The sequence below is a fragment of the Rutidosis leptorrhynchoides genome, chromosome 7 (genome assembly GCF_046630445.1).
Source record: "Rutidosis leptorrhynchoides isolate AG116_Rl617_1_P2 chromosome 7, CSIRO_AGI_Rlap_v1, whole genome shotgun sequence".
Lineage (NCBI taxonomy): Eukaryota > Viridiplantae > Streptophyta > Magnoliopsida > Asterales > Asteraceae > Rutidosis > Rutidosis leptorrhynchoides.
Window position 1 is genome coordinate 315,911,997 of NC_092339.1, and position 72,089 is coordinate 315,984,085.

Genomic DNA, 72,089 nt, shown 5'->3' on the forward strand with positions numbered 1-72,089 from the left:
ATTAGTTACATTTGCAGGGTGTAAACGTGAACTTATATTATGTGATCACATGGGCTTGACGAGCCTCATTCGGACGGTTCGCTACCGTTAGCGGATGAAATATATTTTCGGGTCTAGTGTATGTTCTAACACTACGCAAAGGGTGCAAAACAGTTAAGTTTGATAATTGGGTGCCCGGGATACAAACAACAACTTTGGAATGCAAATGATTTTGATAATCATCTTATACTAAATCTTGTGGTTCAAATACAACGTTTACTAAAACACCTATGATTTCACCAACGTTTTTCATTGACAGTTTTCTATATGTTTCTCAGGTTCATACTTGGCTATTTGATACATGCTTCCGCGTACACTCATACTTGCTTGGAGTCAAGCATGCATGCATACACTCTGATTTCTTGCTTGGGGTCAAGCATACATACATACATACGCTAGTGATAGCACCTTTGGATTCAAACATATTGTTTACATACTTACGCTATTTATAGCAACCGCGATTTTAAACTAATTATGTCGCAAGTTACCTCATTTATAATTTATACTTTTGCAAATTTAAAATTGTTGTCGGACGGTTTTGTAAACTAAACTTTGCAAGCATGATACGTTTCAAAAGAATGTGATATAATTTTGGTCAAACGAGTCTCATATAGGGACTACGACCACGTTTCGGGACCTCAGTTAGCGACGCCGTCAATGACGATTTTGGTCGGGTCGCCACAGAAGCAATCTTAGAAAAGTCTTGGATAAACCGACGATAATAACCGGCCAATCCGAGAAAACTTCAGATTTCCGTAGGTGTAGTCGGTCGTCCCCAACTCTTCACCATCTCTATCTTTCCCGGATCTACTTGAATACCGTCTTTGTTCACAATATGACCAAGGAATTGGACTTCCCTTAGCCAAAATTCACATTTGGAGAACTTAGCATACAACTTCTCCTTTCGTAGCGTCTTCAATACTTCACGCAAATGACGTTCATGCTCGTTCATACTTTTCGAGTAGACTAGTATGTCGTCAATGAACACTATTACCGACTTGTCCAACATAGGTTGGCACACTCGGTTCATAAGATCCATGAATGCCGCCGGTGCATTCGTAAGGCCAAAAGGCATCACCACAAACTCAAAATGCCCATACCGCGTTCTAAAAGCCGTTTTCTCAATATCTTCCTCACGGACCAGCATTTGGTGATAGCCGGACCGTAGGTCGATCTTAGAGAAATACGTTGCACCTTGAAGTTGATCAAATAAATCGTCAATCCTAGGTAATGGATAACGATTCTTAATCGTCACTTTATTCAACTCACGGTAATCAATGCACATACGCATACTACCATCTTTCTCCTACACAAATAACACCAGAGCGCCCCACGGTGAAGCACTCGGTCGAATAAAACCCTTCTCGAGCAATTCTTGAATTTGATTTAACAACTCTTGCATCTCCGTTGGCGTTAAACGATAAGGAGTTTTAGCAATGGGGGTAGCCCCCGGAACCAACTCGATGCGAAATTCAACTTGTCTTTCCGCCGGATGTAACACCCTGTTTTTGTTTCTGATTTTGCTGTAGGTCGGGACGCCGTCCAGATAGGAGGGACGCCGTCCAGCAACAAAAGGTGGGATGCCGTCCCGATAGGGGGGACGCCGTCCAGCAACAAAAGGTGGGACGCCGTCCAAAGTTTGGGACGCCGTCCAAACGGTCTGTCGGGCCAGCTGTTTTAATTATTTTAAAAAGGGTAAAATGGTAAAATCACTTGAATGCCGGTTTGGAGCCTTCAAGGCTGGTTCCTTGGTCATTTGTGGATCATATTTCATCTTCACAAACACTCCCAACATTATTTAGAGAGAGAGGAAAAGTTCTAGAGAGAGAGAGGTGGATTTGGAGAAGAAGGAGTCGGATTCTCGCAAAAGCTCGGGTTCTAAAGTTGTTCATCTCGCTCCTAGCTACTTTGTGGTGGTATTGGTAAGCTCAAACTCCGAATTTCATTTGTTAGATTTGATGTTCAAGTTAGGGTTTTGAGCTAGATTGTTGTGAAACCCTTTTAGATGATGAAGTAGGTTCATGGTGACTTGTTAATCTTGTCACTTGGCGGGTTTTGGGTTGGTTGATGTTTTAGCCTTGATTAGGGTTTGATCTTGAGTTTAATCACTAGGTTTAGTGATTATGGAAGTGTTGAAACTCTTTTGGGTGAGTTTGGCTAACTAATTTTGAAATGGGTCAAAATTAGAGTTTTGGTGTTAAAATGGGTATGACACGTGTTTAACACTTGTGTTCGGGTTTAATTGGTGTGTTAGGACCATTTTCACTCGTGTTAGTGATTATTGGTTAGTTATGGCGCGGTTTGTGCTTGGAAGTGCATTTGGGTCGAAATTGCACTAAGGGTAAATTGGGTTGGTTTGTAAGTCAACCCTAATTGTGTTGTTGTATTTGTGATAATGGAATAGGTACTTTCCATTGGCGCGTGGCGGTTTATTTGGAAGCATTCATCAAGGCGACAAGGTGAGTGTTAATATCCTATGTGCATATGTATGTGTAGGATGGGTGCGGGTTGGGTGAAGTGGTTCTCGGTTATAGAGCTCACTTCACATATAGGTGGATTTGATGGACTTGTGTATAGGTCCAATTGGCACGGTTGTGCGTTTTGGTTGTTTACCTTTGGCTAGGTACACGTTGTGTGTACGTTATCACACGTGGTTGTGATTTGGATGTTATAACCCCAAAGGCGAAGGGTTGATATTGTTGTGATGTGGATAACTCCAATGTGGTGGATTTTATAATCCCGTGACCGTGGGTTTGATGTTGAGAAGTGAATCTCGGGTAGTGCGGATTCATGATGACTCGGGTTGTTCGGTCATCTTGTGATGAGGTAGTGAATCTCGGGTTGTGCGAATTCACTAAGGCTCGGGTAGTTCGGCCAACCTCGGTTGTTGAATTGGTGAAGAAGTGAATATCGGGTTGTGCGAATTCACTAAGGCTCGGGTTGTTCGGCCAATCTTCATTGTGGTGTTTGGTATTCGGTAATGGGTTAAGGGGTTAACCTTATTCGTTTATATATTGTTATATATATATATTGTTTTATTGTCGTGATGTAGCTAACCCTCCGGGTGTAGCTTCTTGGCGTTGTTCACATCGTCGTTGGTGAACTTATATTTGTTGATGTATCTATAGCTTGTTGCTTAGTGACTACGGTATGCTTAGCTTAGCTTGCCTTATACTTGGATGCTTTGGTATGCGGTATTTGATATTTGTGTGGCGTGTCTATTTTATACATATATATGTATGTAGTATATTATCATTCACTAAGCGTTAGCTTACCCTCTCGTTGTTTACATTTTTATAGATTGCATGGATGCGGTGGCTCGGGTAAGCGTGGGGACTAGTGGACTTGCGTAGTTGCTTTAGAAGACTTGCTTTTGGATTTGATTAGGATTGGGTAGCGTGTCCCCAATCCCATGCTCGGTCTATGTTTTTGTATAAACTAATGGGTCGAAATAGTCACTTATGGTATTTTGGGTCGATGTGGGCCCGGTGTCGTAAAACTCGGTTTTTATTGTGAAAAACTCCTAGTTTAAACTATTGTAATATATTGTGAAAGTGTTTTGGTTTAAAAGTGTCGGGAAGCGGGTTTTCGCCCGCGTGAGTTCGAAAAACTGATCAGAATGTTTTAGTACATCTGGACGCCGTCCCAGATGTCTGGACGCCGTCCCAGTCTTAAGAGCTGGACGCCGTCCAAGCTTTTGGACGCCGTCCAAGCTTTTGGACGCCGTCCAGATCAACTGTTTCAGAATTTTTTTTTTTGTGGCACGTTTTCGGATGGTTAACGGGTTGGGTCGTTACAAGTGGTATCAGAGCATGGTCTAAGGGATTTAGGTGACTTGAGATAGGTGCCTAGACTTAGACTTTTGTGTGTGCTTATTTGTTGATGGACTTGTAGGATTACGGGTCGGAATGGGAATTTGGTTAGTGCCTTAATTGATAGGTGGACTAACGTGTATATTAATACGTGGATATTATTAATATACGATTGTGTTATGTTTATGTTTATGTTGCGTTGCGAATATCATCGAGCAAGATGGTCGTTGTACTAACGAGGGGATACGATGTGTGTGCGTAATAAGGACTTGCAAACCTTATTACGGGTGCAAATCGTGTTTAACAAGTGATGTACGACGAGTGTTGAGCAAGATGGGGCGGTGTTATGCGTGTTGTTTTATACGTTCGTGGACTAATCGTTTTGCATTCTTTAGAATGACGACGCGAAACGAGATCGAGACGAATGACGAGGAGTTTAACTCTAGAGTTGCGGCCGCCGTTGCGGAGCAAATGAGTGCGTTTCGAGAAGAAATGGATAGAAAGTATTCCGAATTTCGGGGTAGCAGTGAAATGGAGCGTTGTCTTAAGGGCTTCATGAGGACTAAACCCCCGATGTATGACGGGAAACCGGATCCTTTGGTAAGCACAACTTGGATTTCGAATGTCGAAGGGTGTTTTCGTACTATTGATTGCCCTCCCGAGAAAAAGACGAGACTCGCTACTAGTCTGTTGCGGGGCAGGGCAAGGGATTGGTTGGATGGTAAGATCGATCTTGTTGGTGGCGAAACGTTTATGGCCTTATCGTGGAACGAGTTTAAGGAGGAATTCTTCGAGGAGTTCCGGACTTCGGCCGATTTGTGGGAATTGCGTAATGAGTTGCAAAATTTCCGGCAAGGATCTATGGATTTGAATACTCTCAAGACGACCTTTATGGCGAAGGCTCGTTTTTGCCCGGAGTATTTGGGGAATGATCGTTTGTTAATGGGGGATTTCTATCGGACCATGAATGATGACTTGAAAAGTAAAATTAGTCGGGGTTAAGCGAAATCGTTTGCGGAATTATTCAACTTGGCTAGAGGTTTCGAGTCGTATACGCGATCAAAGATGTGTGAACCTTCAAGTAAGAGGAGGGTTGATTCGTACGGCGCCCCGGGTAAGAAAAATAAGGGTGCAAGTGCGAGTACGGGTAATGTGGGAAAAGGCACGGTGGATTCTCGTGCACCTAGATGTTTCAATTGTGGTATTAGGGGCCACAAGTTGTGGGAGTGCACAATGCCGAGAAGTGATGACGGGATGTGCTATTATTGTCATAAGGAGGGGCATCGCAAGCCAGATTGTCCCGAGTTGGCGGCGAATGCCGCAAGGAGACGTTGAGGTACGTTTCATTTTAATAAATATGTCATTTGAATATTTATTTATGTGGCGTTTAAGTTCAGATTTGTTATTGCATTGTGTTGTGCATGTTATTGTTAACGGTGACGTTCCTAATGGAAGTACCCTATGGTAATGATTGATTTTTGGACGAAGGGCGTAAGACTTGGTGTAACCAAGCATTCCTTAGTATTTGGGAAATGTTTCTACCAAGCCATGGAAATGGGTTTTGGTGTTCGATTGTTAAGCGCATGTTCGCTTGTATGTGGAAGTTGATGAACTATGAGGTTCGTCGGGTGGTTGGAACCCTTGAAATCGAGTGTTTTGAATCTCGATGTATGTTGGTAATGGAGTTTATATGACGCGATATTAGGTGCCTCTTTTATACCTACTAGCGTGGTGTTCAACTCCGATTGTGTTGTGGTTACATTGTACTTAGGGTACCGAGATGAAACCCTTAAGTACATGAGTGACTAGGTGAAGTTGACAAGCTATAGCAATTGGATGATTGCGAGAGTGTAGTTGTGTAATTTGTGGTACACCTCTCGTTTGAAGTGGTTAAGGATAGGTTAAAATCCTTCGTATGCTCAAGGTTGGAGCAAGGAATGGTGATGGGTCGTGTGAACCCAATTGTTGGTAAAGTCTACCTTTGGTAGCATTGTACGGTTGTACGGGTTGTGACATTGGAACGTAGTTCCAAGTGGGGGAGTTGCACTTCCGCCCGAGGAAGTTGTAGTGTGAGATTTCGGATGATGCTTTTGGTAGATCCGAAAATTTGGTCGGTTTGTGGTAGAGTACAATTTCGGATAAATTGTACTTATGGTTTGGATTTGAATTATCACCAAGGTGGTAATGTGGTAAATCTCGTTGAGAGATAATGGACGTGTTTGGTGAGCAAGGTGAAATCCTTCGGTTAAGGGAGGTGTGTGTCAGATTCTCTTCTAGAGAATTATTGTTTTGTGCCTATGTTTGATATAGGTGGTTCTTGCTCGAGTGTGTGAATGGTTAGTGGTATCCGTTAGGATTCACTATGGCGTAGCAGAGCGCGATGTTACGCTACTCGTTGTTCGAGGCCAAAAGGGCGTTGATTGATGAAGCATGACCTTCGGGGTCCGCTGACTTCATCATGGTAGTACGTGATTGGTGGAGCATGACTTTCGGGGTCCGCTGACTTCATCATGAGCGAGGTGTTATATCGGTGAAGCATGACTTTCGGAGTCCGCTGACTTCATCCGGTATTGAGATTGGTGAAGCATGACCTTTAGGGTCCGCTGACTTCATCATGGTTGTTGATTGGTGAAGCATGATCTTCGGGTCCGCTGACTTCATCATGGTTGTTGATTGGTGAAGCATGATCTTCGGGTCCGCTGACTTCATCATGGGAGTAGTGTTATGTCGGTATGGTGTAACATTATCGGGAAATGCGAGTACCGGTGGGAAATGCGAGTACCATTCCTGAGTTGTGTTGTGGGACGTGAATATCGGGTTGTTCGTATTCACAATATTTCGGGTAGTACGATTGTCCCTGTTGGTTGGACTCATATTTTGAGGTAGTGAATGTCGGGTAGTTCGGATTCACTAAGGCTCGGGTTGTACGGCCATCCTCGGTTATACTATGTGGCGGTGGTAGTGAATATCGGATTGTGCGTATTCACGATGACTCGGGTTGTGCGGTCATTTCGTTGTGAGATATATGGATTGGGTAGGTGAATTTCGGGTTGTGCGAATTCACTAAGGTTCGGGTTGTTTCGACCATCCTCCATATGTGTTCAGGCTCGGGTTGTTTCGGCCATGTTGAGTTGTAATCTATCGGTTGTTTTATATGCCGATGGTGGGGTCGTAAGGACCGTTTGGTTTGATCTATTGGTTGTTTTATGCACCAATGGTGGGATCGTAAGGACCATGTTGTGTGAACTATCGGTTGATTTATACACCGATGGTGGGGTCGTGAGAACCATGTTGTAGGATTAGTGATGCGATAGCCGTGCTTCGCTCACATGTTGTTACAGGTGTGACGAATTGTCGATTTTGGTACACCTTTGGATTAGTATTGCCATAGTCGTTTTGGGCGCTATCGGTTTTAACCGTTTGTTATGATGTTACGGTAGTTGCGTATGGGTCGTGTTGCGCACTACAAGGGATGTTTAGTGATTGGTGTTATCCGTAAGGATTCGTTTGGTTCGGTCTCCATCATTTCGTGTTGTTGACCTTAGGTTGACTTGGTTGCTTTTAGCATTGTACTCGGTAAGGATACGCTAGGGGATTGATATCTCGGTCCGAGATTGGTTGAGTTTTCCCCATGATAGGGAGTGAGCATGGTTTTAGTGCTCGGATAGTGGGTTTGATAAATCGCGGGAGACGATTCTAGTTGTTAAAGGTGATTCCTTGGGAAGAGTTGACTAGGAAAGTCGGATTGGGACTTATGTTGAGGACCGTGGAGTGTGGTCCGTTTGGTTAAGTGACGAGGATCACGAGGACGTGATCGATTCTAAGTGGGGGAGAGTTGTAACACCCTGTTTTTGTTTTTGATTTTGCTGTAGGTCGGGACGCCGTCCAGATAGGAGGGACGCCGTCCAGCAACAAAAGGTGGGACGCCGTCCCGATAGGGGGGACGCCGTCCAACAACAAAAGGTGAGACGCCGTCCAAAGTTTGGGACGCCGTCCAAACGGTCTGTCGGGCCAGCTGTTTTAATTATTTTAAAAAGGGTAAAATGGTAAAATCACTTGGATGCCGGTTTGGAGCCTTCAAGGCTGGTTCCTTGGTCATTTGTGGATCATATTTCATCTTCACAAACACTCCCAACATTATTTAGAGAGAGAGGAGAAGTTCTAGAGAGAGAGAGGTGGATTTGGAGAAGAAGGAGTCGGATTCTCGCAAAAGCTCGGGTTCTAAAGTTGTTCATCTCGCTCCTAGCTACTTTGTGGTGGTATTGGTAAGCTCAAACTCCGAATTTCATTTGTTAGATTTGATGTTCAAGTTAGGGTTTTGAGCTAGATTGTTGTGAAACCCTTTTAGATGATGAAGTAGGTTCATGGTGACTTGTTAATCTTGTCACTTGGCGGGTTTTGGGTTGGTTGACGTTTTAGCCTTGATTAGGGTTTGATCTTGAGTTTAATCACTAGGTTTAGTGATTATGGAAGTGTTGAAACTCTTTTAGGTGAGTTTGGCTAACTAATTTTGAAATGGGTCAAAATTAGGGTTTTGGTGTTAAAATGGGTATGACACGTGTTTAACACTTGTGTTCGGGTTTAATTGGTGTGTTAGGAACATTTTCACTCGTGTTAGTTATTATTGGTTAGTTATGGCGCGGTTTGTGCTTGGAAGTGCATTTGGGTCGAAATTGCACTAAGGGTAAATTGGGTTGGTTTGTAAGTCAACCCTAATTGTGTTGTTGTATTTGTGATAATGGAATAGGTACTTTCCATTGGCGCGTGGCGGTTTATTTGGAAGCATTCATCAAGGCGACAAGGTGAGTGTTAATATCCTATGTGCATATGTATGTGTAGGATGGGTGCGGGTCGGGTGAAGTGGTTCTCGGTTATAGAGCTCACTTCACATATAGGTGGATTTGATGGACTTGTGTATAGGTCCAATTGGCACGGTTGTGCGTTTTGGTTGTTTACCTTTGGCGAGGTACACGTTGTGTGTACGTTATCACACGTGGTTGTGATTTGGATGTTATAACCCCAAAGGCGAAGGGTTGATATTGTTGTGATGTGGATAACCCCGATGTGGTGGATTTTATAATCCCGTGACCGTGGGTTTGATGTTGAGAAGTGAATCTCGGGTAGTGCGGATTCATGATGACTCGGGTTGTTCGGTCATCTTGTGATGAGGTAGTGAATCTCGGGTTGTGCGAATTCACTAAGGCTCGGGTAGTTCGGCCAACCTCGGTTGTTGAATTGGTGAAGAAGTGAATATCGGGTTGTGCGAATTCACTAAGGCTCGGGTTGTTCGGCCAATCTTCATTGTGGTGTTTGGTATTCGGTAATGGGTTAAGGGGTTAACCTTATTCGTTTATATATTGTTATATATATATTGTTTTATTGTCGTGATGTAGCTAACCCTCCGGGTGTAGCTTCTTGGCGTTGTTCACATCGTCGTTGGTGAACTTATATTTGTTGATGTATCTATAGCTTGTTGCTTAGTGACTACAGTATGCTTAGCTTAGCTTGCCTTATACTTGGATGCTTTGGTATGCGGTATTTGATATTTGTGTGGCGTGTCTATTTTATACATATATATGTATGTAGTATATTATCATTCACTAAGCGTTAGCTTACCCTCTCGTTGTTTACATTTTTATAGATTGCATGGATGCGGTGGCTCGGGTAAGCGCGGGGACTAGTGGACTTGCGTAGTTGCTTTAGAAGACTTGCTTTTGGATTTGATTAGGATTGGGTAGCGTGTCCCCAATCCCATGCTCGGTCTATGTTTTTGTATAAACTAATGGGTCGAAATAGTTACTTATGGTATTTTGGGTCGATGTGGGCCCGGTGTCGTAAAACTCGGTTTTTATTGTGAAAATCTCCTAGTTTAAACTAGTGTAATATATTGTGAAAGTGTTTTGGTTTAAAAGTGTCGGGAAGCGGGTTTTCGCCCGCGTGAGTTCGAAAAACTGATCAGAATGTTTTAGTACATCTGGACGCCGTCCCAGATGTCTGGACGTCGTCCCAGTCTTAAGAGCTGGACGCCGTCCAAGCTTTTGGACGCCGTCCAGATCAACTGTTTCAGAATTTTTTTTTTTTGTGGCACGTTTTCGGATGGTTAACGGGTTGGGTCGTTACACCGGAACACCCGGTAATTCGTCCGGAAAACGTCTTCGAAATCACTAACAACCGGAATTCCACGAATGGGTGGCGGCTCATCACGAGTATCAACAACATGAGCAAGGAAAGCCATGCCGCCGGTAACAACATGACGATGTGCCCGTGCAAAAGTGCATATCGTTGTTACAAGTGGTATCAGAGCATGGTCTAAGGGATTTAGGTGACTTGAGATAGGCGCCTAGACTTAGACTTTTTGTGTGCGCGTTTATGCGGGACTTGTAGGACTTTGGGTCGGATCGGGATGGTTAGTGCATAGGTTTATGTGAACTAATCATGCGCTATTTGTTGTGTTGTGTTTAGCAATCATCAAGCGAGATGGACGTTGTACTAGCGAGTTAACGCGACGTTCTCGCGTAGTAATGACTAGCTACCATCACTACGAGTGCAAATCGTGTCAAACAAGTAATGTACGACGATTGTTGAGCGATATGGAGTAGTGTGGCGTATATGTATGTATATATGTAATCTGTCATTCCGTTTTGTGGTTTAACCTAATTCGTTTTATAGAATGAAGACGAGAAACGGTCCCGAACATGATAATGGAAGTACAAGCGGGGACGCCGAGTTCTCAACCAAGGTTGAGGCCATCTTTAAGAAGTTAAAATCGGATTTTCTTGCGGACGTTCGAAAGGTCTTCCAAGATTCGGTTGATGAGCAAATAACCGATCTAATTAATGAACGAATGAAGGCCACTATCGAAGAGGCCCTTGACGCTAGGAATATCTACCCTCGCGGTGAAGGAGGTGAAGGAAGGCGGGACTTCCACTACAAGAACTTCAAGGATGCTCAACCCCCGATGTTTAATGGGGTGCGGGATCCTTTAAAAAGTACATGTTGGATCTCCGATATTGAGGGAGCTTTCCGTACCGCGGAATGTCCTCCCGAAAGGAAGACGAGGTACGGTTCTAGCATGTTACGCGAAGAAGCTAAGCTGTGGTGGGACGATAAAATCAACTTGTATGGTGAAGAACAATGTATGGGCTTGACATGGGAGGAGTTCAAGAAAGAATTTTTCAGAGAATACCAAACTTCATCCGATCTCGATAGAATCCGGGACGAGTTGCACCATTTGCAACAAGGTTCCATGGATTTGGTTACCCTCAAGTCTACATTCTTGGCAAAGACTCGTTTTTGCCCGGAATATGTGGGTGATGATCATAAGCTCATGAAGGATTTCTACCGTACTTTGAATGATGAGTACAAGGGGAAGATTAGTTGGGGTATGGCTAAGTCTTTTGATGAATTGTTCGAGTTGGCTCGGGGTTTTGAGCCGGAGGTTCCAAGAAAGAGTGATTTCATGTTTTCCAAAAGAAAGTTTGAAGGTTCTAGTTACTCTAACGCCTCAAGCAAGAAGAGCAAGAGTAAGAGGGGGGCAGAAAGTGCCAATAGTGCGAAGAAGGGCACTACCGGCGGGTTTTCTTATACGTGCTACAACTGTGGGCCCATAACCCACAGGTCCCAGGATCGAAACCTGGCTCTGATACCACTTGTAACAACCCAAACCAACCCTCGACCAAACCACGCGAAAATACAAAAAAAAAAATTCCTGTGCAGCATACCCGCGCGGCGCGCCAGGTAGGGGCGCGGCGCGCCAAAGTGGTCTGTCCGGAAAGTTTTAAAATGCGAAAAAGATCGGCTAGTTCCCGACATTTTTAGACGACACGCTTTTAACCACACATTCAAATATATAAAACTATCACGATTCAAACATAAAAATGATGTTTTACAAGTGGGGCCCACATCGGCTGTTTTACGAGTTTAATACCATCTCCGAGTTTCGACCACCAAAAAGTTTAAGTTCCAAACTACACAATGAGCATGGCATTTGGGATTAAACTACCCAACTATCGGTCAAACTCCAAGAGCTACTAAAGCCAAAAGCGTCCCCTAGCATCAAGCGGGATCTCTAGTCCAAAACGATGCCCTTACCCTTGTCCAAAACCGAACCTATAAAATGGTAAACAACGAGAGGGTAAGCAAAGCTTAGTGAATGCAATAATTATACGAATACATATATAATTATACCTACTTGCATACACTTACACACCAAACCGCAAACACGCTAGCATACACACTTAGCTTACCGTCACAATAACGAGCTATAAATCACCAATACTACAAGCTAGCATAATAACCGCATATGAATATAACTCGAATAATATAATATGCTTACAACACAAATAACCATGGTCGACCAATAGTACAAGGGAACGGCGCTCGCGAAAACACCATCGGTGTTCATAACATCCGTTAGGGCACTTAACACCTCGCACCACTAACCCCTAGGGTGGCACCTTAACACCTCGGCACATCACTCCGAGTGGCATCTTAACACCTCAATGCAACACTCATTATTTTACGGAGTGGTGTCTTAACACCTCGACACTACACTCCTAGGTGGCATCTTAACACCTCGATGCTACACCCGAGTGGCATCTTAACACCTCGATGCTACACTCTTCACGTGAAACGTGGTGTCTTAACACCTCGACACTACACCTTTCACGCTACAACAAATAGATACATTATATACATACGCATATAATTATTCCACTCACCTCAAAGTCTTGTGAAAAGATACCCGAGCTTGCAAGACCTCAAAGTAACGTACCTATCATATTATACACATCATCAAACGCAAACTCAAGTCGGTCAACCAAACCCTTTCACCATTCTAAGCCATTTTGACCCAATGGTGCAATTTCAACCCATTTGCACCCTTAACCCTAAATTGGGTCAACACACACCAAAACCCTAATCATTCGTCAAGATGGGTTTAAAACACATTTAGGTCACAAGGCTAACTCGTTTTCATAATTGCTAGGCCACTTAGGTCATTAAAGACTCATTTGATCCATTTCAAGGTCAACACACCCATTTGGGTCATCCATACCCAATAACACCCATTTACATATTATTAAAGTGTTCTAGCACCAACTAACTAAATTTAAGACTCAAAAGTCCAATTAACACATTCAAACCCTAGGTTAGTCATCAATGAGCCTTCATAACCCATATTCACCCAAAATCCCCAAAATACTAACAAAATGGGTCTTTGGTTCATCACTAGCCCAAACCCTAACCCTTAAAGCAATTAAAGTAAGAAATTGGGTTTTATAACTTACCAACACAATCACCACGTAGCTATCGACTAGATGAACGACTTTATAACTTGCACCGAGACCCGATTCAACCTCTTTTACCCTTTAATGGAGCTTTCTCTCTCAAGGATTACACACTCTCTCTAGAGTTTAATTGGAGAAGATGAGGTTGTTGTGGGAGTAGTAAATGAGCTCCCAAAACTGATCTAGGGTATTAAATTCGGCCCCAAGTGAAATTACACAATCGCCCTCTAAATATCTATTTTAAAAAGAAGAAAGGAATCTGTCGCAGACAGATGGCGCGGCGCGCCACCTAGCCGCGCGGCGCGCGATCTCCCAGTTCAGCATCTTTTGTCTTTTTAATTATGTGCAACAAAAACCCCAAACTTGAGTAACTCATATACACATATGTACACTACGAATATTCGGGTCTTACAGAAGCAAGGTCGCAAGAGGCACCTTGCGTCCTTGCGACCCCGGGAAGCAAGGTTGCAAGAGGCACCTTGCGTCCTTGCGTCCACCGATGAGCAAGGTCGCAAGAGGAACCTTGCGTCCTTGCGCGGGCAATTTGGCAATTTTTTTTTTTGGCTCCAACGCAAGAAGGTGAACAAAAATGGGCATTTTGGTGATAATCACTAATCATATCTTGCAATATTGTGATCGTGAAGAAGCAAAAGAAGAGATTCCGTGTGTTTAGACAAATCCAAATCGCGGTAGCGAGCCAAACTACCCGGAAGATAAATAACTCCAAATTCTTCATTAGTCAAATCAAAAGACATAATTACCCATGACCGAATACGATAATCCTTATTATTAGAAGCACACCAATGAATAAACCCATCAACACATTCACTTCTTGGCGAAAGTTTAAACATTCCACAAAGTTTGATCGCTTATTTTGCTAAATGAACGACTTCTCCAAAACCCTGAATAGTGTCATTAATTAAGACCCTCCTGCTCACTTCATGAGTATCGTAATAATCTTTTGCTTTGTTGTGGGTTTTTGTAAGGAGTTGACTTTGTAGCGTTGTTAGAACATGAGAATTCAAATTTCAAATGCATAAGAAATGAACATGTTAGTAGGAAAAAAAAAAAAAGGCTGCAACATAGATAGGTTAAGCATAACTAAGTTTTATGTATAAGCCACAAAGAAGGTCAACGGTGAACACTCAGAATTCTCACTTTACAGCATCAAAACAGATTCAATGATACACATAATCCATTTACTTAGTACTTATAATGACCCAAAATCCCACAGTCATTAAAACATAATCAAAAAATGACCCAAACTATTAAAGGAACAGGAAAAGAAAAAACACTTGAGCTTACATCAATGGAAAATCCAATTACCCGTTCCAACTCGGTAATCATGCAGAAGCATTGTTTCCATGTAAGAGCTCATAGAGATTTCTCCAAGCGTTCCAGTAATCATAGTCAACTTGAAGCGTTTTGAGGAGGGTTCATAAATAGCAACTGATGACACATCTTGCGTATAAGTATCTATCATTTCCAAGACCACTTTACCATTGTAACTAATTGCCATTGGCGTCACAAGATCATAGTTTGTGTTTATGGTGAATAGCTTTTTAAACGATTTTTTAACACCGCCTTCCATCATCCATACGTCATAACCATATTTCACAATGTTGTAATCGTAGGGAAACAAAACAAGAGACTCCCTATGTTTAGACAAATCCAAAACGCGGTAGCGTGCCAAACGATCCGGAAGATGTATTACTCCAAATTCTTCATTAGTCAAATCAAAAGAAATAATTACCCATGACGGATTTGTATCATCATCCTTATTAGATGCACACCAATAAATAAACCCGTCAACGCATTCATTCCGCGATGAAAGTTTGAACTATGGACAAAGCAGATCGCTTATTTTGCTAAGTGAACGTCTGCTCCATAACCCTAAACTTAACGAAAAAACACTAACTTTCCAAGTTTCATTTTCCAACGATTTTTGAGGAAACGTAAGGCTGACAAGCTTAGGATCGCTAGTTTTGGGACAAACCCCAAAACCAACAACACGTTCATACTTGCGATAATCAGAATCAGTAAAATTAATAGTAACAGATTTTCTAATCCAAGGATTCCAAATAATAGCACTAGAACCACTATCCAAACACAACAAGCCTTGACAGCTACCAACAAGTGTTAGTCTGGTCAAACGAATGCGACATATTTTCAGGCTTATCACCTTTTGGATGAACGAATCTTGTAAACTTGGGAACAAATCTTAACTTTTGAAATGAATGCGACATATTTTCGGTCAAACGTTATTTTAAAGACTTATGACTACGTAATGGGACCTAAGTAGTCGGCGCCGTCAATAACAATTTTGTCGGATCGCTACAGCTTACTGACAGGTACTCTATAGCAATAGTTCCACCTGTATTTTTCTTATTGGCTAATTAATCTACCACTAAATTACAATAAAATAACGTTCAAATCCAATCGACTACAGAGCCCATCAAACACATCACTACCCTTCAACTTCCTCTTTCTTCTTCAATTCAACCGCCTCAACCTTCAATTAAAAACCCTAAACCGCTGAATCCGGCGATTTTCGGCTTGAACAGCCGTAATCGAGGCCGCCGTTACGAGTACTTTTTTCGTCTCGATTTTATACACAAATCGGTACTTTTTGGTACCAGTAATCGATGAACGGTGCAAGGAATTAGGGTTTCCAATTTCGTGCTCTCCATATACTTGAATATGTGTGGTCGTTTGTCATAATTTTTATATTATCAATTGATGGTGTAAATTATGAAAGGAAATTCGTCATTAACCTCCCCAATTAAAACTAGGGTTCACAAATTCAGATCGATAATCTTAGATGGGGAGATGAAGACATGGTTAATCAATTGAGGGTTTCAAATTTTATCTGTGAATGTTAAAATCAACACCCTTTGTGAATAAATCAAGTCAGGTAGTCATTTGTATATGTTAAATTGATTTCGTCGGTTATCAATATTATGCAATACGGGTTTGATCATCAATTGTTGGCTATAAATGGACATGGTATACCATTGATTATCAATATTCCATCATGCCATACAAGGTATTTCTGCCATTTGGATGTTTTGATTAAATTTTTCTTTCAATTTAGCCTGTTTAGTTTGCATTATCGTGAGATATGTCGTGTTTTATATCAATTTTTCTTTTAAGATACAGTGTTGTTAAATTGGCATTTCGAATTTGTTACTCTGATCTTTTCTTCTTCGACGCCTGATGATACACACAAAACAGTAGGAGTGAAGTTGAACAAAAAATGGTTAAATCGATATGTAAAGGGTGTGAGCATAAGTGAAGATGACTCAGCTTCAGATTATTTTGCTAACTTCGTATATGTATTATGTTGTATGCATATTTTGAACTAAAATAATTTAGTTCTCATCATTATGTGTACCACATTTTGTTTTACTATTTTGCTGTAAGTTGTAACCAATGTGTGTCCAGTCAGCTAAAATATTTTGTATATGTGTTATGTTGTATGCATATGTTGAACTAAATATCTGTCTTATATCCTATCTTGGGTTGGATGGTAAAATTAATTAACTTTATTCCTAAATCTGCACACTCTATATCTTTGTTATATGGTTGTTATTGCTTTTAAAAGTGAGAAGTATTCATTTTTCCATGTCTTGCTTATATATTGACAGATTTTGAGACCACAATTCAAGGAGATTAAGCAGGAGATGCAAGAATAAGGTACAAATCCACTCTATATTGATCATTATGTTGTGCATTTTGAATACTTTTTGGTATGTATTCCATTCTGGTATGCATTGTGTATAGTCAGTTTTCTTATTTTGTGATCAAAACCACAATATTACTTACATATTCAAGATGATTACAGGTTTGATGTAACGCACGGGCTCTTAAGTTTGATTATAATATTCATACCTATGTTTGGATGGGTAGCAAACTGAATCATACAATACTTATGAGCTAAACATTTTATTACAAGCTCACTGTTAGCTTGATATGATATATGGCTTTTGCATATGGTTGTAATGTTGACTTTTTGATGATAAACAGGAATATTGATGACGTGGACAGGACAATGGAGGCAATAAATGAGAAAATGGAGAAGCGTTGGCAACACCTATTGGTTCTGCAGCTGAGTTTGATGAGGCATGTATTCTAATATCCTATTTATTATTTGTTTTTTTTTCCCTCTATTAATGAAATTTATCCATTTATTTATTTATTGTGCAAATGTGAAAATGCAGGATGAGTTGGATGTTGAACTTGAAGAATTAGAAGGAGCTAAACTGGAGGACTTGCTTTTACAGCCTGCCACAACTGCCCCTGCAGCTCAGGAACAATACCGACACGTCCACCGCTACGCCAGAACACGGCTGAGGATGATGAACTTGCTGCGTTACATGCATAAATGGCACTAGAGGTGATGTAAATGGGTAACCGGTTAACGGGTCAATTTTTTCTGTTTGGGTCAAGTTGGGTTGACTAAAAACTCTTATGCTGTTTAAAATCTATCTCACAAACACAAAAGATTAGGATGTTATATATAACTCTTATACAAACGTGTCTTCGTTAGTCATTATACCTAACAATTATTGATTTGCAAGTTTACCTCAGAAGCTCTGGCTATTCATGAAGGGAATAGTTGGGTGGTTTTTGCAGGTTTCACTTCTAAAGATGTCATTATTTATGATATAAAACTTTAATTCAATAAACATCAACAATTATATTTTATACTAATACATTAAACTAATATGTTGTATTGTAGCGTCTTCCAAACAAATTAATGTTTCTACCAGGACTACGGAATGGGAAATCAGTTAGATGCGTTGATTTATCGAACAGAAGATTCAAGTGGAGGTTGAAACAAGAAAAGTCCAAGTAAAAGCGCGTGTCATATGGATTTAAAAGTTTTCAACGAAAAAATAAACTAAAAGCTGGGTCAAGGTGTTCATTCAAGTACTGCTGCAAATACCGTACTTATTATTACTACCATGTTTCCAACAAATAAAAACTTATGCTTTAGCTTCAACTAAATTTGCGGACCAATGAATTGTACTTAACTCCGGTTTGTCACTTTTTACCCGAAACCGGAGTTTGGAACTCCGGTTTGCGTTCTCTCTCCTCAGTCAGTAACTTTCAGTGGACGCCACATGGCAGGAATATGAGGAGAGAGAAGACAAACCGGAGTTCCAAACTCCGGTTTCGGGTAAAAACTCCGGTAACCCTAAACACCATCGCCCTGTTCATCGCTTTATCCGAAGTATGACGAAAAAGAAAACCCTAAATGCGTTTTCGCAGCAAACGTAAACGACAAAAACATCACAAATATAAGACGCCATTCGATTCAAAAAAAGTTTAACATTTGCAACAATAAAAAAAAGTTTAACATTTGCAACAAAGAACGTCACTAATACCCAAACATCGGCGTCAGATTAACAGGAGCCATAATTCAGTCTTGAAATACTCCTGGTGTTCGCGTTAGTTGGTACAGTCACGACCTTTGGAACCGACGGTTGAGGGGAAGAGATGTTGGTGGTGGCATGTAGAGCGAGTGGGTTTGTGAGAGGGGTGATGTTGGCGGTACGGTGGCGATGGAGAGGGTTAATTTGGGTGAGCGTTAATTTCACATCAAATTGAATACTTGCTGTTATTAATCTTCCTGATGATAACATTGACGGTACAAAAAACAAAATCCATCCATATATGTTACATACATATTTTTTTTATTAATATTATGCTTGAATTAGGAGCAATATGTGTATTTTGAATATGTTTAGATAATTTGATTCATTCAGTTTCGTTGCTCCGTTTTACTCTGTTTCTTTCTTAATAATGTTTGATGTGAAAGTTAATATATGATCATAGAAGTTTCTTGAGTTATGAAATTATGTGGAAATTGTGTTTGATTCATGATTTGATATATGGGATGTAGAAGGTTTAAAAAGATTGAGAATTCAAGAAGATGAAAAAGAGGATGTAACCGGGTCAACGGGCTCTCCAAATCGTCCTGGAGAACTCGATTGTGTCTATTATTTGAGGGCTGGAATGTGTGATTATGAATCTAATTGTAGGTATAATCATCCAACCTACGATGGGCAGGTACAAAAATATAAACTTTTTGATCACACCATTCTGTTAGTTATGTTTCTTGATATGTTATACTTACATAGAACAATATGCAAAAGATTGATATGTTTCTTGATATCATTTGTTTAACCATATGATAATAACAAGCATGTAAATGACCTTCCTAAAAGATCTGGAGAGCCAGATTGCGTTTAAGTTAGCTATCTTTTAATTATAAGACTCATCAAATGGCACTCACTTCATACTAATGTTAGGTTGTCGTAATCGGTTTTTTATATGTTTTTCCCAGGTTTTTGTTTGAATTTAATATATGCAATTTGGACTAAGGTTACCTCACTTCTTGCCTATAATGTTTGGGTTTGTTTACTAAATCTTAATATGTTCAAGTTGTTATTACTTTAGATTTGGAAAAGAGGATAAACGTACAACTATACATATACATGCACATATACCTAGCTGCTATATGCAGAAACAATGATACATCTTAAAGCCAATTTTGGCAAATATAAATGTTTACAAAACTTATATAAATATTTGCACAAATTATAATTCTATAACCACTTAGCCTTCAAAAGCATCCAATAAAAACTAAGACTAAAAGAATGTCGTGTAGCCTGACATAACTGTTGTACAAAGCTTAATCCCAAAGCATTGGATGCAAAAGTTATTTTTTCTGATGTTACTCCTTATTTTCATCTTCGTATTTCCGATTTACGCTATTGTGTGATGTCTGTGTTTTTGAAACCATTGATTTCGTGTGCGTTTGTTGCAGGTTTATATACTTGATTTTGTAATTGGTGATTGCTTCTTCCACTTCAATTAGGGCTTCTGCGAATCTACGGCTAATCAGTGAGTTGATACATTGTTTGATCATTAATTCTTGCATTTACTGGTGCCATTTTTATTTTAACTTATTTTAGGTAACTCACGATATTATGTTTATGATGTACTCCGTAATTTATAAATTCTTTATGTATTCATATCGATTATGTGATTATTTGAATTTGGATTTGTATTATTTCTTTTTCTTCAACTATTGTTCTTGCCATAGTTAAAACAAAGACGACGAACTAATCATAGCTTGGAAAGAAAATGTAGTCATGGACCACTAAAGGTAAGATATCCTTGCTATCTATAAAGATTGACAAGTCTTATTCATGTCATACAGAATTGCAGATGTCTCCAACGCCTTTGAGCACCTTTTTGAAAAACAAAGATGAATTATTGAAGTTATTTTGGTTGGTAGGTTCTACTTGGTTATCATTGGTGAAAAAATTGGTTCTAAATAGGTTTTGAGTTATTATATCACCTATATTTCGGTTTTCAATGTTGCTTATTGCAAGGTATTGGTTTTGCTTTACATTTATACCTTATATATACATAATTTTTTTACCAGATAGTCCTCTGTGTTGCATTCTTAGCCAATATCTTTAATCTATTGTTGGTCACTAACTGAGGTCATGCGTATGAAACAGAATGATGGCAACTAAGGTTTAATATCTGAAACTATGGTAGGGAACCGTTTTTTTATTACTCCTGGAAGTTGTGCAAGTCCATGCTTTAAATCCTTTGTGGTTCATCTCAAACTGCAGGTTTCTAATATTCATTTTTTTTTTTTAAATTTCCAGTTACAAGATTCGTAACAGTTTCTATTTTGTTTTTTTAGTAAAAGGGTTGTTCGTCGTCTTTTTCGCACCAACATGTATTCACAGAACAGGTTTGTTGTTTTTTTGTTTCTTATTTTTCCCAATGTTTGTATCGTTTATGGTTTGTTATGCGATGATCTAACTTCTAGAGCAGTGCCGAGTCTAAAGGTATAGGAGTGGAGTCCTATGACCCCACTACTTTCGAAATTTTTTATACAATGTAGTATTCAAATTGTATAGTACACCACTAAATTTAACTATAGGACGCGGTATATTTTTAAAGTTGTTGACTTTTTAGAGTTAAACGACCACTAAAGTACCCTTCAAATAAAGTTAGACTTGAAATAAAAAATTGGGACCCCATTGGATTTTTATTTAGGATTCGCCACTGTTCTAGAGTGTTCATCATTATATGTTTTACTTTATTGTGTCCTTTGTGCAAGTTATTCTATATGCATATAAATATGTTTCATATAATGGATTCCGTCACGCAGGTTGATTATATGGTATTGTTAATATATAATTTATGTTATCCAGATGATCAATTTGAGTGGTTTGGTTTTTTACATTAAAAGGTAGGATTTTCTATTTGTTTAGTCCTTCACGTTTTTTCCTTTTTCTCTCTTTGACCACCTTGTCGATGATTATTGATGATGTTTTATGACTATGAATTTGTTTCCCTTAATGGTATCTTATTAACTAACAATCAGAATGTTACAACAAATTTTTTTTCTTCTTTTGAGCAACCTCCCATAAGACGTAAATCGCAAGACAAAAGACCGCATTACAATATTAAAGTCTTTTGGGTCATGCATCTTCTATGCATGTTGCGGATGAATCATCTAATGTCCAGGGTGAGTACTTTAAGATGTTTGTGTTTACTGTTTTGGTGTTTGTTATTACTCTACATGTTTGAATTCAATATTGTTAAAGGTAGTTATTAGTTAATGTGGCTGAAAATGAAGATTACATATTCATACAACACTTAGGCTCTCGCTGCGTTCTCGAAGATGAAACAACAAAAAGAGTAAGCTCACTTTACATTACTGTATAGAGTATACTTGCTTAATTCATTACAATTATTTACTTTACCCAGAATAGTTTTATGTATATGCATTAGGTTTGTAAACTATTTGTGACAACTTTTGTGATGATTTTGATTTGCAGCTTTTTAAAAGCTTATGATCACAACACTTTTTGTATCAGTTTCATATGCAAATTTTTGAGTTGTAGATCTCTCAAGACAAAGACAAAGTCAAAGATTTCAAGCCGTTTAACCATAGACGCGTATAGCTTTCAACAAAACAATACACATATGTATTTTGATGTTATTTGTAGGTTTTTTAAATAGGAAAAAAATTCAGAAAAGCACCAGCTATGTCTATTTCTGTATCTAAATATCTAATGTTGCGTTTAAATATCGTACCCGCTTATGTTCAAATGGTGGGAAACCAACTATCCCCGCCGCACCACGTGGGCCAGGCCGGACCTAGTTAATATCGTAAGACGTTAGTAGCGGAAGTGTGGACACGTGAAAAGGGAAGAAACAAAGATTAGAAGCTGAGTCTTTGATCTTCAAAACAAACAGACGGTTGTGCCTCTTTATTTTATTTATTAATATTACGGAGTAATTTAGAAACTTGGCGATTTGGAAGTTCATAAGAGCAGCCCTTAGCTCTGTCTTCCAAGCACCCCAATATTAGCAATTAGCCATTGCTTAGTCCTTAATCACCTGTGCTTCATTTTGTCGTTGGATAGCAAAATTGATCACGGAACACTTGTATTAATTTGTTGTACATTTTACATTATTACTTGTATCCGAAAATAATTAAGTAATTTAGTGAGTGTGAGGAAGTGTGTGATGGGTACGTCATGGTTGTTAGTATTTAGTGGTTGGTTAGTGATGAGAAATTTGTGCTGATGTGGCGCTGATGTGGCATTCAGTGATCCCATGACGGACCGTCATGGTTAAGAGTGGTCTAAGGAAACGGAAGTGGTACTCTGTTTTTTTTTTTTTTTTTTTTTTTTGTTTTGTTTCCGAGAGAAAAAAAATATCGAAAAAAGTTTGATTATAGATAACTTTTTTTTTTTTTTTTTGTTTCCGAGAGAAAAAAAAATATCGAAAAAAGTTTGATTATAGATAACTCGCGGACGGAGAGGGCGAAAAGAAAGAGAGTAAGAAAAGCGACAACAGACCGTTACTCGGTGGCGGCGGCAGACCAGTTCTTGGTGGTGGCGGCGGCAGACCGATTTCGGTGGCAGCGGCAAGAAAAAGAAAGAAGGAACCTAAACATTTGATACCATGTAGAATAATGAAAACCCCGTGAGTTATTGTTTATTACATTAACAACTATATATAGAGTACAACAGAAACCCTAATCAACCATTTAAACCCTAATGGGCCAAGTCAACTACACAATCGGGCTGGACTAATCCTAATACATGTATACATTCTAATAAGACAAATTAATTAAAAGGGTGAGCTGAGCGAGACTCGAACTTACCACCACAACCCCAGCCCAAAACACGAGGAATGAGGATACCACTCGGCTAGAAGCGCGGTGGTGCTACATTATATGTATGTGATTCTATCAAGTGCAACTAAAAGTCAACATAAAACTCCAACCGGGTTTAGATTGACACGCGCAATAGTTAAAAAAAAAAAAAGGGGGTCCAAATATGATCATCTTAATCTTATAAGTTGCAGTAAACATGTTGGAGCACTCATTCTGATGCAGAAGATCACTTCTAAAAAGATAAAATATACACGTCACAAAAGAATTTTAACATTTCTATCTTCAAGTTGTGGAATATCCATCTTCATATTTTCATGTTTATAACCTGGAATCCTTGTAACAAATTAGAACAAACAAAAGAATTAGAATCGAAATTAACCAAGAAACCAAAATTTAGAAAGTTACTAAACATGTGAGGCTTTTTTTAAATAGAAACTAAATTACTTTTCTTGTATTCAACATAATTGATACTTCTGCATTTTTTTTTTTTTTTTTTTGAAAAGCAAGAAATGATATTATTAACATTAATAAGTTACAAGGGGTAAAAATGCTCAGCCCATAACGATTTCACCAGTACCCGAAAGAAAAAAAGCTATAATCTACATATTTACATAAGTTGATACAAACAGCAGCTCGAATAATGAAAACATCATGAACACGAACAGCAGCACGAATAGTAGCAGCAGCTCGAATGATGTAAAACGGGTTGGATCACAAACATGTCGGTTCATTAAGACATTTAACCCAAATAATAACCCTGCAATCTGCACAATTTCTTAGTATTACTTTTTACCACAATTTCTTCTCCACTATTATTGATTTAATAATTGACATTGATTAAGACAAACAGCAGCTCACTTAATGAGTATCGTATTAATACTTGACTTGGTAGTGTTGTTAGAAGTCGAGAATTTAAATTTCAAAGGCATAAGAAATGGACATGTTAGCAGGAAAAAGAAGGCTGCAACATAGATTAGGCTAAGCTTAACTTAGTTTTATATATAATTCTCCTAATAACTAGCAAATAAGCCTCAAACAAATCCAGGGGTGAACACTCAGAATTCTCACTTTACAGCATCAAAGCAGATTCAATGATACACATAATCCATTTGCTTAGTACTTATAATGACCCAAAATCCCACAGTAATTAAAACATAATCAAAAAATGACCCAAACTATTAAAGGAACATTGAGCTTACATCAAAGTAAAATCCAATTACCCATTCCAACTCGGTAATCATGCAGAAGCATTGTTTCCATGTAAGAGTTCACAGAGATTTCTCCAAACGTTCCAGTAATCGTAGTCCACTTGAAGCGTTTTGAGGAGGGTTCATAAATAGCAACTGATGATACATCTTGCGTATAAGTATCTATCATTTCCAAGACCACTTTACCGTTGTAACTAATTGCCATCGGCGTCACAAGATCATAGTTTGTGTTTATGGTGAATAGCTTTTTAAACGAACTTTTAACACCGCCTTCCATCATCCATACATCATAACCATATTTCACTATGTTGTAATCGTAGGGAAACAAAACAAGAGACTCCCTATGTTTAGACAAATCCAAAATGCGGTAGCGTGCCAAACTATCTGGAAGATATATCACTCCAAATTCTTCACGAGTCAAATCAAAGGAAATTATTACCCGTGACGGATTTGTATCATCATCCTTATTAGATGCACACCAATAAATTAACCCGTCAACGCATTCACTCCGCGATGAAAGTTTAAACGATCGACAAAGCAGATCGCTTATTTTGCTAAGTAAACGTGTTCTCCATAACCCGGAACTTAACGAAAAAACCTCAAGTTTCCAAGTTTCATTTTCCAACGATTTTTGAGGAAACGAAAGGCGGACAAGCTTAGGATCGCTAGTTTTGGGACAAACCCCAAAACCAACAACACGTTCAAAATTGCCATTATCAAAATTAGGGAAAATAACAGTAACAGATTTTCGAATCCAAGGATTCCAAATAATAGCACTAGAACCAGTATACAAACACAACAAACCTTGAGAGCTACCAACAAGTCTTAGTGTGGTCGATTGTTTAGCAGAATTTGGAAGAATGGCAGACATATCACACATCTGTTTAGGGAAGTTATCATCATCAACAATTGAAACATACCTCATCCCACCCTCACTGGGATCATCAGACATTATAAACAAGCACCGCTGAGTTTCACCGATGCTGTAATCGGAAACAAAACGAGAGCTATCGATCAATGATTTCCAATGTTTGGAGACACTTCTGAATCGCATCAGTGATTTCACCGGGAACCTTTTCATGATTTCAATTTGGATTTCAAACGGTATGTGGTCGGACATTTTGATTTGGATTTGGATTTGGATTTGGATTTTGGGGATGCAATTTCTAGGGTTTTAAGGTTTTGCAAAGGGAAATCACCACCCATTTTACTTGTTACACCATAATTGACTAAATTGACAGCTTATACAAATTATTTAAAACTTTTTGTTATAATTTATTGAGGGATATTTAAGGAAAAAAGCTTTAAATTGTGGTGGAACAAGTAAAATGAATGTTGGAGATATCATCTCCCTTTTACAAATTGGTAGCGTGAGGGGGTTTAGGGATACGATATTTTTATGAATAAGTTTTCGAGTAGGGTAAGTTTAAGTCCCAATAAAGTCAAAAAATCTGCTAAACGTAAAATGCCCCAAAGTGTATTATTAATTAAATAAAATCAATTTTTTTAAAGCAAGCAATGTATTAATTAAATTAAATAATAAATAATAACATTTGAAAGGATGGGCTTTATTATCATTTATCAATCAATTTTAAAAAATTAAATTAAAGATATTTTTTTTTGAAAAGCAGCAATCTTATTAAAAAAACTCAAGATGTTTACAACTCGATGTTTACAACTCAGTACAATCGATGGCCTCGCAATTAAAAACAAATTCACACAAGATAACTAACAAGATGTTAAGTAAGCATAAACTAAACTAGGAAAGTATGTGGATTGTGAATCTAATTATGCCAATCGATCTTCTTTTCTCTACATCTCTTAGCGACCCATTCAAACGATTTTAATTGTATCTCACATAGCGCAATCGGAGGATTCCAACTTTTATTATTGAAAATTTTTTGGTTTCGATTATGCCATATGAGATATCCGGACGTCCAAGTAATCGCTTGCCACACTTTGGTACCAAATTCCGACATCGCAATATTAATTGAACCTTGAAATAACTCATTGATGCTAATCGAGGATAGTAAGTTAACACCCCACCAATCGAAAACTTTTTCCCAAATCTCTAAAACATGTTTGCAAAAGACTAACGCATGCTCAACCGATTCGATATCATCATCGCAGAGTTGGCATCGAACACTATTCAAATCAACACCACGTTTATCTAATTCGCACAACGCCGGTAACCTCTTTTTTCTCGCCCTCCATATGAACACTTCCACCTTTATTGGAACAAGGTTATTACGGAGAGTTTCGACGCAGTTAGTACCTGGGGAAATAACCTTCAAATCAATAAGTTTAGAAAGCTTTTTTGTAGTAAAGAGACCGTTGCTCGATAACCCCCACTTCCAAGAGTCTGATTTCGAAATATCCATGGAAATGGACGAGACTAACGCTTCGAGCTGCTGTAACTCAGTGAGCGTTCGACCCGTCGGCTCGCGAATCCAGTCCCATGAACCTGCTGCTGTATTCCCGTCCCACTGAATTCTGTCGTTGACCCGTGCCCTTCGATTTCTATCCAGCCGAAACAGTCTGCTAAAGGTGTTCTCGAATGGATCAGGGCTTGCCCATGCTTCGCACCAAAAAAACGTGTTGCCTCCATCCCCAATCTTTTTTGCAAACGAGTTGGAGAAGGAGACACCCGAATTATCTATGTGACCACCTGTTTTGATAATATTTGACCAAGTAGAATTAAAAGTGAGAGAACATTTGAATTTAAACGAATCCAAACCACCCGACGAGCCATAAATGCTCGAAATAACTTTGACCCACAAAGCGTTGGGTTCGGTTTTAAACCTCCACCACCACTTGCCGATCAAAGCTAGATTTTTACTTTTTAGGGAACCCAAATTTAACCCCCCCCCCCCCCCCCCCCCCCCCCCCCCCCCGACCAATATGGCAAGAGCACATCATCCCATTTAACCCAAGCAATTTTAGAGTCACACCCCGACCCGCCCCAAAAAAAATGTACGTCTCACACTCTCAAGCTTTTTTAACACACATGGCGGGGAACGGAAGAGCGAGAAGAAATACAACGGAAGACTATTTAGCACCGACTTTACAAGTGTTAACCGACTCCCAAACGACATCGAACGAGCCTTCCAATCCGAGAGTCGCTTCTCAAATTTGTTAATCACCAGCAACCAACTTTCCCACTTTTTCATGTTTGCCCCAATTGGGAGGCCAATGTAAGTGAAAGGGAGAGAACCAACCTTGCATCCGAATGCATTAGCCATATATCTCACCTCATCAACATCAACACCTAACCCGAACATACTACTTTTTTGGTAATTAACTTTGAGACCCGAAGATAATTCGAAACACTTAAGAAGTTTCATTAGGTTGCGAATATTCCTCAAATTCCATTTACCAAAATAAATGGTGTCATCCGCGTATTGAAGATGGGAAATGCACACTTTATCGACCCCTACAACAACACCTTCGAACATGTTACTTTGAACCGCCGCCTTCGTTAATGCATTTAAACCTTCCGCCGCAAGAATAAAGAGAAAAGGGGAGAGGGGGTCACCTTGACGAACCCCTCGACCCAATTTGAATTCTTTAATAGGGGAACCATTCACGAGAATTGAGATAGACGCGGATTGTAGGCAAGACATTATCCATTTCCTCCATTTTGATCCGAACCCCATGAAACTCATTACTTCTTCCAAGAACTCCCAATTTAGACAATCGAACGCTTTCTCGAAATCTACCTTAAAAATGAGGCTTTTAGAATTTTTTTGCTTTAAATGAACATTTGTCTCATTCACAATAAGTGCACCATCAAGGATGTTTCGGCCCTTTAGAAATGCACTTTGTTCTAAACCAACTAATTTCGGGACCACCTTTCTAAGATGATTCGACAAAAGTTTGGCTACAATCTTGTAGTAACTCCCAATGAGGCTAATTGGCCCAAAACTCATTTAGAGAAGAAGGATCCGGTACTTTTGGAACAAGTGTGATAAAAGACGCATTACATCCATTGGATATTTCACCATTGTCCCAAAAAGATTGGATGGCGTTGATGAGATCAAACTTAATAGTCCCCCAAAACTTTTTATAAAAGCTCAAGTTGAACCCGTCAGGCCCCGGGGCTTTAGTACCGCTACAATCTTTAATCGCTTCCCATATTTTCTTTTCCTCAAATGGGAGTTCAAGTTGACCAGCTTCTGTAGTAGATAGAAACCCTCAGACAGAATCAGATACGCGAGAACCAGCAGAACCCATCACCGGTGTTGGGTCAGCAGAGGCATTCGAGCCCAATCCATTTTGAATCGGCCCAGAACTGTTTAGCCAGTTTACCATCCGTGGCCTATTTTGTGACTTCTCCTCAAAAACTTCCTGAAAATGTGCCAATATTTCACCCTTTACATCCATCGGAATTTCATTCCAAACCCCATTGATGTTGAGACCTCGGATATTGCTTTTGTTATATCTCCGTTTAATCGTGGCATGAAAATACTTTGAATTCTCGTCTCCTTCTAAATTCCAGCGTGCCCGAGATTTTTGTTTAAGCATGTTAATCTTGGTATTTTCCTTGCCTAACCAACTCCTTCTCGCTTCTAACCATGATTTTCTATCGCACTCATTTAAACCACCTAATTCCGCCTTTTTTCCCAATCCTCAACATGTGTCTTAAGAGTTTCGATTTCTATGTCCAAGTTCCCGTACACACCTTTACTCCAATCCCTAACATCAAACTTAACATTTTTTAATCTATCTCTAAAAATGCAATCTTTTCGAGTGCATCTCACCGGTTTATCCCACGCTTTTTTAACAACTTCACCCGCTTCTTCATTGTTGAACCATTCGTTAAATACCTTGAAAGGTTTGGTCCATAGTCTATAAATTTGTCTCTTAATACCAATGGACAATGATCCGAAGTATTTCGATCCAATGGTAGAACCGAGAGGTCCCGCCAAAGATTAATGAACTTGTCGGAAACAAGGAACCTATCGAGTTTGCTAAATTTGGAGCCATCGTCACTTATTCTCGTGAACTTTCTTCCCGTAATTGGTATTTCAATTAGGCTATTATTTGTGATGAACTCGTTAAAACGTGCAGCCCTTTTATGATGAAATACACAATTTAACCGATCCGAGCTTTCCCTAACCTCATTAAAATCCCCGCAGAGAACCCAAGCCGTATCAACATCCCTCATAATACTATTAAGTTGCACCCACATTTGTTTTTTTTCTCGCATCATCATGAGGACCGTACACATTTACAATTATCGTTTCTTGGCCCGAATTAACCCAATGACCTCGAATAGCAATGAAAAAATCTGAGCACAATGAATCAGTGGCACTAAAGCTTCTTTTATCCCAAATTAGGAGCATCCCTCCCGATTTCCCGATAACTTCCTTTTGAATATACCCAGCATCAATATTACCCGTCAAATTTACAATCCAACGATCTGACACTAATATACACCTAGTTTCTTGTTGCGCAACAATATCACAACTTTCTTTAACACACAGGGACTTAACCCACCCGAATTTCCCCTTAACACCCAAACCGCAAACATTTAAAGTAAGAATCTTCATATTATAAAAAGAAGGAACGAATGAATCGTGGAACTTACTGAGGATTAAGGTGTTTCCACCTTAACCCGATGTGTTGGCCGTACTCCTGGATTTCTTCACTGTTAATGGGGCTAATAATAGGTCGACTGCCTTCCATGGATTGCCCAGATTTCGAACCTTTCCCAATTTTCCTAGGCTTAGAGCCACAAGATTTACACTTGTGGGTATCATCTAAATTAATCCCTCTTCTAGCCATACTTTTCATCCTCATAATTCTTGATGAAGCTTTGCAATTCCCAATTGCTCTCCAATAACAGTTGTTACAGAAGGAGATCTCAGAGGAGTTAGAGTTGTTTTGCCCGGAGATTCCAGGTTTAGGTTTGGATTTGGATTTGGATTTGATTTTCGAATTTGTAGATCTCCTTTGTTTCTTCCTTTTTGATCTACGGGTATCAGGTTCCTCAATATAATCGAATACCAAATCTTTATTTTTATTGTTTTGGTCAGTTGAATGGTCCAACTCAGAATCATTACTTATCTCCTCCACATCACTTGGGCCAACTTTAGAATGATTGGGCCCAAATTTACATTTGGATCCCACTTCATGGGTGACAGGCCCATCATCACAATTGGGTTTAATAGCTTTAAGAGTCGGCCCACCATCTCCCACCAGGCCATTATCCCCACACAACTTTTCATTAACTACATCACTCGTATCACCCATTTTTTGAGGATGGGACCCACAAGACTCAGTATTGGGTGGCCTAGGAACCCTAGCAGATTTTTTGGAATTTGTTATTTGAGCACTTTCAACCGCTGTATCAGCCACCTTTTCATCACAACTATCGAAGTTGGCATCAAACCCTTGGCATCCAGACCCTACATCTTCCATGACCGGAAAATCTTCATCTCCGTACGCCTGAGAATTTAGTGGATGTTCGGAATCGTCATCTTTCTGGTTTCTGATGTTGTTTTCGGACATGAATTCTTCCACATTGAAATCAGATGAATCATAAACGCCTTCTTCATCAGTAGGGTATAGGGAATCATCCACATATTCATCTGACTCTAAAGACTCAGAGTTTGTCAAATGCACATCAGAGTGGCATGTGCCAGTATTATCGTTCTTATTATGGCAGTTAATTTCCTCAAAACCGAACCATTCCTTCTTTTCTTCTTTCACATGAATAAAGTATGTCTTCGACCGATGAATGAGTTTCAAAGACACGTTTACTTTTTTAGGGTTGTTAAGCTTAACATACGCCCTACCATAACGGAGATTTTGATGACCCTCTAAGGAGCAGTTATCCAGTTCATACACCACACCACACCACTCCGCAATTGACAGGAAAGTGTTACTAGCCCAGACCTGAACCGGTACACCTGAAATTTTGATCCACGCCATTCTTCCCTCAGGCCAAAATTCATCATCCCATAATTGGACTTTATGAATCCATCTCCTAAGAGGGTGGTTTAGTTGATTGACCACGTTACCTGCAAGTTCTTTAGAAGGAAAGACAATAAGCATACAAAGATTTCCCATTCCTTTTATTTGGAGATTTTGAAACCCTTCTTCCATGCATATTGTTTGGAAATTTTCCAGGATTTTGTCGGTTTTTGCCTCACAGATAACTGAACATTTGAGTGTTTCATCATTAGGGTTTTCATCCTTTAGAAACACACACTTTTCTTCTTCTACAGGTTTGGAGTTTTTCCTTTTTTTCTCATTTAACCTCGATCTTAAGTCCCCTTCATCCCTCCTTTCCACTCTTATTTTTGAATTCAGTTTTGATCTTAGATCTTCCCCATCACTAACTACCTCATTGAATCTTCTACCGTCTTAAAATCTATTCCCAACCGGTACCCCAAAATAAGGACCATTCCTATTCATCGAATCATTGTTTCTGTCAGGTTTAGAATCATTGTTTCTGTCAGGTTTAGGTCCTCGTGTTGTTGCTTTGAAGACCCTAATTGGTTTGCCTTTGATCTTAATACTTTCAAGCTTTGCTAACAATCTCGAGTCGTCCTCTACATCAGCAAAACGTACGAACGCGAAACGTTGTCCGCCCCTCAGCCTTTTAGATGCAATGTATACGTCTCTAACTGCTCCATAAGGTTTGAATAATTTCCATAGATCTACTACTCCCCAATCATTCGGGAATTGGAAGAACATGTACGAAGTCAATTGCTTGCCGAAAGAACTCTTGTGTCGATGCTTGAAGTCGCCGTTGTATTCATCCCGTGCTCCGCCGTTGCCCGCCTTTGCTCTCCACACTCTCTCTCTATTCTCTCTCTCTATTCTCTCTCTCTCTCTCTCTCTCTCTCTATTCTCTCTCTCTCTCATTTTTTCCTTACTATACGTGAAAAAATATATATTCTCTATTCATCTTTGACACAAAAATGGAAGTATGGTTTTGTTCAACCCTACTTAATTAAACTAGTGCAGAACATACCGAATATTAATTGGTCAATTGAAGTCGACTTGAACTGTTCCGAGCTTCACAGAATTTTGTTTTGAACAGTCTGACTGACCCGCTCATATTGTCACCCCCACGAGTTATCTTTTTCTGCTACCAGGGGAGAAGCACCAGGGTCCAAGTTTTGTGAATCACACGCCGAGCAACTAAAGGAACTCTTTTTTAACTTGCTCAATATAATGTCAAATTTATTTGAACCCAACCATTACTGACCAACCTATTTCCTTCCAAAGGATCAATATTCTTATTGATCTTTTCCTTTGCCAGTTTGCAAAACGCGACACACGAATTATCAGGACATAAACAACCCATAATTTGAATTCCGTTCAGATTATTAACAATCTGTGATGGAGGTTCTGGATCACTTACAACAGGCTGCAGTCAATTCAAAATATCCTGTATTAATTTGGGTTAACAAACTCATTTACACCAAACTTCTCAACTGTCATTAGTAGTTTACAAATATACAAACCACCGAGCCTTTGGCTGAGTGGTATGCAGGGGCGGAACAAAGAAGGGGCAGGGTGGGGCACCCGCCCCCAGTGGATTTTCAATTTTTAGTGCAAATTTTTTTGGTTTTTGATTTTGTCCCCGGTGGAATATTTTTTGCCCCAAACCCTTCATATTTTGTCCCAAATCCTTCGTATTTTGCCCAAAAAACCTCTAAATTTTGCTCAAAAAACTCTATATTTTGCCCTAAATCTTCCATGTTTTGCCAAAAAAAAAAATTCGTCCCCGGAGAAAAAATTTCCTAGGTCCGCCACTGGTGGTATGGGAGGCTGAACTTCGAGGACTTTGTCCCGGATACGAATCCTAGGAGAGGGCAAACTTTGAGGATTTTCCCGAGTTTAAATTTCCTCGGGGGTTTTCTCTTCCTGGTTTCTGGATGGGTTTCCTCTGTAGCGTGCGTGGGTGACAATGATCGCGAAGGTGGTTCAGTCCCCTTTGGGTGATGCCCAAATAGCCGTTAAAAAAAAAAAAGCATACAAATATACAAGCACAAATATTATGAGTATATTTGTGATGGGGGTATTTGAATTTGTATTTTCAACTCATTATATGACTTTGTGGTTGCTTATTTGAGATTTTTAATTTACTTATATCTCAATACTCACTAGATATGTATTGGTTTTGTTTAAGTAAAAAGTTTTCCAAACATTTACACATTTGATAATTAAGATTTAAATAACAAAAGCACATCCAAAATCCATTAATACAATTCGCTTAGGTACATCTGATAATATACATTCTATTCTATTTATTATTCTATATAGCATACGCAGTAAGCACATTCTAACCTCACATCCAGATACCACGTAGGCTGAATGTAAATAGGAATTTACATTGAAAGGTGAAGCTGAGTAGACATTAGATAACAATGATCTACCCATAGCAATTAGCAATATAGAATATTGTAGGAGACTTAGGCCCTGCCTGAAACAAAATGGTCTTTAGTGTTAGAAACTTTATTTCTATTTGGTTCAAATCCATTGATCTCCAATATTATATTTAGGTTAGATTTCATAGTCAGTTATAAGGATATCACCGGAGTACAATGAATGGTAGACGTTTTTTTAATGAGGTTTTCCCTACTCGGGGAAGTCAAATATTCTTTATTAAGATGTACGTGGTCTAACTAGGTTATTCCGTGACCATTTTTTTACCTCATTTCTTCTGGTCACCCCAAGATATACTGCTAGTGCGGTTTGAACCGGGGACCTTTTGTAAGAAAACCAGGATTCCAACCACTAGATTACCTTTTTTGTCTGGGAAACTTTTAATACAGGAAATCACTTGAAGCATTAGGCTATGCAGGGTCACCAACAAATATTAGTGAAAGGATGTAGTGTAGTATTTGGAATGGAGTAGTTCACATTAAAAATATCCAAAAGGGATACTAAGTGAAGTTTGTTATAAGAAAAATGAAATTTAATATATCTTAAAAGGTTACCGAGTGTGGAATACCATCTATGCTTTCGGAGCGCTTCACTAATAAGCCAGAACTTAATGTAATATAGGTTCGATCACAAAGGCCTGATATTGTACCAACAACCAATGGCAGATTTAGGAATGTAGTCACTAATATCACTGGTAAAACTCTGAAAAATTTCTACTATATGGGTATTTCAATGGTGTTACTCAAAGAAATTTACACTATCCAATGGTGTCACTAATTAAAAACCTAAAAAAATTTCCACTACATTGTGTATTTCACTGATGTCATGTGCCACCACTGAATACATATTACATCCGCCCCTGCCAACAACCTTACATTTAAAACTTCCAACTGCACTACATTTGACAAATACTGATCTCGCATGTTACACTCAGAGAACTACGCTGCACCAGCATCAGATAAAAAACGGACTTATCGGTTCATTAAGCCATTTAACCCCAATTACTGCAATCTGCACAATGCTTCCAAGAATATAATCTTGATTTCGATATTATTGATTTAACACTGTCATTGATTGAGACATTCCTGCTCACTCTAAGCTTATTATAATAACCTTTTTATGATATTAATACCGGTAAAAAATAAAAAAACAATTCTGTACTAAATAAACTTTAAAAGGAAATCATTCGGACATACATATGAAGATGATATAATTGAAGAAACTTTAATCGGATTCGAATCGCACATTACCTGCCTTTTAACTGTAGTGGTACAATTAGATCATGGTTGATTATTTAGGGTTGTGGATAACATACGAAGAAGAAGAAGAAAATGGATTTAGTGTAATCAACGGTTGATTGTTTAGGTTTGGAAGAAACTAAAGCGGCTGACCAAGGCGGACGCTATGGGATTTGATTTGGTATTTGTAAGGAGTTGACTTTCTTAATACATACGAAATGACATGTCAGCAAAATTTTAATACATGGAAAATACAAGGCTGCCACATAGGCTAGAAGCATAACTTGGTTTTGTATATAAGAAGTAGCCAATAAGCCTCAAACAAAGTCAAAAGTGAACATTTATAATCTTCAATTTGCAGCATCAAAGCAGATTCAATTATACACATAATGCATCATTGAAATTCACCTAATACGCATCTTAATTAAAATTTTAGCTTGAATCGGAAAACCTTATTAGTTTAGCCCGTTTAATAGATACTTACAATAGTAGTATGTGAGACGTCACACTAAATTTAACATGGTGAATTCGTTAAACCTTATTACTTTTACCCGCAGAAGCATTGTTTCCATGTAAGAGCTCATATAGGTGAATCCATAAGTTCCAGTAATCGTAGTCCACTTGAAGTGATTTGAGGATGGTTCATAAGTATCAATAGATGCTACATTTACATTTTCTTTTTTTTTTGCTCTCTAGCGTTTCCAAGATTTCTTCATCGTTGTAACTAATTGCCATCAGCTTCATAAATTTATTAGTTGAGTTTATGGTGAATAGCTTTTTACACGATTTTGTAGTACCACCTTCCATCATCCACACATCATAATCATATCTTGCAATGTTAATGTTGTAATTGTGGGAATCAAAACAAGAGACTTCCTGTGTTTAGACAAATCCAAAATGTTGTACGATTTCAAACTGTCAGGAAGATATATTACTCCAAACTATTCATTAGTCAAATCAAAGGAGATTATTACCCATGACGGATTAAGATCATCATCCTTATTAGAAGCACTGTTGGAGTGCGAAGCTCGAATTAAACAAGGTTTGCTGAATCTGTGAAATTGATGACCGCGAGTTTAGAGTTATGGTCGCAAGAATCACATCTGTGCTGAGAAAACAAAACTCGTGACCACCAGAATTTCATCGCGGTCGCGAGAATGGTTCTGACGGGAGAAAATTCTAGAATTGAGTTTTCTTGCTCGTTAAGTTATTCATTTGTTTAGATTTTCCTATATAAACACCCTATGTGTCACACCCCCTAAATGGGACCGGAGGTCATATGTGACTAACCAATATCATAACACAAGTGTAAAGCGAGAACGACTCTAAATGAGGTGTTTTAATTTAAACACCAATGTATTAAAGCAGCAGAAAGTATTAAGTCATTACAATAAATGTTTTAATGCAATAATATGAATGTATAAATGTGGACTCCAAAAGCAGCAAAGTCCAAATAGCAAATAATCTTTAGCAACCTTCACCTTAGACAAAACATGCTTAAAGTGTCAACCAAAAATGGTTGAGTGAACAACATAGGTTTAATAATCATAATAAGTTTTTAGACCACAAGATTTAATTATAAAGTTTAATCAGTTCGTTAGTAGTGCTGAGGTGTATGATATCGAAACTAAACAAGTTACCCCGTGATCACTTTATTCGTTCGTGTCGTTAAATCATTATTATGTAACCAAAGACCAACGGTCAAATAGTTAGAGATGTCACTCTCAATAGCGCTACCCACGACAATTAAGCTTGCCAAAATTCCAGCAACTAATGATATCATGGCAGGGATTAAGCATGAAACAAAGCATGTCATAGCACAGTTTGAACTAATCAAAATAAAGTTTTCGTGTACTTGTGTCTAAGCGTAAAACAGTTTGAAATCAAGCATGTGTCTCACCCCAAAAGTTCAAAATAAGTAATAGAGAAAGTTAAAAAGTGGGGCTATGAAGTTCACCTTAGTAGCAAGCAAGAAATTCCACGCAAGTAGTAAGAACAGAGTATGTAAACGGAGATCTCAACCTAGAGATATAATATTTAATTAGTTAATGTCTAACAGACATAAAGTTTGTTTATTAATATAGCAAACTATATTAACAGTGACGATTTTTGAGAAAAGTTACTATTTCTCAAAAGTTTCTATATTTGGAAACCTACTATTTATGGAAAGCTTCCACTTATAGTAAGCTTCTAGTTTAAGAATGTTCGGCTTATAATTCTTAACAAAGATGTTGTACAATCTCGCCCAAACTTCGTTGCTAACATGCAAGTCACTCGAATGATCTATTGTTACCGAGCGGCCCAGGATCTCTTGACCAGAATCTAAGTCTTGGCATTCGAGATCCACAAGCGTCCCATAATGGTAACAAGGATCACCTTAGGCCACAAGTAGCGGTGATGTTTGTAGACTTTATATGCTATCTTTAATTATAACCCTTACGTTTAAGTTATACCTACGTTATTATTATCTTATATATTATTATTAGTTATTACTATTTTATAAGTTATATTGTATATTTTTATTACTCATAAAATGATTATTACTATAGGTACTTATTAAACACGTATTAATATTATTATTACCATTAAATTCTTATTATTATAACCTAAATATATAATAAGTTATATTATAAACTTAGTACATATTATATAATTTCGTATTATCTAATAATAATATATGTAAATTAATACTTAATTCACCATATGATATATTCATAATACTTATAACTTAATTTAGCATAGAATCGGTAGGTTACTTACTAAAAATATTTTTATAAATTTTTGTATAAATTTCCTTATTCTATATATATATATATATATATATATATATATATATATATATATATATATATATATATAATAAATCAAGTTAATTAAGTAATAAATACATATTCGACCTATATCTTTAGTTTTATATTTTTTATAAGTTCCATATACTATAAATAAGTTGGAAAAACATAATTTCAAAAATTATATATATATTATTATTTATTTTATATTTTCTTGTACTTTAGCTATTATAATCGATATTAATTAAATAAATTAGTTAAATACTTAATAAATAAGTTTTAATAATTTTTCCAGTATCTATGCAACCTAATTATTATATAAAATTTTTATAAAAACTAGTTTAAATCGTTTATTATTTATTTTATATTTATTTTCTTATTTTCTCTCGGTTTATATAAATACTTTACAAAAATCAATTAAAATACTAAATATACTTATAAATATGATTTTATATTTTTTGCAGCTTTATTACATACTCATAAACTTAGAAAATTTTTTATAGTTATTATATTTACTTTTTTCTATTTATTACAAATTTTATATAGTTTCCATTATTAGTACTTATTAAATTCATTTTTTAATTATAAATAATATCCAAAACTTAATATAATAATTTTTATAAGTTATATTACTGTTATAAATACTTAATAAATTATTATTACTGATATAAATATTTTATACAATTTAAATTTGTTTTTACATATTAAAATCGTATATCAATTCAATTAATTGTAGAATAATTATATATAATGTTATAAAAATAAATTTTTCTCACCCAATAATTTTTATAAGTGTAATAATCTCTGTAAAAATTATCATGACCAATTTTAAGTATCTAAAACAATTTAAAACGATTTAACCATATATATCTATATCGATATTATTAATAATTGTACAAAAATCGTTTTCTTTGCTTTTTAACTACATACTTACATATAATACTTCATCGTATACACTTATATACATGTATATCATATCTATATACCTATATAATCTTTGCATGTATACATGCATACGTAAATACATATACATATAGTTTTTTTATAAACGAAACGAAATGAAAGTATGAACACGTAGGGATCTAGGGATACCTTAGGGTTGTTAAGATCAAGATTATGTGGTGCTGGATGGTGTGATACGAACAGAATAGCAGCAACAGCAAAAACGAACCAACAAGGTGGTGATATGGGTCGATTCTTGGTGGGTCTTGTTCACGAACAGCATCAGCTCAACAGGTACTATTTTTGTGGGTTTGTAGCAGCTGAACAAGGGTGGTTTCGTGGTGGTGTAGGGATGCGAAGATGGCTGCAAGTGGTGGTGGCGTTTGGTTGAAAAAAAAAACGAATGGGAAGTGAGGGTGGTGAGGATTTACGTGGGTAAGCAACAAGGAGAGGAAGGATTTGGTTTATGATTGTGAATGAAGATTATGAGGGGATAGGGTCCTTTATATAGTTGTAATTAAGAGACCTAATAACCTAAGGATTACTGAAATGTCCCGTTCATATTGATTATAAACGTTCCATATTAATTGATTTCGTTGCGAGGTTTTGACCTCTATATGAGACGTTTTTCAAAGACTGCATTCATTTTTAAAACAACCATAACCTTTATTTTATCAATAAAGGTTTCAAAAGCATTACGTAGATTATCAAATAATGATAATCTAAAATATACTGTTTACACACGACCATTACATAATGGTTTACAATAGAAATATATTACATCGACATATGTTTCTTGAATGCAGTTTTTACACAATATCATACAAACATGGACTCAAAATCTTGTCCTTATTTTAGTATGCAACAGCGGAAGCTCTTAGTATTCACCCGAGAATAAACATGCTTTAAACGTCAACAAAAATGTTGGTGAGTTATAGGTTTAACCTATATATATCAAATCGTAACAATAGACCACAAGATTTCATATTTCAATATACATCCCATACATAGAGATAAAAATCATTCATATGGTGAACACCTGGTAACCGACATTAACAAGATGCATATATAAGAATATCCCCATCATTCCGGGACACCCTTCGGATATGATATAAATTTCAAAGTACTAAAGCATCCGGTACTTTGGATGGGGTTTGTTAGGCCCAATAGATCTATCTTTAGAATTCGCGTCAATTAGGGTGTCTGTTCCCTAATTCTTAGATTACCAGACTTAATAAAAAGGGGCATATTCGATTTCGATAATTCAACCACAGAATGTAGTTTCACGTACTTGTGTCTATTTTGTAAATCATTTATAAAACCTGCATGTATTCTCATCCCAAAAATATTAGATTTTAAAAGTGGGACTATAACTCACTTTCACATATTTTTACTTCGTCGGGAAGTAAGACTTGGCCACTGGTCGATTCACGAACCTATAACAAATATGTACATATATATCAAAGTATGTTCAAAATATATTTACAACATTTTTAATACGTTTTACTGTTTTAAGTTTATTAAGTCAGCTGTCCTTGTTAGTAACCTACAACTACTTGTCCATAATTAGATGTACAGAAATAAATCGATATATATTATCTTGAATCAATCCACGACCCAGTGTATACACGTCTCAAGCTAGATCACAACTCAAAGTATATATATTTTTGGAATCAACCTCAACCCTGTATAGCTAACTCCAACATTACTGCATATAGAGTGTCTATGGTTGTTCCAAATAATATATATACATGGGTCGATATGATATGTCAAAACATTTGCATACGTGTCTATGGTATCCCAAGATTACATAATATATTAGAATACATGTATAATACAATATAAGTTAGCTAGGATATGATTTGTATAGATTTGTTAAACATTTCCCGTAGCTAAAAAGATCAAAAATATCCAATCTTGTTTTACCCATAACTTCTTCGTTTTTAATCCGTTTTGAGTGAATCCAATTGCTATGGTTTCATATTGAACTTAAGTTTAAGAATCTATACAGAAAAAGTATAAGTTTATAGTCGGAATTACAGGTTACAAGTCGTTTTTGTAAAGGTAGTCATTTCAGTCGAAAGAACGACGTCTAGATGACCATTTTGGAAAACATACTTCCACTTTGAGTTTAACCATGATTTTTGGATATAGTTTCATGTTCATAAGAAAAATCATTTTCCCAGAAGAACAACTTTTAAATCAAAATTTATCATAGTTTTTAATTAACTAACCCAAAACAGCCCGCGGTGTTACTACAACGGCGTATATCCGGTTTTACGGTGTTTTTTGTGTTTTCCGGTTTTAAATCATTAAGTTAGCATATCATATAGATATAGAACATGTATTTAGTTGATTTTAAAAGTCAAGTTAGAAGGATTAACTTTTGTTTGCGAACAAGTTTAGAATTAACTAAACTATGTTCTAGTGATTTCAAGTTTAAAACTTCGAATAAGATAGCTTTATATGTATGAATCGAATGATGTTATGAACATCATTACTACCTTAAGTTTTTTGGATAAAACTACTGGAAATGAAAAAAATGGATCTAGCTTCAAAGGATCCTTGGATGGCTTGAAAGTTCTTGAAGCATAATCATGACACGAAAATAAGTTCAAGTAAGATTTCCACTCGAAATAAGATTGTTATAGTTATAAAAATTGAATCAAAGTTTGAATATGAATATTACCTTGTATTAGAAAGATATCTTACTGTAAATAAGAAAGATTTCTTGAAGTTGGATGATCACTTTACAAGATTGGAAGTAAGCTAGCAAACTTGGAAGTATTCTTGATTTTATGAAACTAGAACTTATAGAATTTATGAAGAACACTTAGAACTTGAAGATAGAACTTGAGAGAGAGATCACTTAGATGAAGAAAATTGAAGAATGAAAGTGTTTGTAGGTGTTTTTGGTCGTTGGTATATGGATTAGATATAAAGGATGTGTAATTTTGTTTTCATGTAAATAAGTCATGAATGATTACTCATTTTTTTTGTAATTTTATGAGATATTTCATGCTAGTTGCCAAATGATGGTTCCTACATGTGTTAGGTGACTCACATGGGCCGCTAAGAGCTAATCATTGGAGTGTATATACCAATAGTACATACATCTAAAAGCTGTGTATTGTACGAGTACGAATACAGGTGCATACGAGTAGAATTGTTGATGAAACTGAACGAGGATGTAATTGTAAGCATTTTTGTTAAGTAGAAGTATTTTGATAAGTGTCTTGAAGTCTTTCAAAAGTGTATGAATACATATTAAAACACTACATGTATATACATTTTAACTGAGTCGTTAAGTCATCGTTAGTCGTTACATGTAAATGTTGATTTGAAACCTTTACGTTAACGATCTTGTTAAATGTTGTTAACCCAATGTTTATTATATCTAATGAGATGTTAAATTATTATATTATCATGATATTATGATATATTAATATATCTTAATATGATATATATACATTTAAATGTCGTTACAACGATAATCGTTACATATATGTCTCGTTTCGAAATCATTAAGTTAGTAGTCTTGTTTTTACATATGTAGTTCATTGTTAACACACTTAATGATATATTTAAATATCATTTTATCATGTTAAATAAAGTGTATCAATATCTTAATATGATACATATGTATTTAGTAGACGTTATCATAACGATAATCGTTATATATATCATTTCGAGTTTCTTAACTTAGTAATCTCATTTCTTATGTATATCACACATTGTTAATATACTTAGTGAGATACTTACTCATCATAATCTCATGTCAACCATATATATATGTCTATATATACCACAACATGTAGTTTTTACAAATTTGTAACGTTCGTGAATCGCCGGTCAACTTGGGTGATCAATTGTCTATATGAAACTTATTTCATGTAATCAAGTCTTAACAAGTTTGATTGCTTAACACGTTGGAAAAATTTAGTCATGTAAATATAAATCTCAATTAATATATATAAACATGGAAAAGTTCGGGTCACTACAATTACTTGGAGATAAAACTAAACTTGAGGATTAAGATGAAAGGAAGTAGAGTTAGAGTAGGAGAATGAGTTTGACTTAGTCATTAGGTTGATCCATATCATTTCTTTTTAATCCTATGTACCGATATTATATATAAATTATATATATTTATATTTTTTTATACAGCATAATATATATATATATATATATATATATATATATATATATATATTATTTTGCATTTTACTTATTATTTATAAAACATATACATACAAAAGCATTTACATAATTATATATATCACACAATGCATAATAATAATAATGTACACAATTAATCATAGAAGTGAGATTATGAGGGTCGTTATAGTACATCCCCATTAATGAAAACTTCGTCCCGAAGTTTTAGGTAGACTTCTCGGATGCATCTGTGGTTGAGAATAGATGTGGATATTTCCGCTTCATCTGGTCTTCACGTTCCCAGGTATACTCGGGGCCTCTTCGTGAATTCCAACGGATCTTAACAACAGGAATAGAGCTTTGTTTTAAGCCTTTAAGCTCATGATCCATAACCTCTGTTGGTTCTTCAACGGAATGCATTTTATCATCAATGTGGATATCATTCAATGGAATAACAAGTGTGTCATCAACAATACACTTTTTATGATTCGAGATGTGAAGTGTATGAACTTTAATTAACAGGAAGTGTTGACTAAAAATTACCATTCGGTTAACGTTTTGTTAAAGCAAAGTTTACACTTAATTAAGTGGGGATCTACTTGAGTGATAGCTGATATTGTATGAAATTTTAGCCAAAAGAGCCTGGGTGATTAGAACATCTAGTCTTATGTACTTCATCCAAGACTAGTTCTTGAAAATTTCTGATTAACGGTGATTTTTATAGGATCGACATGTATTCCTCCACTATCAACTACATGCCCAAGAAATTGTACGGTTCGCAGCAAAAATTCACACTTGGAAAACTTGGCATACAGTTGTTCCTTCTTTAAGAGCTCTAACATCAACCGCAGATGTTGCTCTTGCTCTTTCTCGATTTTGGAATAGATTAAGATGTCGTTAATGAAAACGATCACGAATTTATCAAGATAAGGTTTGCATGCATGGTTCATAAGATCCATGAATATAGCAGGAGCATTGGTTAAACCAAAAGGCATGACAAGAAACTCATAGTGTCTATAACGAGTTCGGAAAGTAGTCTTGAAAACATCAACTCCCTCGAATCTCAATTGATGATAGCCTGACCTAAGGTCAATCTTCGAGTAGATACTTGACACTTGCAGTTGGTCAAATAGGTCATCAATGCGCGGGAGTGGATTGTGATGACCCGTCCTAATCCATCCGAACGAAGTCCATATCGATTATAAATGATTCACAACAGTTGATTACATCGCGAGGTACTTGACCTCTATATGATACATTTTACAAACATTGCATTCGTTTTTGGAAAGACAATCTTTCATTTCATCGAAAGTTAACGATATGCATACCATTTCATAATATATCTAACTATAATTGACTAAATAATAATCTTGATGAACTCAACGACTCGAATGCAACGTCTTTTGAAATATGCCAGGAATGACTCCAAGTAATATCTCTAAAAAGAGCAAATGCACAGCGGAAGATTTCTTTCGTACCTGAGAATAAACATGCTTTAAAGTGTCAACCAAAAGGTTGGTGAGTTCATTAGTTTAACATAAATAATCAATTCCATCATTTTAATAGACCACAAGATTTTCATTTCTCATAAATATACGTCCCATGCATAGAGACAAAAATAATCATTCATATGGATTGAACACCTGGTAACCGACATTAACAAGATGCATATAAGAATATCCCCTATCATTCAGTGATCCTCCTTCGGACATGATATAAATTTCGAAGTACTAAAACATCCGGTACTATGGATGGGGTTCGTCGGGCCCATAGATCTATCTTTAGGATTCGCGTCAATTAGGGTGTCTGTTCCCTAATTCTTAGATTACCAGACTTAATAAAAAGGGGCATATTCGATTTCGATAATTCAACCATAGAATGTAGTTTCACGTACTTGTGTCTATTTTATAAATCATTTATAAATCCTGCATGTATTCTCAGTCCAAAAATATAAAGGGTAAAAAGGTAAATGAAACTCACCATAATGTATTTTGTAGTAAAAATACATATAACAATAATGAACAATGCAAGGTTAGCCTCGGATTCACGAACCTATATCATTTGTGTATATATATTAATACACATAATCGTAATCGAATAAATATATATAACTTTCTTAGTTATATCGATTATTATGTTAATAACTTATATGTTCTGTGTATTTATTATATATATTTTTAACTAATTAAGATATTAAGTTTGTTATGTTTTATATATTAAATATATTATATATATATATATATATATATATATATATATATATATATATATATATATATATATATATATATATATATATATATATATATATATATATATTATTTGTTTGTTTAAAACAGTACTTTAATAATACTAAGGTATTATTAGTAGTGATAAAGTAATAATAATGATAATAATAATACTAGTATTAATAATAATGATAATGAAAATAATAACTTTTATAATATTACATACTAATAATTATTATAACAATTTTGTTACTAATAGTAATCCTAAATATAATTCTTTTGGTAATAATAAGTCTAAAATGATACTAATACTAATATTAATAATAGGAATAATAGTTTGTATTGTGTTTATAATAATAATAATAATGATTTTAGTCGTAATAATACTTATATCAATTCAATATTAATATACTAATAATAACATTAATAATACATAAAGGTGATACTTAATAACAGAATGATGATAATTTTAATCTGAGTATTTGTGTTTACATAGTAATAATGATAATGCTTATATTAGTCGTTAAAAAAATATATTATTAATAAGAATTAATACCTAAATGATGAAATTCATAATAACAATTACAATAATAATGTTACTAATAATAACAATGGTGTTCATTTTACTTGTAATCATGGTAATAATAATTATAATCCTAATAATATTTAGTAATAATATCATTAATAAATTATAACAATAATAATAATAATATCAATAACAACATTAATGATAATAATGATGATGATGATAATAATAATAATAATAATAATAATAATAATAATAATAATAATAATAATAATAATAATAATAATAATAATAATAATAATGATAATAACTTTGGTAATAAAACTACCTTCTAAGCTTTTCCCCAAAAAGAATGGTTGAGACCAGGCTCGAACCCTAGACCTCCCGCTCACCGCTAACACCCTTAACCATCTAACACCCTTAACCATCTAAACATTCGTGTTCATCATCTTCCTAACATCCCAATCGACCAGCACCCACGAACAATATCTAATACGAGTTACTAATTAAGATTAGGACTTGAAATAAGTTGATAAATAACCCAAACTAGATAAACTACTTAAATCAAACAACAAACAAAAAAAATAAAAATAAAAAGAGCAGCCTTGATGCTGCCGCTGATATATATGAAAAAAAAAATTGATTTCCATTTTATGAAAGTTTTAAGCAAAGGTTTCTTCACAGATTTGGTAGCAAAGCTCATTTGAAAACTAACTGTATCCTTAATTGTATCTGAAACATCAAAACAAAAGCTAATTTCGCGAAGAACAAATCTGTTGACTTTTTATTTTGAACGTTTGACCTCGAAATTAATAATCAATTTGATAAATTGAGGTTTGCAATTCTACAGAGAGTTTATATAAACGGTTTATAACATAAACACATTAATAGATTTTGAAAACTCACACGAATTAAATTCATTGGACATACCCAACACGAACAGAAGTATAGGTCCGTTCCATGGCCTTTCGAATTAAATTAAACAGATAAAAGAAGGTGATTAAAATTAATATAGATACAGGAAAATCGAAAGAACCTCTTTTATAAAAAAAATACGTCGATCGATTGATATAAAGGAAGGGATGTCGATTGGTTCACGAGCGAGATAGGGAGACAGAAACAAATAACAGACTATAAGAGGTACAAACCTACTTTACACGTATTTATTTATCTCTTTATCATTTATAATTTACATTAACTAATAATTATAGATATATTATTACTAATATTGTTTTTATTAATAAATAACATTAATAATAATAATGTCAATAATATTAATAATGATAGTAAATATATTGTCTATTAATAATACTAGTAGTAGTAAAGATATAGTGAAGCACTTGTATCAAATTCCATAACTATATATTTTATATTTAATAGTATTAATAATATAGATATTAATTTTAACATTAAATGTTTACTTTTTTTTTAATGATAATGAGAGCAATAAACTACTTAACAATTATAGTTCAGTTCGCACTTAAATTTAATACCTTAACCTTATATTTTTATCACTTAAAAAAATATTTTATATAAGAACATATACTGAATATTTGGATCTTTATACATTTTACATGTATTTTATTATATAAATGTATTTGCATTTTAGTTATCTAATGTATATATTAATGTTGTTATATATATATATATATATATATATATATATATATATATATATATATATATATATATATATATATATATATATATATATATATATATATATTTACTATAGTATGTTGTTTCATCAAAGCAACATATATTATTAAATTTTAACATTTAATATTTATATCTTGTATATACATTTATTTTTATTAATTATTTATATAATATAAATTATATATTTTATACCTTTTAACAATGTACATATAGTACTGATTATGTATAAATATTTCAACTATTATATGTATAATTAAGTTTCCATTATCAAGTAGGTAAATATATTATATATATATATTGAAACGATTAATCTTAGATTATAATATTTAATACTTTGTTAACATTAACAATTTATGTATATTCAATCTACTATCTATGTTTACATAAACAGTTTTAAATAACAAAGTTAAGTTTTCTATCACATTCGCATAATAGATCATTATTATATTTAATAAATGTTTATTTACATGTATAGTTATATATATATATATATATATATATATATATATATATATATATATCTATTTACAATTAAAGGTTCGTGAATCGTCGGAAAAAGTCGAATGGTAATTGAGTACATGAACATAGTTTCAAAGTTTTCGAGACTCAACATTATAGACTTTGCTTATCGTGTCGGAAACATATAAAGATTATGTTTAAATTTAGTCGGAAATTCCCGGGTCGTCACAGTACCTACCCGTTAAAGAAATTTCGTCCCGAAATTTAAGTGAGGTGGTTATGGCTAACAATAAAAATATTTTCATGACAATTATGAGTTAAATAAAAGAGTTTTATCATTATTGACTAATATAAATAAAACAATTCGATTATTCGAAGAGCACGAATGAAGCTATCACAAAAGATCGAGATGAAGAAATGGAGATTTTTCATAACTTTTGACGCAGTCGCGAGTGAGTTCTGGAATTCAAGGGATTTAAAGAAAATCTTCGAAATCTGAGAGATTTGATTCTTCGGCGAATAAGGAGATTAAAATCTCTATAATTAAATACGGTGATCTGCCTCGATTACTCTGTCTGATATTTCTATTATAAATTAAACTTTTTCCGTTCCATTATTTTCACCATTCCTATACCTTATTTCTTAATTCTTACATCCAAAAGATTGTGAAATTGCTTAATCCCATTCTAATCCTTGATATTTTTCTAATTATCACTTCTGTCATCCTTCTTTTCAATCTTCCACCAAAAAAATCTGTTTACATTAACTATTTCCTTCGGGTGATACTATTCTTAAATATACCGTGTCTTTTTATTGCTATTCGTATTAATATGCACTGTTTGTAACCTCCGTGTTGTGATTGGGCTTTATATTTTCTCTTATTTTTAGATGCCTCTGCTTCTGTCTTTCTGTAATCGTTGCCATCCACAGTTAGTACTCTCTCCAATTTACTGTGATTTATACCCCCATTGATATTGTGAAGTTCCATGATTTTGTTTTCTCTTCCCTACTTTAAGTTAAGCGAACAAGGATCCAGTATTCGTAGATATGAATTTCAGAATGAACATTGTTAATGTCCTAAGAAAGAAATGGTAATAGCACAATTTGACTTGTCAAATTACCAGAATTCAAGGAAAATAGGACTATCAAAAAAATATGTTCTTGATATGTCTATAGATTAGACAGAACGTAAGAGTCGTGTAACATGGCACATGATGACGTTATGATATGTGAATCATCACATTCTATTTAGAAACTCAGCATGACTTACTGTAATATAATCACGTTGATCAAGTGTCATTATATTATACTAACTCATGCATCAGTTTCCATACTACTTCAAAATCATTCATAATTCAAACTCGAATTTTTAAAGAAATTTAGAAACTAAAGTAGTTTCCTTTATGATGTAATATAGATAGTACGAAGAGATACATAATTTAGGACGAGAATATTTATGAAAATATCTTCATAAATATCAAAGATATTTATGATGATATTTTGGAATTTCTAAGTTCAATGGTTGATGAAGAAAGATTTTTCCGCAAGATTTTAACATGAGTACGGAGCAAGATATTCGTTGAAGGTTTCATCGGATCCAGAATTACCTGGATTCTTTAAATATATGGTATGGTCCTTGTATTTATCCTTGGTCTCCTTCGTGGTTAGCTCAATCCGTTTTCCAGTTCCAACTTTTCTGAGCTTTTCCAACATACTATTCTTTATCATCAAACTTCCGATGATTAAGGTCGTTTACGGTTGTCTACGGTTTCTGCTACTTCATTCAGCTTTTTTAACATTCAGTGTATTGATTTGTGACTGAGTGCTTTTCAGAATTTCAGAATGAAAGATCATAATTCTAAGAGATAAGTGTCATACATATAACTGTTGATGTAGATATGTTGTGAGTTTTCAAAGTATTGATTGCCGATTCCCGATAATTGGTATGGCTTCTCGTTACAAGATGCAGATGAGTATATGATAGGGTTTCAATGAATAAATATAATGATTTATCAGAGAGTTTTAAGCCAAGAAGCAACGAGATTGCTGGTACGTCTGCTGGTAATATGGTGGAATGTAAAAAAAAAAAAATCCGGTATCAAAAGGGTAATCGTATATATCAGGATTATAGTAAGACTATTTCGAATGAAAATTCGAAGTTGACTTGTTGGAGCTGTGACAAAATTGGCTACTTTGAAAAGGGATCGCAAAGTTATTTTTGCTAATAAATGCCAAAGGATCTGACGCGGCTACGTGTTAAACTTTTACTCAGTTGCCGTGAGTTTCTCAGGTGCATAACTATATGCACAAATCTTTCCTTCCGTAGATGAAGTGCGGTTGATTCATCCTATCGATTGAGGTGTTTTCAAGAATCATGAAAGGTTTGAACGCAGATTGTAATCGTCAAGATACAAATGAGGTTTAGGATGAAATCAAGTGGCAAACTTGAAGAAATGTTTAGTTTCATATGTTATAATTAATATTTTAATTCATTTTAATTGTCCATTGTTATTAGTCCACAGTCGATAGTCCACAGTTGACAGTCCAATAATTCATATATAGTTTAATATATAATATTCGAATTAATTAATACGTATCGTGACCCGTGTACATGTCTCAGACTCGATCACAACTCAAAGTATATATATTATTATAGAATCAACCTCAACCCTGTATAGAGAACTCGATCATTACTGCATATAGAGTGTCTATGGTTATTCCAAATAATATATATAGATGCGTCGATATGATATGTCAAAACCTTGTATACGTGTCCCGATATTTAAAGTGCGTAAAATAAATAACAGAAATTAAATGACGATAAATAAAGTGCGTAAAGTAAATAACAGAAATTAAATGACGATAAATAAAATTGCGAGAATTAAAATTGCGATAAATAAAATGCGATAAATAAAATGCGATAAATAAAATGTAATACGGAATTAACAGTTAACTAGGAACAGTTAGCTAGAATTTCGTTAGCGTGGATTCTTAACAAAATTTCCCATAGTTAATTTGTTTGTTTCTAACAAATTTTATTTTGTCCAACGTTTTCTTCATTATGTCACTTGTTGGATTCTGATAGATCAAAATCCCAATATGAAATTTGAATGAAAATGGGTATTCTGTGGTGAACGAATACGTATGTCTGTGGATATAAGTAGGATAGTAAACGACTGTTGAATCAGCTTCGAAGAATGTACAGTATAACTTATTAATGTGAAATCTGAAAATCCTTGGGTATTACCTACCCGTTAAAATATTTTCAACATTAACAATTTATACAAAAGAACTTTTAATTACAATCTTCATGAAAATATATATACATATATATTTTCTTTAGATGTAACAATATATTTAATGAGTCAAAATGATATTAATCTCATTTGATTTATCGTTAGAACTAGGATACATAATCTCTAAAATATTAGAGATTACTAATCGGCATGAAGAACGAAGGTAATTGATGTAGAACGATACGTAGAACGATGATTGTACTTGAGGTACTGAATGGGATGTTGAGGCATGGATTGTTGATAGTATTGGTGATGTTGCTGAAGCTGGTAGGTTTTGCACCATGTTTTCCAGATTGATTATTCGAGCGCGAAGTTCGTCGACTTCTTCCATTATTCCGGGATGATTGTCGGTCGGAACGAATGGATGAATAAGGTTTAGAATTGTGGATAGAATATAATCATGATGAGATACTCTGGAAATGAGCGAGAAAATGGTATTACGGACAGGTTCGCCGGTAAGTGCTTTAGGTTCATCGTCAAGAGGTAAATTCGGTTGGTGAAAAGGATCGCCTTCTTCACGTCTCCATTGATTAAGTCGACTACGAACCCAACAGATGAATTGGGGATGGCTGATTGGTTGATTCATTCTGGTGACGCTTCTTTCGGAGCTTAGGTGAACATCCATGTCTGAATTGCTATCGGAATAACTATCGGAATAGCTATCGGAATTTGAGGGACTCGAACTGGTTGAGGGATTCATCTCGTACGATGAGATGAAGGATTTTCGATAAGAAATAGATTATAGGATGTAGATTAGTACCCTGCAATACATAATTTACATATGCATATATAATACTAAAATCCCATAAGTTATGGAGGAATCTACGGAAGCTGTCAGGCAAAGTTTACAATAACAGATACGCTAAGATATGAATTATCAGATATGCTAAGATATGAATTTTATCTATACACTAATCATGTAATCAATGCAATAAGATGTGTCTAGACTAAGGATGATAAGTAAGTAATTTTCGACAAAAATGATAAGCAAAACTTTTGACAGACACACTAAGGCAAACCTGGTTCGCTAAGACCACTGCTCTGATACCAACTGTGATGACCCGTCCTAATCCATCCGGACGAAGTCCATATCGATTATAAATGATTCACAACAGTTGATTACATCGCGAGGTACTTGACCTCTATATGATACATTTTACAAACATTGCATTCGTTTTTGGAAAAGACAATCTTTCATTTCATCGAAAGTTAACCACATGCATACCATTTCATAATATATCTAACTATAATTGACTAAATAATAATCTTGATGAACTCAACGACTCGAATGCAATGTCTTTTGAAATATGCCAGGAATGACTCCAAGTAATATCTCTAAAAAGAGCAAATGCACAGCGGAAGATTTCTTTCGTACCTGAGAATAAACATGCTTTAAAGTGTCAACCAAAAGGTTGGTGAGTTCATTAGTTTAACATAAATAATCAATTCCATCATTTTAATAGACCACAAGATTTTCATTTCTCATAAATATACGTCCCATGCATAGAGACAAAAATAATCATTCATATGGATTGAACACCTGGTAACCGACATTACCAAGATGCATATAAGAATATCCCCTATCATTCCGGGATCCTCCTTTGGACATGATATAAATTTCGAAGTACTAAAGCATCCGGTTCTATGGATGGGGTTCGTCGGGCCCATAGATCTATCTTTAGGATTCGCGTCAATTAGGGTGTCTGTTCCCTAATTCTTAGATTACCAGACTTAATAAAAAGGGGCATATTCAATTTCGATAATTCAACCATAGAATGTAGTTTCACGTACTTGTGTCTATTTTGTAAATCATTTATAAATCCTGCATGTATTCTCAGCCCAAAAATATAAAGGGTAAAAAGGTAAATGAAACTCACCATAATTTATTTTGTAGTAAAAATACATATAACAATAATGAACAATGCAGGGTTGGCCTCGGATTCACGAACCTATATCATTTGTGTATATATATTAATACACATAATCGTAATCGAATAAATATATATAACTTTCTTAGTTATATCGATTATTATATTAATAACTTATATGTTCTGTGTATTTATTATATATATTTTAACTAATTAAGATATTAAGTTTGTTATGTTTTATATATTAAATATATATATATATATATATATATATATATATATATATATATATATATATATATATATATATATATATATATATATATATATATATATATATATATATATATATATATATATATATATATTATTTGTTTGTTTAAAACAGTATTTTAATAATACTAAGGTATTATTAGTAGTGATAAAAGTAATAATAATGATAATAATAATAATGATAATGAAAATAATAACTTTTATAATATTACATACTAATAATTATTATAACAATTTTGTTACTAATAGTAATCCTAAATATAATTCTTTTGGTAATAATAAGTCTAAAATGATACTAATACTAATATTAATAATAGGAATAATAGTTTGTATTGTGTTTATAATAATAATAATAATAATGATTCTAGTCGTAATAATACTTATATCAATTCAATATTAATATACTAATAATAACATTAATAATACATAAATGTGATACTTAATAACAGAATGATGATAATTTTAATCTGAGTATTTGTGTTTACATAGTAATAATGATAATGCTTATATTAGTCGTTAAAAAAAATATATTATTAATAATAATTAATACCTAAATAATGAAATTCATAATAACAATTACAATAATAATGTTACTAATAATAACAATGATGTTCATTTTACTTGTAATCATGGTAATAATAATAATAATAATAATAATAATAATAATCCTAATAATATTTAGTAATAATATCATTAATAAATTATAACAATAATAATAATAATATCAATAACAACATTAATAATAATAATAATAATAATGATAATAATAATAATAATAATAATAATAATAATAATAATAATAATAATAATAATAATAATAATAATAATAATAATAATAATAATAATAATAATAATGATAATAACTTTGGTAATAAAACTACCTTCTAAGCTTTTCCCCAAAAAGAATGGCTGAGACCAGGTTCGAACCCTAGACCTCCCGCTCACCGCTAACACCCTTAACCATCTAACCATTCTAGTTTATCTATTTTAAACTGTACTCAGTTATTTATAACCCATTCTTATTTTACATTCGTGTTCATCATCTTCCCAACATCCCAATCGACCAGCACCCACGAACAATATCTAATACGAGTTACTAATTAAGATTAGGACTTGAAATAAGTTGATAAATAACCCAAACTAGATAAATTACTTAAATCAAACAACAAATAAAAATAAATTGATTTCCATTTTATGAAAGTTTTAAGCAAAGGTTTCTTCACAGATTTGGTAGCAAAGCTCATTTGAAAACTAACTGTATCCTTAATTGTATCTGAAACATCAAAACAAAAGCTAATTTTGCGAAGAACAAATCTGTTGACTTTTTATTTTGAACGTTTGAGCTCGAAATTAATAATCAATTTGATAAATTGAGGTTTGCAATTTTACAGAGAGTTTATATAAACGGTTTATAACATAAACACATTAATAGATTTTGAAAACTCACACGAATTCGATTCATTGGACATACCCAACACGAACAGAAGTACAGGTCAGTTCCATGGCCTTTCGAATTAAATTAAACAGATAAAAGAAGGTGATTAAAATTAATATAGATACAGGAAAATCGAAAGAACCTCTTTTATAAAAAAATACGTCGATCGATTGATATAAAGGAAGGGATGTCGACTGGTTCACGAGCGAGATAGGGAGACAGAAACAAATAACAGCCTGTAAGAGGTACAAACCTACTTTACACGTATTTATTTATCTCTTTATCATTTATAATTTACATTAACTAATAATTATAGATATATTATTACTAATATTGTTTTTATTAATAAATAACATTAATAATAATAATGTCAATAATATTAATAATGATAGTAAATATATTGTCTATTAATAATACTAGTAGTAGTAAAGATATAGTGAAGCACATGTATCAAATTCCATAACTATATATTTTATATTTAATAGTATTAATAATATAGATATTAATTTTAACATTAAATGTTTACTTTTTTTTTTAATGATAATGAGAGTAATAAACTACTTAACAATTATAGTTCAGTTCGCACTTAAATTTAATACCTTAACCTTATATTTTTATCACTTAAAAAAATATTTTATATAAGAACATATACTGAATATTTGGATCTTTATACATTTTACATGTATTTTATTATATAAATGTATTTGCATTTTAGTTATCTAATGTATATATTAATGTTGTTATATATATGTGTGTGTATATATATATATATATATATATATATATATATATATATATATATATATATATATATATATATATATATATGTTTACTATAGTATGTTATTTCATCAAAGCAACAGATATTATTAAATTTTAACATTTAATATTTATATCTTGTATATTCATTTATTTTTATTAATTATTTATATAATATAAATTATATATTTTATACCTTTTAACAATGTACATATAGTACTGATTATGTATAAATATTTCAACTATTATATATATAATTAAGTTTCCATTATCAAGTAGGTAAATATATTATATATATATATATTGAAACGATTAATCTTAGAGTATAATATTTAATACTTTGTTAACATTGACAATTTATGTATATTCAATCTACTATCTATGTTTACATAAACAGTTTTAAATAACAAAGTTAAGTTTTCTATCACATTCGCATAATAGATCATTATTATATTTAATAAATGTTTATTTACATGTATAGTTATATATATATATATATATATAGTTATATATATATATATATATATATATATATATATATATATATATATATATATATATATATATATATATATATATATATATATATATATATCTATTTACAATTAAAGGTTCGTGAATCGTCAGAAAAAGTCGAATGGTAATTGAGTACATGAACATAGTTTCAAAGTTTTCGAGACTCAACATTATAGACTTTGCTTATCGTGTCAGAAACATATAAAGATTATGTTTAAATTTAGTCGGAAATTCCCGGGTCGTCACATGGATAACGATTCTTGATGGTTAGCTTGTTGAGTTCTCGGTAATCAATACACATTCTCAACGTGCCTTCTTTCTTCTTAACAAATAGGATGGGTGCTCCCCACGGAAACAAGCTAGGATGAATGAAACCTTTCTCCAAAAGTTCTTAGAATTGGTTGGATAATTCCTTCATTTCGGATGGAGCTAAGCGATATGATACCTATGCAACAGGTATAGCACCGGGCGTGGATAATTTACAAGTGAAGGATAATTTAATATCTAGGGTTGATATTTCTAGTTGACAATATAGAGATAAGGAGTAGGTAACGGTACACAATGGTCCTAAGGTTGATCAGATCTTATTTCCATCATGATCCATTAGGATTTCTGCATGATTTATCATAATATTACTACGTTGATCAGGCGTCATTATATTACACTAAATCATACTTTTATCACTCCATAAGATTACTACTATGTCATCTAGTCAATATTCATCTTCTTCGAGGTGAATGATTCAATGGAAAATGAAAGAAAAAAAAATAACATCATTCATTCATTTAAAAGAAAATAACCAGAGTATTACAGAAACTTAGCGAAATCTTCCAAAATATAGAAGTACTAAATGGTTACATAAAGAACATTATGAAAATGAGAAATTTAAATGACTCTAGTGGTTTCCAAAAACTCGTCATTGTGCCTCTTCATTATTCCTCTTATCCGAACATTTATTTTTGAAATGCCCTACTCCTCCGCAGTTATAGCAAGTAGGAACGGTTGCATTTGCCTTTGTGGCTGGAGTTTTGGTTGCTGGAATAACAACCCTACAATTCTTGGCTACGTGACCCACCTTCTTACACTTGGTGCACTTGGCCTTACACCATCCTTCATGATGTCTCTCACAACTTTTGCAATAAGGATGGTTTCCCTTATAAAGCTTGTTGAATTTGCTTTTAGAATTTTCTTGCTCCATTCATTCTCTTTTCCTTTTTGCACCTTCTTTCTCCTTATGTTTGTCGATGAAATAGCTTGCCTTGCAAGCGGCTTCTTGTATGGTGCTTGGGTTCATCAAGGTAACATCTCTCCGGACTTCCTCAGGTAATCCATTGATGTTTCATTGGATCCCTAGATACTCGGGAGTAGTCATGAGAGCAAATTCTTGAAATCGGTTAGTGTAGCTCATGAGATCAGCATTCACCGTTTCTATATTACTAAAGCCAGGTCTTTCAGTACTCTGGTATGTAGGGGGCTGGTAGTTCATGAAATTTTAATGTGAACAAGCAGTCGAAAGATTTCGCGATTCGCCATTGTTGCTATTGCCTTGCACGGCCGCCAACAGTTGTTGAAATTGTGCGGGAGTCAAAGTAACGTTTAGAAGAGCGTTAGCACCATGAGTTGATTGAGCCATTGATCTTCAATACATACAATAGTATTAGTCAAAGATTTATGGTGCTAGTAAGTTATAAGTTTGTTTAATAATGCACAAATTTCACACACATGTATTAGGAAAATAGATAGGAGAAACAACGAGATGTATTAAAAACTTGAATTTCAAAAAACATCACAAAGATAACTAACATCTTTTATTACACACAAAACGAATCTAGAATAAACACGAAATGAAACAAAGATATTAGGTTTAGGCAAAGCCTTTACAATGAATGGAAAACACTAATACGGAAGTGGAAAAGAAATCCTAAGATCTAATTCTTAGGTGATGGGGGTTGGGTCTTGAAATGTTCCCATAGAAGATCCTTGAGAAACTGCACCTCCTTCTCTAGTTCCTCAATCCTTTGATCTTGAAGCTCAATTTCTCTATCATGTCTCTTAACAGTCTTTCTAAAGATGTTATACACATCATATGAGTATGTTGACAATTCCTCTTGTTGATCTTCAAGAGTACTAAATTGACCATCCAGAAGTTCCTTTAACTTACCAAATTCTGTCTTCACTTCATGTAAATCACTCTTTACCTTAGCATGTTCAACAGAGTTCGTGCAAAGCACGGGTACAGTGGTAAGATGGGGTTCTTTGGATGAACTTGAACTCTCGGTTTTTGATGATTCGGGTTCCTTTCTTTTTAAAGAAGGAGGTAAGGCATCAGAGGGCTTGGACTTGGATTCTTCCACGGGTTCTTCCTCGGAAGGCTCCTCCTCCACTTCTTCTTCAATTATCTCTTCCACAAACTCTTTCTCCTCGTCATCCCCATCATAGTTAGTATTAGTGTGGGATTCTTCCAAAAGAGGGGAGTGTGGTGGACTAGCAGGAATGCAATAGGGGTGAGTTGGTGATAATGGCGGGGAAACGGGACCATAAGTCGGTGTGCGGACAGATTTTTTGGAGTCAGATCCCTCGGAGTCAGAAATGACGATTGGGTTACGGCGAGACATCCTAAATAAAAAGAAAAAGAGATGATTAGGTAGGTTCTAAGGATGATGCAAAAGCACGAATAAAATGTAAGGGGAAAAAGCACTAGAAACTAAAACAGGAAAGGTTATTGACCTATAGATTGCTAAGGCACCTAACTAACATATAAGGCACACATAAAATGCAATCCTGGTTCTCTATAACAACCTGGATCTGATACCAATCTGTCACACCCCCTAAATGGGACTGGAGATCATATGTAACTAACCAATATCATAACACAAGTGTAAAGCGAGAACGACTCTAAATGAGGCGTTTTAATTTAAAAACCAATGTATTAAAGCAGCGGAAAGTATTAAGTCATTACAATAAATGTTTTAATGCAATAATATGAATGTATAAATGCGGACTCCAAAAGCAGCAAAGTCCAAATAGCAAATAATCTTTAGCAACCTTCACCTGAGATAAAACATGCTTAAAGTGTCAACCAAAAATGGTTGAGTGAACAACATAGGTTTAATAATCATAATAAGTTTTTAGACCACAAGATTTAATTATAAAGTTTAATCAATTCGTTAGTAGTGCTGAGGTGTATGATATCGAAACTAAACAAGTTACCCCGTGATCACTTTATTCGTTCGTGTCGTTAAATCATTATTATGTAACCAAAGACCAACGGTCAAATAGTTAGAGACGTCACTCTCAATAGCGCTACCCACAACCATTAAGCTTGCCAAAATTCCAGCAACTAACGATATCATGGCAGGGATTAAGCATGAAATAAAGCATGTCATAGCACAGTTTGAACTAATCAAAATAAAGTTTTCGTGTACTTGTGTCTAAGCGTGAAACAGTTTGAAAGCAAGCATGTGTCTCACCCCAAAAGTTCAAAATAAGTAATAGAGAAAGTTAAAAAGTGGGGCTATGAAGTTCACCTTAGTAGCAAGCAAGAAATTCCACGCAAGTAGTAAGAACGGAGTATGTAAATGGAGATCTCAACCTAGAGATATAATATTTAATTAGTTAATGTCTAACAGACATAAAGTTTGTTTATTAATATAGCAAACTATATTAACAGTGACGGTTTTTGAGAAAAGTTACTATTTCTCAAAAGTTTCTATATTTGGAAACCTACTATTTATGGAAAGCTTCCACTTATATCAAGCTTCTAGTTTAAGAATGTTCGGGTTATAATTCTTAATAAAGATGTTGTACAATCTCGCCCAAACTTCATTTCTAACATGCAAGTCACTCGAATGATCTATTGTTACCGAGCAGCCCAGGATCTCTTGACCAGAATCTAAGTCTTGACATTCGAGATCCACAAGCGTCCCATAATGGTAACAAGGATTACCCTAGACCACAAGAAGCGGTGATGTTTGTAGACTTTATACGCTATCTTTAATTATAACCCTTACGTTTAAGTTATACCTACGTTATTATTATCTTATATATTATTATTAGTTATTACTGTTTTATAAGTTATATTGTATATTTTTATTACTTATAAAATGATTATTACTATAGGTACTTATTAAACACGTATTAATATTATTATTACCATTAACTTATTATTATTATTATTATTATAACCTAAATATATAATAAGTTATATTATAAACTTAGTACATATTATATAATTTCGTATTATCTAATAATAATATATGTAAATTAATACTTAATTCACCATATGATATATTCATAATACTTATAACTTAATTTAGCATAGAATCAGTAGGTTACTTACTAAAAATATTTTTATAAATTTTTGTATAAATTTCCTTATTATATATATATATATATATATATATATATATATATATATATATATATATATATATATATATATATATATATATATATATATATATATATATATATATTCGGTTTATAATAAATCAAGTTAATTAAGTAATAAATACATATTCGACCTATATCTTTAGTTTTATATTCCATATACTATAACTAAGTTGTAAAAATATAATTTCGAAAATTATATATATATTATTATTTATTTTATATTTTCTTGTACTTTAGCTATTATAATCGGTATTAATTAAATAAATTAGATAAATACTTAATAAATAAGTTTTAATAATTTTTCCAGTATCTATGTAACCTATTAATTATATAAAAATTTTATTAAACCTAGTTTAAATTGTTTAGTATTTATTTTATATTTATTTTCTTATTTTCTCTCAGTTTATATAAATACTTTACAAAAATAAATTAAAATAATAAATATACTTATAAATATGATTTATATTTTTCACAGCTTTTTACATACTTATAAACTTAGAAAATTTTTTATAGTTATTATATTTACTCTTTTTCTATTTATTACGAATTTTATATAGTTTCCATTATTAGTACTTATTAAATTCGTTTTTTAATTATAAATAATATCCAAAACTTAATATAATAATTTTTATAAGTTATATTACTGTTATAAATACTTAATAAATTATTATTACTGCTATAAATATTTTATACAATTTAAATTCATTTTTATATATTAAAACCGTATATCAATTCAATTAATTGTAGAATAATTATATATAATGTTATAAAAATAAAATTTTTCTCTCCCAATAATTTTTATAAGTGTAATAATCTCTGTAAAAATTATCATGACCAATTTTAAGTATCTAAAACAATTTAAAACGATTTAACCATATATATCTATATCGATATTATTAATAATTGTACAAAAATTGTTTTCTTTGCTTTTTAACTATATACTTACGTATAATACTTCATCATATACACTTATATACATGTATATCATATCTATATACCTATATAATCTATGCATGTATACATGCATACGTAAATATATATGCATGTAGTTTTTTTTTTATAAACGAAATGAAACGAAAGTATGAACACGTAGGGATCTAGGGATACCATAGGGTTGTTAAGATCAAGATTATGTGGTGCTGGATGGTGTGATACGAACAGAATAGCAGGAACAGAAAAAATGAACCAACAAGGTGGTGATATGGGTCGATTCTTGGTGGGTCTTGTTCACGAACAGCAGCAGCTCAACAGGTACTATTTTTGTAGGTTTGTAGCAGCTGAACAAGGGTGGTTTCATGGTGGTGTAGGGATGCGAAGATGACTGCAAGTGGTGGTGGCATTTGGTTGCAAAAAAACCGAATGTGAAGTGAGGGTGGTGAGGGTTTACTTGGGTAAGCAACAAGGAGAGGAAGGATTTGGTTTATGATTGTAAATGAAGATTATGAGGGGCTAGGGTTGAAGCGACCCGTCCTAATCCATTCGGACGAAGTCCATATTGATTATAAACGATTCACAATAGTTGATTACATCGCGAGGTATTTGACCTCTATATGATACATTTTAAAAACATTGCATTTGTTTTTGAAAAAACAATCTTTCATTACATCGAAAGTTGACAACATGCATACCATTTCGTAATATATCTTACTATAATAGACTTAATAATAATCTTGATGAATTCAACGACTCGAATGCAACGTCTTTTGAAATATGTCATGAATAACTCCAAGTAATATCTCTAAGATGAGCAAATGTACAGCGGAAGATTTCTTTCGTACCTGAGAATAAACATGCTTTAAAGTGTCAACCAAAAGGTTGGTGAGTTCATTAGTTTAACATAAATAATCATTTCATAATTTTAATAGATCACAAGATTTCATACTTTCATTTCTCATAATCATACGTCCCATGCATAGAGACAAAAATATCATTCATATGGATTGAACACCTGGTAACCGACGTTCACAATATGTATATAAGAATATCCCCATCATTCCGGGATCCTCCTTCGGACATGATATAAATTTCGAAGTACTAAAGCATCCGGTACTTTGGATGGGGCTTGTTGGGCCCGATAGATCTATCTTTAGAGTTCACGTCAATTAGGGTGTCTGTTCCCTAATTCTTAGATTACCAGACTTAATAAAAAGGGGCATATTCGATTTCGATCATTCAATCATATAATGTAGTTTCGATTACTTGTGTCTATTTCATAAAAACATTTATAAAAGCGCATGCATTCTCAGTCCCAAAAATATATATATTGCAAAAGCATTAAAAAGGGAATAATGAAACTCACAATAATGTATTTTGTAGTAAAAATACATATGACGACATTGAACAATGTAGGGTTGGCCTCGGATTCACGAACCTATATCATTCATATATCTATTAAGACACATACTTGTAATCGAACAAATATATTTATTTATATTATTATTAGTGATGTAATTTATATATATAGTAGACTAATAGGTTCATTATATATATTTTCATTATATATATATATATAGATATATTCGTATAGTTAAGTTATGTGTATTAAATATATATTTATATATAAAATCTTTATTTTTATGTTTATAATTTTAATAACGTCTTTAAAACTTTTATTTTTCATAATCGTAATTATTTTAATAATAATGACATAGATAATACTGATATCAATAATAATGATAGTTTTAGTAAAAATAATACTAATAATAATAATGGTAATTTTTAATAGTTTTAATAGAAATTTTCAGTAATCATACAATATCACTAATTTAATGTTTAAATGATAAGTCTATTAATGATACTTTGTAATATTAATAATAACGATGATAATACTAATAATAATACCTATGTGGATGATAATAATAACACTAACAATTATAAAATGTTACAAGTACTAATATTAATGAAAATAATAATAATTTGTATCATTCTCATAATAATAATAATAATCATAATCATAATTATAATAATAAATTATAGTCTTTATAATAATACTTGTATTAGTAATAATAAGTGTTCTAAAAATAACCATAATAATAATAATCACAATACTAATAATAATAATAATAATTTTGGTAATGAAATCTACCTTCCAAAGCCTTTCTAAAAAAAATATGCCCTGAACCAGGTTTGAACTAGAGACCTCCCGCTCACCCGCAAACACACTTAACCATTCCCTCTGTCTTGTTTATGTGATTTATAAGGCAACCCAAACTATATATCTAGTATTTCATTTAGCCATGTTCATCATCTTCTTCACCAAGTTTAAAATCAAACGGGGGCAAAAACTCAACAACAATCGAACGGGTTTTCATTTATGACTTGTAAACAACATGAAACAAAAAAAAATGTGTTCATGATATAAAAAAAATGAGAAAAAAAACAAAAAAAATCCTAGTGCTTGCTAGTAGCCAAGAAAAAAAATTTTGTTTTCATTTTTGAGTTCGTTTTGGACAATCTTTACAACATGAAACATGTTTCAAATCATTCCTAAAGACTATTGAAATCGTCAATTGAACTTAAAACATCAAAACAAGCTCTAATTTCTCCAAGAACAAAACAGTTGACTTTTGACAATTTAACTTTGGCTCGCAAATTCGAATTCGTTATTAAGAATTGGAACTTGAGATTTTGCAGGAAGTTTAAGTAAATGATTCCTAACAACTCTGAATTTTTAGTTTTTGAAATTTGTTTCGAATTTACGTTAGTGTATATTACTGTGAAGAACTCAAGAACTCAAAAATTGATTTTTAGATTAAGAGTGTTATAGGTTATGATTACAACATGAATTGTGTTGCAAATCATTCCTATAATCTTTATGGATCATCAAATTAACTGGAGATATCAAAACAAACTCGAATTTGATTCAAGAATACTTAGTTGACTTTTAAAAACCAAAACTTTGACTTCGAAATTAGAGATTAATAGAAAGAATTGGAAGTTGGAAACTTACAGATAGTTTGCTTAGATGATTACTAACATGACTGTATTGTTAGATTTTGAAAATTGGGTTGAATGTGGTTTATGATAAAATTCCTTCGCGTACAGAGTATATTTCTGGGTTCTTTCTTTTCCCATTTTAATTAACAGATTCATTTGAGGTAGTACCTACGCTCACTATATGTTGTTGTGTAGTAACCAAATTGAAACTGATTGGTACAATTTACAGCCAGGGAAATCAATTAGCTATAGTGGATAGTGATACCTAACAAACTCAAATAATTTAGCTTTCTATTTTATTTTTAATTAATATTAATAATTAATATTTTTATTTATAATTATAATATTAATAATATTTATTAGTAATAATAAAAATACTAATAATAAAATAATCAAAATATTAATTCAAATAATACTACTAATAATATGAATAATGATAAATAAAAGTAATAATAGTGAAAATTTTAATAATAAAATCTAGTGTTATTTAAGTTACCACTAATTAAATTTTTAATCATAATAAATTACATTATTTCAATACTAATTATAAAATTGATAACTGTAATAATAATGATGCTTTTTAATAGTAAAAATTATTATTATTAATGTTGCTAATATTAATACATATTATAATAATATTGGTAATAATAATAATAATATACATATATATATATATATATATATATATATATATATATATATATATTCATTTTCATAACAATTTTTAATATTACTAATATAGAAGTTACTATAGAAAATGATAATAATATTAGTATAACAGCTATAATTTAGTTTTTAATTACACTCCTTATATTAGATATTAATATTATCTATTATTAATTATATAGTATATATAATAACTTACATTTATATATATATATATATATATATATATATATATATATATATATATATACACACACACACACACACACATAGTTGTTTACAAATAATTGTTCGTGAATCATCGGTAGTTCAAAGTTTTTGAGACTTTAACATTACAGACTTTGATTATCATGTCGGAAACATATAAAGATTAAAGTTTAAATTTGATCGGAAATTTCCGGGTCATCACAGTACCGACCCGTTAAAGAAATTTCGTCCCGAAATTTGATCGAGGTCGTCATGGCTAACTATAAAAATGTTTTCATGACGAATATGTGTTGATAAATAGAGTTTTATCATCATTGGGTAATATAGATAAAAAAAACTTTGATTACGCGAAGAGTATAATCGAAGCTATCGCAAGAGAGGGAAATGAGTAAATGTAGAATCGTTTTAACTGATGACGTAGTTATGATTGATTTTTGGAATTCATGGGATTTAAAGAAAATCTTCGTAATAAGATTTGGTTCTTCGGCGATATAGGAAATCAGATCTTCTTTGATTAAATGCAGTAATCTGTTTTGATTGCTCTGTCGAATATTTTACTATAAATCTACTCCCTTCGTTTCCTTATTTTCACAGCTCACACCTTCCATTCTTTCTCCCCTGATTCATATTTTTAAAGCATTCATCAATATGCTCCATCCAGTTCTGATCCTTGATATACTCTTAATTTTCATATCTGTCATTCTTCTCTTTCATCTACCAACGGAGGATTATATTTACTTCTACTATTATCTTGGGGTTATAGTGTTTTTAATTTTCCCGTGCCTTTACGTGGCAATACGTATTGATATGCACGGTTTATAATTTATGTGTTGTTGTCGAGCTTTATATTTTCTTTATATTCAAGAGTTCCATACTTTTGTCTCCTCTTCCCGACTTCAAGTCAAGCGAATAATGGTCCGGAATTCGTAGATATGGATTTTGAAATGAACATAGTTAATGTTCTAGAAGGAAATCGTAATGGCACGATCTTAATTTTTCAAATTACTAGAATATCTGAAAAGATAGAACTATTAAGAATATATGTTCTTGATATACTTGGAGATTGGGTAGAATGTAAGAGTCGTGTAACATGGCACATGATGATGGTACTGAGAATCATCACATTCCATTAGAAACTCAGCATGGATTACTGTAATATAATCACGTTGATCAAGTGTCATTATATTATACTAACTTGAAATGCCCCGTCCTAATCCAACTGGACGAAGTCATCAACATTTGATTCCAGAGCGATGATCGACTCCAAGTAATGTCCTTAAAATGAGCTAATGCACAGCGGAAGATTTCTTTCATACCTGAGAATAAACATGCTTTAAAGTGTCAACCAAAAGGTTGGTGAGTTCATTAGTTTATAGTAATCATTTCATAATTTTAATAGACCACAAGATTTCATACTTCCATTTCTCATAAACATACGTCCCATGCATAGAGACAAAAATATCATTCATATGGATTGAACACCTGGTAACCGACATTCACAATATGCATATAAGAATATCCCCATCATTCCGGGATCCTCCTTCGGACATGATATAAATTTCGAAGTACTAAAGCATCCGGTACATTGGATGGGGCTTGTTGGGCCCGATAGATCTATCTTTAGAGTTCGCGTCAATTAGGGTATCTGTTCCCTAATTCTTAGATTACCAGACTTAATAAAAAGGGGCATATTCGATTTCGATAATTCAACCATAGAATGTAGTTTCACGTACTTGTGTCTATTTCGTAAAACAGTTATAAAAACAGCGCATGTATTCTCAGTCCCAAAAATGTATATTGCAAAAGCATTTAAAAAGGGATTAATGAAACTCACGCATATAAATATTGTAAAACAGTTAATAAAGCATTTGCATGTATTCTAAGCCCAAAAACGTAAAGAGTAAAAAGGGGCAAATGAAACTCACATATTGTATTTTATAGTAAAAATACATATGGCGAAACTGAACAATGTAGGGTTGGCCTCGGATTCACGAACCTATATCATTTATATATATATTAACACATATAATTGTATTCAAACAAATTTATATATTATTACTAGTGATATAATTGTTATATTTAAAAATTTCTAGGTTTTGTTAATTAATTATGTATATTTATTTTATATATGCTTTTAAAAATATTAATATAGTTATGTTATATGTGTTGAATATATATTTTTATATAATAAATTTTTATTTGTTATAATATTAATAAATAGGAATAGTATTAATAATAATGATACTTATAGTGATAATATTAATAATAATGTTAATGTTGATAATAAAAATGATAATAATAATAAAATATATATATATATTTAAATTTTAATGATGATAGTAATGATACTAAAATAAAAAGGTTGTATTATTTTTACAATAAAAATAATAATTTTAATAAAAATCATAATACTAATAATACTTAATACTAATACTTGTTAATAAATATATTAATGATAATAATAATATTATATTAATAATAACTTGGTAGCATTAGTAATCTTAACAATAATATCAATAATAACAATCTTATTACTAATAACAATACTAATAATATTACTACTTAATGATATTATTACTAATGATAATAATATTAGTAATAAATATAATGATAATAATAATTATAATTGTAATGATAATATTAATATTAATAAACAATAACTAATATTTATTTTAGTAATAATATTAATAACAATTATAATACTGTAAAGACCTCGACCTTATCCTTCCGGACGAAGTCTTCAACATTTGGTTCCATTACGATGATCGACTCCAAGTATTGTCCTTATCATGAGTAAATGCACAGCGGAAGACTTAACTCGTACCCGAGAATAACATGCTTTAAAAAGTTAACATAAAGTTGGTGAGATATATAGGTTTGTTGCTAGCAGCGTTATAACAATGGACCACAAGATTTCATATGTAAACATTTTAATAAAAATATTCTAAGTGGTTGAGCACTTGGTAACCATACTTAACATTTAATCACGTCGCATATTCCCTTTATTATGAAATCTTACTACACCGTACCAAGTGTAGTCACGAAACGAAGTACTGTGCAACCGTTGAATACTGGTCGTCCAGTCCGGTTGGGGTTGTCAGGCCCGATAGATCTATTAACAGGATTCGCGTTTACAATACCGCTGTAAATAACAGTTACCAAGCTACAGGGAAGTATGCCAGTGGTACAACTCAACGTAGAATATATTTTTCAGTTACTTGTGTCCATAACGTAAAACATAAAATACATGTATTCTCATCCCGAAATACTTAGAGTTTAAAAGTGGGACTATATACTCACCATACTGTATTTTGTAGTAAAAATACATATAACATCATTGATCAGGTATAAGGTCGGCCTCGGATTCACGAACCTATATCATTTGTATATTTATTAATATATATACTCATAATCGAATAAATCCATTTATTGTTAATAGTGTATTAATAATTTATAAGTTTCATTATTTAGTTACACATTTTCATTTTATAGAGATATTAATATAATTAAATTATATACTTTTAATAATAACGGTAATTTTAGTAGTTTTAATAGGAATTTTAGTAATTATATAGTATTACTAATCTTAATGTTTAACTGGTAAGTCTTTTAATAATACTTTGTAATATTAATAATAATAATGATATTACTAATAATAATACCTATGTTAATGATAATAGTAATACTAATAATCATAAAATGATATAAGTACTAATATTAATGAAAATAATTTGTATTATTTTATAATAACAATATCATTCTTATTCATAGTAATAATAGTAATCCTTATATTAATATTTTTAATAATTCTAAAATTTTAACAAAATACTTTTATTGATTTTTAATATAGATAACAATAATAATAATCTTAACGATATTAATGAAAATATAGTAATAATAATAGCAATATTATTTTATGATAATACATAATAATAACTTTAATAATTATAATAGTAATCATACTATAATTTTAACAACAATTATTAATAATAATATTAATAATAATAATAGTACTAATTATAATAATAACAATAGTAAATGACTACCTTTAAAAAAAATGCCTCAAAAAGAATACCCAGGCCCAGTATCGAACCTGGGACCTCTAGTAGACTCGTCATAACCTTTAACCATTTGAGCTACGCTGTGTTTCTGTTTTTAAAGCCCAATTCAGTTTTAATTAACCGTTATATCAATGGTCCTATCTCTTCTTCATCATCTGATTTCAGTAGTCGACCAGGGATCCCCACCCTTAATCCCGTAACTAATTTAACATCCTTTATATCTTTTAAATGAAATAACGTTACCCTCTGCTGATAATTACTTCGATTGAAAAGAATTAAAATAAAACGAAAAAAATAAATATGCTGTAACAGACTTCCATGAACGTTTAAGAACCCAAAATCGATTTTCAAATTAGAGGCTGTTTGAGACAAAGATTATAATACGAAATTTGTTTGAAATTGCCCCTAGAAACTTTCTCCATCGTTAATTGTTCCTTAAACTCAAAAACAGACCCAAATTTAACGAAGACAGATTTTGTTGACTTTTTAAAATAAAATTTGACTCTTTAAATTCGTGATCAATGGAAGGATTTGGAGTACGAAATTTTGCAGGAAGATTAGTTAAGATATTCCTAACATCACTGCTATTTTATATTTTTAAGTTTAAAACGAATTCGGTCAATTAAAAGAGTTTGGCACAAACAGGGATCATCGAAGTTATTTCCTGTATTATGTTTGTTTCCTTTCATTATAGATTACCAAATAATTTATACATGGAGCGTTTTCTGTTTATAGATGTGATTGAGAATGACTTGCAACCAGAATTCGACAATTACAAAAAAAATCTCATATACAGATACGTAAAGCTAGAATATTTCGGTATCAATATAAAACAACAAATAGAAAAGATAAAGATAATTTAACAGATAGTGTTATTCGCATACCAGCTGTATATATTATGTTTAATATCATAAATTTATTAATAATAATATATTAATATTAATAATAAAATGTTTTTAGTTAATATTATCTAGTTCTTATTTAAAGAATTTAAAAAGTTTATAGATATTGCTAATAAAAATTATGTATAACGATATATTAATTATCATAATAACATGTTGATATTACCAATAATAATTATAATTTTAATAAATTTTTATAATCATTAATATTAATAAACTGCTAATATTAATATTATTATTTATACTCATAATAAAACGTTATAACAATTTTTGCATATCAATTTTCATATCTATATAAAATTATTAATACAGGTAGTACTATTAATACAGAAAGTAATGTAACAATCATGTATATATATTTGTATATATATATATATATATATATATATATATATATATATATATATATATATATATATATATATATATATCTACATATATTTATTTACCTATTTATTTACACGTAACTGTTCGTGAATCACCAGGCATAGTCAAAGGGTAACTGATTATCCGAATATAGATTTCAAATTTTCTAGACTCAACAATACAGTTTTTTTGCTTATAGTGTCAGAAACATATAGAGATTAAGGTTTAAATTTGGTCGGAAATTTCCGGGTCGTTACAGTACCCACCCGTTAAATAAATTTCGTCCCTGAAATTTGATGGAGGTCGTCATGGATAACAATAAGAATGTTTTCATGACAAATATAAGGTGATAATGGAGTTTTATCATTATTGAGAGATATAGATAAAACGATTCGATCATATGAAGCGCACGAGTGAAGCTATCACAAACGAGTGAAATGAATAAATATGAAATCATTTTAACCAATGACGTGGTTATGATTGATTTCCGAATTTTAAGGGTTTTAAAGAAAAACTTATGTAATAAGATTTGGTTCTTCGACGATCAGAATCTTCTTTGATTTAATACGGCAATCTGTTTCGATTTCTTTGTCGGATATTTAGCTATAAATCCACCCCTTCGTTTTTCTTATTCTCCGTACCTTCTATTCTTTCTCCCTCTACTCATTCCTTAATATGCTCCATCCAATCCTGATTCTTGATATACTCTTAATTTTTACATCTGTCATTCTTCTCTTTCATTTACCACCAGAAGAATCTATTTACTTCTACTATACTCTTGGATTTATAGTGTTTCTAGTTCTCCCGTGTCTTTATATTGTCATATGCATCGATATACACGGTTTGTAGTTTCGGAGTTGTTATAGACCTTTGTATTCTTCATTATTTTTCAGTGCCTCATGCTTTCATTTTCTCTTCCCGACTTCAAGTCAAGCGAGTAATGGTCCGAAATTCGTAGGTATGAAATTTAAATTGAACATAGCTAATGCTCTTAGAAGGAAATGGTAATTACACGATTTTGATTTGTCAGATTACCAGAATATCTTGGAAAAGACCGAATCATCAAGAGAATATTTTCTTGACATGTTTAGAGATTGGATAGAATGTAAGAGCCGTGTAACATGGCATATGATGATGGTACTGTAAATCATCATATTTCATTAGAAACTTAACATGACTTACTGTAATATAATGAAGTTGATCAAGTTTCATTATTTTATACTAATTCATGCATCAGTTCCCAACACTACTTCAAAACATTCATATTTTAAACTCGATGGTTTCAGAATTTAGAAACTAACACAGTTTCTATTACGTTGTAACGCAGATATTACGGAGAGATAAATGATTTTAGATAAGAATAGTTGTGAAAATATCTCCAAAAATATGGAGAATATGTATAATGGAAGATATGAAGATATCTTATAATATCTAAGA

At 33.5% G+C, this 72,089-nt stretch overlaps 2 protein-coding genes and 1 long non-coding RNA gene across 4 annotated transcripts; 1 reads left to right on the forward strand and 2 right to left on the reverse strand.

The window, feature by feature from the left end:
• The first annotated feature begins 15,622 nt into the window (after positions 1–15,622).
• Positions 15,623–17,261, forward strand: LOC139857553 (uncharacterized). Its single transcript, XR_011762586.1, has 3 exons — positions 15,623–16,184; positions 16,786–16,834; positions 17,165–17,261. It is a non-coding gene; the product is annotated as an uncharacterized lncRNA (long non-coding RNA).
• A 6,260-nt stretch (positions 17,262–23,521) lies between these two features.
• LOC139858658 (F-box/kelch-repeat protein At3g23880-like) lies at positions 23,522–25,717 on the reverse strand. 2 transcript variants are annotated; one of them, XM_071847494.1, is made up of 2 exons: positions 24,563–25,717; positions 23,522–23,688 (listed from the first exon to the last, which is right to left on the reverse strand). In XM_071847494.1, exon 1 carries the CDS (start codon positions 25,689–25,691, stop codon positions 24,564–24,566), a length of 1,128 nt encoding a protein of 375 aa, XP_071703595.1. In that variant the 5' UTR covers positions 25,692–25,717; the 3' UTR covers positions 23,522–23,688; position 24,563. The 2 variants fall into 2 exon arrangements, with proteins under 2 accessions (XP_071703595.1, XP_071703594.1); XM_071847493.1 differs by lacking the exon at positions 23,522–23,688 and adding an exon at positions 23,924–24,127.
• Positions 25,718–28,765: 3,048 nt separating this feature from the next.
• On the reverse strand, positions 28,766–29,738 carry LOC139860204 (uncharacterized). Its single transcript, XM_071848975.1, has 3 exons — positions 29,442–29,738; positions 29,332–29,397; positions 28,766–29,185 (listed from the first exon to the last, which is right to left on the reverse strand). The coding sequence occupies exons 1-3, from the start codon at positions 29,736–29,738 to the stop codon at positions 28,766–28,768; spliced, it is 783 nt and encodes a 260-aa protein (XP_071705076.1).
• Positions 29,739–72,089: the final 42,351 nt, after the last annotated feature.

Bases quoted from the DNA above. Each gene is read 5' to 3' on its own strand.
- LOC139858658 (XM_071847494.1), bottom strand. From the start codon at position 25,691: ATGTCCGACCACATACCGTTTGAAATCCAAATTGAAATCATGAAAAGG.
- LOC139860204 (XM_071848975.1), bottom strand. From the start codon at position 29,738: ATGAGGGATGTTGATACGGCTTGGGTTCTCTGCGGGGATTTTAATGAG. The intron at 29,398-29,441 runs GTATTAAGAGAC...AAACCTTTCAAG, and splicing joins CTTCGGATCATTGTCCATTG to GTATTTAACGAATGGTTCAA. The intron at 29,186-29,331 runs GTGAGATGCACT...TTGGGAAAAAAG, and splicing joins AAAAAGCGTGGGATAAACCG to GCGGAATTAGGTGGTTTAAA.